The sequence below is a fragment of the Ylistrum balloti genome, unplaced genomic scaffold (genome assembly GCF_031769215.1).
Source record: "Ylistrum balloti isolate Yb309-2 unplaced genomic scaffold, AGI_CSIRO_Ybal_v1 Utg369730, whole genome shotgun sequence".
Lineage (NCBI taxonomy): Eukaryota > Metazoa > Mollusca > Bivalvia > Pectinida > Pectinidae > Ylistrum > Ylistrum balloti.
The window spans coordinates 2,953,747-3,025,835 of NW_026781945.1; the positions used below are offsets into that span (position 1 = coordinate 2,953,747).

At 35.9% G+C, this 72,089-nt stretch overlaps 2 protein-coding genes across 2 annotated transcripts; one reads left to right on the forward strand and one right to left on the reverse strand.

The window, feature by feature from the left end:
• Nucleotides 1-41,039: 41,039 nt before the first annotated feature.
• On the reverse strand, nt 41,040-53,484 carry LOC132565691 (uncharacterized). The gene is made up of 7 exons (XM_060230387.1): nt 53,256-53,484; nt 50,619-50,711; nt 49,320-49,498; nt 47,380-48,219; nt 45,354-45,827; nt 43,805-44,722; nt 41,040-41,183 (listed from the first exon to the last, which is right to left on the reverse strand). Exons 1-7 carry the CDS (start codon nt 53,482-53,484, stop codon nt 41,040-41,042), a joined length of 2,877 nt encoding a protein of 958 aa, XP_060086370.1.
• A 13,117-nt stretch (nt 53,485-66,601) lies between these two features.
• LOC132565692 (sulfotransferase 1A1-like) lies at nt 66,602-71,197 on the forward strand. The gene is made up of 6 exons (XM_060230388.1): nt 66,602-66,617; nt 66,969-67,163; nt 68,494-68,817; nt 69,128-69,231; nt 70,056-70,215; nt 71,085-71,197. The coding sequence occupies exons 1-6, from the start codon at nt 66,602-66,604 to the stop codon at nt 71,195-71,197; spliced, it is 912 nt and encodes a 303-aa protein (XP_060086371.1).
• The last annotated feature ends 892 nt before the right edge of the window (nt 71,198-72,089 follow it).

Genomic DNA, 72,089 nt, shown 5'->3' on the forward strand with positions numbered 1-72,089 from the left:
ACAACTAAAGGATCTATTTCTGTGTTGCAATACCAAAAACGACAAAACTGTAAGTAGAGAGTTGACGATACTAACAGCAATTAAAGACGTTCAGCTCGAGCATTCAAACAATGAAACCGAAACACTCGTATAACTTGTGTCATCTACTGTATAATCAATGAATGTCGAAACAGTATAATATTTTGAAAACCGAGGTGTATAGACTATCAACATTACATATATGTCTATAGCTTAATTTATCACGTCACTGTCATATTTGATTAATCACCTTCACCTTTCATAAAATGATTTTGATCTTGACTGTACTACTGTTACGGTTGCGTGCAGTTTTCCATGCTTAAATTTCTTGAAACTTTTTACTTCAGTTTAAGGCTAAAAAGGATGTCACCAAAACTACAGTAAAACGGACTGAAGATTTTCTGTTATTGATCATTCAAGATAATTATCTATTTATTATTTTTTTGGTTATTTCACTTTATCTTTAAGATTTGATCATGCCTATCATATGTACTAATCAGAATTGGAAACCAACAGCACGACACAATCTTCTTAACCAGTCGTTTATCTTATCTTTTTTCTACAACGAAATCAAGAATGACAGCTTTAAACCAAACTGTATGAGAAGCCTGTTGATTGCTAATCTATTTTGAACCTGCTTCTAAAACTATGCTGTTTACATGTCGTAGTTCATATTCAAGTGTTTATTCCCACTGTTATGATTTTTGCGCAAAATGTCAACAGGTCACAACTGACTTCTGAAGAAGCAGGTTGGTTAAGATTATGGTAACTCCTTACTTATAGAAAGAGGCTGTATCCTTGCGCGATATGTAGGTGAATGTGTTGGATGCTTATAAGGCTAAACGTACTGGATGATTCTGCTGTTGTTGCATATAATATAATAATTTACTACAACAAACATAGAATAACTGAATGAAGGGCTTTGAATATTTTTAAATATATCTATATTATCATATTCGATAAAACTAGGACAGTCGAAAGCTATTTCTTCTGTGAGACCTCTTTACAATCTTTAAATCATGCAAAAAGATCTGATGATGATATATGTATTATTCCAAAAATGAAAGGGTAAAAAGTGTCACTGATGCTGGAAAGTCTGACAGGTGTTATCTCAGACTCTGATTATTATCATTTGGTAGAATCGTGCTCAAGAAATTAGAAAGTGTTCAGTTTTTCAGTTTTTATACTTTGTAGTCTGTTCCCTATCCGACATATAACTGTTCATAATCAGAAAAGATCACAAGAAATCCCTGAAAGGATTTCCTATGTATTTTACTAGAAGCAGATAAAAACCTGCCAAAAATTTTGTAGAATTCTATTTTGAAATACATGTTAAATGACAGAAACATACATTGTACCAAATATTATTATCACGTGATATCGTGCAATAGTGAATGTTTCTTATACTAGTATATAACCTCAGACTATGAAATCGCAATGTATGTAGTGTATTATAGTGAGAGCTAGAGTGACTTTAAGATGGTGGTACCTCTGCAGTATTTGCTATCAAATTATACTGAAATATTTATTATTTAATTGAACACTTTTATAAGACCCCGTGTTAAAGTAATGTTACAAACTATCACGTTTAATTTGTGTACAATCTTCTGATAATATCATGTTTCGTTCATTTTGTTCTGCTTATTCATATATTCATCTTTAATTATTGAAAACAAACCAATTGACGTGAGGAACTCATGAGTACAAGGACACAAATAAAGGTGTATTTTCAAATTATTGGTGAGTCTGTATTTTCAGAATTATCAACAATAAAAGACAAAGATCTAAATTTTGGTAAAACAAGAAGAAAAAAAAATGGGCGACAAAAAAGACCCCACAAAATAGGGGTTGCAGCCATGGCAACTTCACGAAGAATAATAAACATTATATGATGATGATTATGTAATACCAAGATGAAATCACAAAATATCTAAAACGTATATTGCAACAAATACATGTATTGTCAGCATGGTACACAAAATACAATAACCATTCTGCATACCCTCTTTTGTCACATTTCATAAAACTGCCTTACTATATATTACCAATAACTGCTTAAATAATACGCTAGGACCACGTCTACTTAGCCATTTTCTTCAATTATAGAAAATTGGATCTTGGATTGTACAAAACACGTTCAAGTGAATAGCTAGGTACAGCGGATACACTATATATAACTACGTGGTACATATTGCTCTAGAGGCCTCAAATATTAGGAGTCGACTGATGAATATTGGTTAAAATCTGTCAAAAATACAAATAGTAGTTGCACATAATTCAATACACTGCATAATTGTTAATATACATTGATTTCCAAATAACATCTTTAACAGTTGTATGAGTATGAACTGTGCCAATATTCAAGTAAACTTTAAGTTGCAGGTTACGACTACTAACACTTCAAAGTAAATCTCTAGCGATTGTAAAATTATATATATATATATATATAACACAAAACAAAAGACTGATAAGTGGGTTGTTGTTCCTAGTACAGCAAGAATAATGGGGGGGGGGGGGGTTTATATATTCTCTATATATATATATCGTGAAATAGTGTAGTTGTAGAGTTTACTGTAATATGATATACATTTAGCTATCAGAGGAGACGCAATGGAATCAGTCCGACAGCTAGGGATAATCTGGCAAACAAAGAGTAGCATAGATAAGGTTTGTTTAGTGACTGTGTCATCAACAAGACGTTAAATAGATCTATATCATTAACCTGATTTTGAATCTCTTTTGAATTCATCAGAGAGCTTATCAAAACAAGTCACAAAGAAAACGTCGTTTATTATCACTTTCAGATATATTGATGGTATCTTGTCTTCTAATTACAAGAAATTTATTGAACACGTTTATACCCACCAGAATTGTAAATCAAAGACAATTCGACCTCTTTTTCCTACAACGAAATCACCATGGACAACTTTCCACCAAGCTGTTTGATAAGTGTGATGATTTCAATTTCCCTATTGTAAATTTTGCTTTCCTGAATAGCAACAGATAGCAACCTCCCTTGGTGTATATATGTCGCAGACACAATTTTCTTGCAAGAAATCATCAACTGACGGACGAAACCGTAACACAAGGGTTTCAATAGATGCAGAATGATGAAAGCTACAGTATGTGAAAGCATCACGGTCGATAGGGTCATCTCATTCAGAAACATTGAATTGCTTTGTGCGACTTGAAAGTGGAAGTGTTTGATGATCGTTAGTTTGCCTGTTGGTTCCGTTGTTTTATATCTAGTGATATTACTTACTTGGATTAGACAAGGTAGCAGAAAAACGCTTACTCTTCCGAAACGTCAGGTCTTATTATCTTTGTATGTCTTAAGGAGTACCGTGTAAGTCTTTCTTTTGTTCACATTTTGCCTGAGTTTTATTGAATTTGAGTTTGGATTCTGATCATATTAGCACTTTGGTATTTTCTGTTCATTTTTAATGATCATCCAAAGCTGTATCAAATATCTACTTGATTTATAATTGAACTCATGACGTTGCTCTAGGGCCTGGAGACTTCTAAAAATCATTGCAGATTTCAGCACAGAGAAAACGGTTTATTTTATCATTTTATGAAACCCATTTAATAAGAAGAAGGCTAGAATCAGCCCACCGTTATAGATCATTATCTCTATTTATAGAAAGTGGATGAGAGCACGTCTTTCATTCTACATTGTACAAACTTGTATAATGAGTATAGGGATTCCTTCTATCTCTTCATTAGTAACGGAGTCATTTGCCATGCCGGACATAGATGTGAGCTTAATAGATTAGGTCTTTCTGTAGGAAGTTGATAGAGAGATATCTCGACCTAAGGTCAATCATACTTCGACATCTGTAATCTTATCACAACTACAAACAGGTGAATCATTCCACCTGTTAATCTGTTAGCAAGGATGCGCATGCCGCATCAAGAGATCAAAGTTATACCTTATTTAATCTAATATGTGTGATTTATTTATATTCATATCATATAATTCTACTCCTACAATTCTACTCCTAAATTCTACCTGTTATACAATTCTACTCCTATATTCTACATGTTATACAATTCTACTCCTATATTCTACATGTTATACAATTCTACTCCTATATTCTACATGTTATACAATTCTACTCCTATATTCTACATGTTATACAATTCTACTCCTATATTCTACCTGTTATACAATTCTACTCCTATATTCTACATGTTATACAATTCTACTCCTATATTCTACATGTTATACAATTCTACTCCTATATTCTACCTGTTATATAATTCTACTTCTATATTCTACATGTTATACAATTCTACTCCTATATTCTACATGTTATACAATTCTACTCCTGTATTCTATCTGTTATACAATTCTACTCCTATATTCTACCTGTTATACAATTCTACTCCTATATTCTTCATGTTATACAATTCTACTCCTGTATTCTACCTGTTATATAATTCATTTCTAAACCCAAAATATGATATAATTTACTCGTAATTCGTACTTTTAATTCATTTGACTAGAGTAACTTCAAACCATATTTTCTAAGTTTACTGAATTTTCCTGATTGCTTTTCCTCAATTCTTTATGCTTGGATTTCAGCATGCTTATTGCGTAACATTGTTTTAGATCATAACCTGATATATCAATGTGTAAATAATTGTACATCCGCCTGATCCCATTACATCCTCCTCTCATAATGACTCTTATTTCTTATAAGATACATGCTGTCCTAATTCTTAAGTCATCCGATATCATATACACTAACTATTTACTAGTATTATCAAACTTACCGCAATTTGTAAATAAAACTTTCCCATTCATCCTAACCACTTTTTAACGTTATCACTAAATAACACTTTCCCATCCATCCTAACCATATTTTACCGTTTTCTCTAGATAAAACTTTCCCATCCATCCTAACCATATTGAACCGTTATCTCTAAATAACACTTTCTTATTCATCTTAACTACATTTTATCTTTATTTTCATGCAATATGTTGTTAACGGAGAGATAAATTCACAACTCAGTATTTCGGGAGATAGAGCTCACATCTCATTGTTTCTGGAGATTGAGCTCACAACTCAGTGTTTCGGGAGATGGAGCTCACAACTCAGTGTTTCGGGAGATTGAGCTCACATCTCATTGTTTCTGGAGATTGAGCTCACAACTCAGTGTTTCGGGAGATGGAGCTCACAACTCAGTGTTTCGGGAGATTGAGCTCACAACTTAATATTTCGGGGGATTGAACTCACATCTCATTGTTTCTGAAGTTTGATCTCACAACTCAGTATTTTGGAAGATGGAACTCACAACTCAGTATTCCGGAAGATGGAGCTCACAACTCAGTGTTTCGGTAGATTGAGCTCACAATTCAGTGTTTCGGGCGATTGACCTTACAACTCAGTGTTTCGGGCGATTGACCTCACATTTCAGTGTTTCTGGAGACCTAGCTCATAACTCAGTTTTCCGGAAAATGGAGCTCACAATTCAGTGTTTCGGGAGATTGAGCTCACAACTCAGTTATAGATGAAGGTTAAGATTAAGATTATGGGAATATTTTGTTGTTTTCATAATGATATCACAAGGAAATATTATCTTAAATTGTGTAATATAAGTTAGATGTGTTTGATTTTCTTAAAACACCCAGCGGTATCGTTTTTCTTACTTACGAACATGACGTTACCGTAATTCGAAAAAACTCAATATATCCTGATACCTCAATGACTCGCTCCCTATCTCTACAACGCACATGACCTTGAAATTCAAATGACATAAATATATAACTCACGCCTTACAGTAATCTCTATATTACATCATATTTTAATCTCCAGATCACGTTTAACCCTCATATATAGATTACATTCTGTTTTAATCTATAATTCACACTGACATAATATCTAATTTTCAGTCTTAAATATTATCCATGTAAAGACATAGTGCATCAACGTTTTGATGTTTATCATGAGAAAGGTCATTTACCTGTACGGAGATGGTTCCAGACAAATCATACCTTTCCTTAGATATAATATCGAATTTTTAATTGATTTTGTCTCGGGGTTGTTTTAAGATCAAGTGGATCACATGCTATATTTGTTATTGTATTTCTAAGACAGCTTTTCATGTCGAACCTCGCGGCTTTCAAATACTGTAAACCGTACTTCTGTGTTATCCTCGTGATTTAGAACTAAATCACAAATATGGTCTAGCTGTCTGTATCAGCTTCAAAGACAGCGATGATTTGATATTAATAAATCGCATGGTCATTCACCTTAGGAATGGCTGGACAGGAGCTTACAATGCTGCACAGCTGGTTTAGAGGAAGATCGGGACAAAAGAGAAATCTTACAGCTGGATCATTACCACAGATAAGGTTCGACATCCACCTCGCTAAGTTTATCAGTAGAAATGTCACCATTTATCATAAGTTGTAAATCGTCGAGAAGCTTAGTAAACATTTAAGTAGTGTTAGTTGTAGTTATAAAGGGTTGATTAATTTGAGCAATATTGATGCACAAACTGCATTGAATATTACTAATGACATATTGATCGTGACAATATCATATCATGTTATTGTTTACTATTGTCATTAAAACTACCCAACTATACTCCTAAAGTACTCAATGGTGGCTATTGTCATTAAAACTACCCACCTAAACTCCTTAAGTACTCAATGGTGGCTATTGTCATTAAAACTACCCACCTATACTCCTTAAGTACTCAATGGTGGCTATTGTCATTAAAACTACCCACCTAAACTCCTTAAGTACTCAATGGTGGCTATTGTCATTAAAACTACCCACCTATACTCCTTAAGTACTCAATGGTGGCTATTGTCATTAAAGCTTGCCAACTATACTCCTTAAGTACTCAATGGTGGCTATTGTCATTAAAGCTTGCCAACTATACTCCTAAAGTACTCAATGGTGGCTATTGTCATTAATGCTTGCTACCTATACTCCTAAGTACTCAATGGTGGCTATTGTCATTAAAGCTTCCCACCTATACTCCTAAAGTACTCAATGGTGGCTATTGTCATTAAAGTACTCAATCAATGGTGGCTATTGTCTAAATCAATATCCTAAAGTACTCAATGGTGGCTATTGTCATTAATGCTTGCTACCTATACTCCTAAAGTACTCAATGGTGGCTATTGTCATTAAAGCTTGACAACTATACTCCTAAAGTACTCAATATGGTTACTATCAATATCACTTCTAACATGTACGACTACCCGACTGTACTCCAGAAGTACACGTGTGAGAAGTTTTAACATACGACTACCCGACTGTACTCCAGAAGTACACATGAGAGAAGTGTAACATACGACTACCCGACTGTACTCCAGAAGTACACATGTGAGAAGTTCTAACATACGACTACCCGACTGTACTCCAGAAGTACACATGTGAGAAGTTCTAACATACGGCTACCCGACTGTACTCCAGTAGTACACATGAGAGAAGTTTTAACATACGACTACCCGACTGTACTCCAGAAGTACACATATGAGAAGTTCTAAAAAACGACTACCCGACTGTACTCCAGAAGTACACATGTGAGAAGTGTAACATACTACTATCCGACTGTACTCCAGAAGTTCACATTGGAGAAGCTCTAACAAACGACTACCCGACTGTACTCCAGAAGTACACATGTGAGAAGTGTAACATACGGCTACCCGACTGTACTTCAGAAGTACACATGAGAAGTTCTAACAAACGACTACCCGACTGTACTCCAGAAGTACACATGTGAGAAGTGTAACAAACGACTACCCGACCGTACTCCAGTAATACACATGAGAGAAGTTTTAACATACGACTACCCGACCGTACTCCAGCAGTACACTAACATAACACCGTAAAGAAAGGCTGAAACCAAATGACATGAGAAGCTCAGATGGCCTGACAGCAAGGTGATCTTTAAAATTCCCAGAGCGACAGCGAATATTATATTTCATAGTATTGTCAGAAAGCAATTCAAGGAACAAAGTCCTGACATTCGTGTTAATGCTAACAATTAACAGCCGTGTCGAGATGTTTAGTGTGGAGTTTGGTTTACTGTCTAAATGTTGGTTGTACTAAATGGAAGCTTAATGAATTATGTTTCTGTTTCTCACCTTTCTGTAACATTAAGCAATGCTTGAAGATGGCGTGATATTTAACTGTTGATGGCTTCGATATAAACATTTAAATTGATTCTTCTGAACAAAAAGCCAAAAGAATGTCAACAAAGTCATATTTTGCACATTTTTGTGGACTTGATTTCGTGGATAAATATAGCAGAAACAACTGTTTTCAACGGTTCGTTGATTAACAGTACACAAGAAATGATAATTAAGTGAAACTTCCTCGAAATAGTACTGATTTCAGAGTAGAGGAAAACGACCGCGAATACTTATAACAAATCTGTACTGTCACTTACTGGCCGATAGAGACCCGTTCGTTTTCATTTACTTGTTGATAGAGACCCATGTCTTATCAATGCCCTGTATATAGAGACCACTCTGTTATCAATTACCTGTAAATACAGACCCCTGTGTTATCAATTACCTGTAAATAGAGATCCCTGTGTTATCAATTACTTGTATATAAAGACCCATGTGTTATCAATTACCTGTGTATAGAGACCCATGTGTTATCAATTACCAGTAAATAGATATCCCTGTGTTATCAATTACCTGTACATAAAGACCTAGGTGTTATCAATTAATTGTAAATAGAGACCCCTGTGTTATCAATTACCTGTACATAGAGACCCCTGTGTTATCAATTACCTGTACATAGAGACCGCTGTGTTATTAATTACCAGTAAAAAAAGGCCCCTGTGTTATCAATTACCTGTACATAGAGACCTTATTTGTTATCAATTACCTGTAAATAGACACCCCTGTGTTATCAATTACCTGTATATAGAGACCCCTGTGTTATCAATTACCAGTAAATAGAGACCCCTGTGTTATCAATTACCTGTAAATAGAGACCCCTGTGTTAACAATTACCAGTAAATAGAGACCGCTGTGTTATCAATTACCTGTACATAGAGACCCCTGTGTTATCAATTACCAGTTAATAGAGACCCCTGTGCTATCAATTTCCTGTACATAGAGACCCCTGTGTTGGCAATTACCTGTATATAAAGACCCATGTGTTATCAATTACCTGTAAATAGGGACCCCTGTGTTATCAATTACCAGTAAATAGAGACCCCTGTGTTATCAATTACCAATAAATAGACACCCCTGTGTTATCAATTACCTGTAAATAGAGACCCCTGTGTTATCAATTACCTGTAAATAGAGACCCCTTTGTTATCAATTACCAATAAATAGACACCCCTGTGTTATCAATTACCTGTAAATAGACACCCCTGTGTTATCAATTACCTGTAAATAGAGACCCCTGTGTTATCAATTACCAATAAATAGACACCCCTGTGCTATCAATTACCTGTAAATAGACACCCTTGTGTTATCAATTACCTGTAAATAGGGACCCTTGTGTTATCAATTACCAGTAAATAGAGACCCCTGTGTTATCAATTACCTGTAAATAGAGACCCCTGTGTTATCAATTACCAGTTAATAGAGACCCCTGTGCTATCAATTTCCTGTACATAGAGACCCCTGTGTTGTCAATTACCTGTATATAAAGACCCCTGTGTTATCAATTACCTGTAAATAGACACCCTTGTGTTATCAATTACCAGTAAATAGAGGCACACCACATTATTACTTACGTTAGAGAACATTAGTGATTCAGCACAGCGTTCTAATTTTGCCCTGATTGAACGATTTGAGATACTTTTGATGTGAGTGGTGAAAAGATAGCTATTTGAAATGGCAGGGAAGAAATCCAATCGGGAACCCTGGGCACTTTCCGCAAGCGAGAAGTGCCGAGGGTTCCCGATGGAAACCATGTAGTCGTAGACGGATATCAAAGGACAGCTGGATTTACTTCCATGCTATTTTATTGCTGGTAATAATGTAATTTGAAGAAAAGTACAATGAAAACTTGTGTCCAGTTATTTTATAAATATATTTATTTCCAATTAGATTTGTTAAGGTCAAACGAATGTTTTAAATTCGATATAACGTTTGTTGGAAACTTAATCTTAACAGATTTTCTTCCACTGTCCGAGAAATCTACGCGCATTAGTCGAAAACAAATACCTGTGACGATCGCCCACTTATCGAGGTTATATTAGATAAGTATATTTTAACCAATCTGAGTTTATTTTAAGGGGCCCTAAATCATACAAAATATCGACAGGATGCAATTTACACTCTCTCTCTCTCTCTCTCTCTCTCTCTCTCTCTCTCTCTCTCTCTCTCTCTCTCTCTCTCTCTCTCTCTCTCTCTCTCTCTCTCTCTCTCCTACTCTCTCTGGCATATACCCCGCGACAAACGTGTAAACTGTAAATTAAGCCACACTACCAGCTTTAAATTTAAACACTTCCTATTGTCAGAAGAGAGAAAAATATTGAATAACTAACACAACCGAACTGTTTATCAACGTCAACATCTTGTAAAACGTCTTTCTAACTTCCGTTACAGCTTCAGGGACAGAGAGTCGTCATTCCAATTGACGTTAATATAGAACATCAACAATAAGAGAACATAACACCTACTACCTCTCCGCTTTCTAGATCATCAGATATGCAGACGATGCCTCACTGCGATAAGCCCTAGGATAAACACGTATATATAGAGAGATCCACCAACAACAGAAAAAAGAAAGACCATCGTCCGTTTTAACAATGGCAATTCAAGGAACATCCGCATGATAATACTGGCGACTTCACACACGTACCGCTTCCCAATTCTCTTTTTTGGCCTTATAAAAAAGCTGTTTACACTTCGGTAGACGTCACGTCTAGCGCGTAGGAGGCTGGACCAATATACACTGTACACATTAGTGGGAATCTGTTATTGCGTTTGTTTTTATTTTTTGCATTTTGTGAATTAATTTTATATAATTGAACTTAAATAAACTTAGCACAATATTTGAACAGAACGTAAATATATGCAATATGTAACAGAAATGTCATTGTAGAGCTATTTTTGTAGTTTCACGTCAAATCGGAATATTCCTTGTATTGCTATTCCATCTGTTATCGGACTGTTCCGTCACTGTGTATAACGTCCAGGGAATAATGATTATTACATTCTATGTATTTCCAAGTAGCGTAAATCGTCGGTCAAGTCCAACTTCATTACATCATTAATATCCATCTGTTGTGTCAGGTTGTTCTTTTTGTAAGTCACATCCGTTGTGTATCAGGGTGCCTGTGATGTCAGGAAGTTGTTTACTGGTATCTAGTCCTCATCTGTTGTGTCAGGTTGTTGTTTATGTAAGTCACATCCGTTATGTATCACGGTGTTATTGTTGTCCTTGTCTGCTACCAGGTTTTCTACTGAGACCAAAGCTGTTGCTGATATTTGCCTTGTAGACTCTATCTATTGTATCAACATGTTCTTGAACAAAGTTCCATCCGTTGTATAAGATTGTTGTTGTTCTGGATCTGTTATGCCGTTTTGTTATTTAACTCGGCACAGTCTGTTGTCTTATGTTCTTGTTCTATCTCTCATTATAATTATGGTCCATCTGGGCACGTTTTAACTAGCGACTTAAGCATTATCCAAAATGCTAGGCTGCGAGAGCTTTTCATGAAGGCACGTGAAACTATTTCCATTATTTGGAATGGGAATTTTAAGATGCCTCAGGAATCCATGGAAAATAAGCTGTAGAGCTGATACCGCGTTAGATTCATTTAACATGGCGGATGTCGTCGATGAAACAAAAGACGCTTACTCTTGAGAAACACGTGGTCTTAATCTTCTTGTTCTTTTGCAGGAGTCTCCGTGTAAGTCTTTCATGTGTTCATATTTTGCCCTAGTTTATAGAATTTGAGTCTGGATTATGATTATGTTGCCATGTTGGTATTTTCTCGACGTTTATTTCAGAGTGGATTGGATTCATTCATTTTTTAAAATAATGATAAGAATATGGAGATTGTCCTCCCTTGTTTATGTTGTATATTAAAACCAATATAAATAATATTATTGGGGCTGTTTGTTTTCATATGAGGCTAAAAATATGGAAGACCTTTTCAAACCTGGTCACAAAGACCTTTCGAAGTCCTTCAATATCACTTTTGTTCATTTTTGTCCACTTTTGATTAAACTTGAGTTTAGATAAAGATTCTGTTGACAAGACCTTTATTGTTTTAACCTCTGTAAACACCATCTGTTGTGCCAAGGCTGTTTATCTAGGTACTATCTGTTGAATCCGAATGTCAAGGTCATACAATTATTCATTATATACTAAGGCAATTTTTTTCTTACCAATATAATCAAGACAGAGATATAATGCCAAATGTAATCTATCTGCGTCAAATATGTTGTGTTAATATGTATATGCCTGATTACAATCTATCTGTTTTGTCAAAATGCTGTTTATCTGCTTCTAATATGTATTGTCAAAAGTTACTCGCTTCCGATCTGTTGTTTCAAAACGCTTTTTGCGCCCAACCTGTCGTAATGATAATGATTATCTGCTTCAAATATGTTGTGTCATAATGCTATTTGTGTGATGTCAATCCGTTTTGTCATAATTTGTTGTGTTGAAACGTCATTTGTTTGCTTTAAATTCCAATTTGTTGTGTCAAATTATTGTTTATTTGTCTCCAATCTCTGTTGTGTCAAAATGTTGTTTATTTGTTTCCAATTTACCTGTTGTATCAAAACATTGTTTATCTGCTCGAAGTATGTGTATCGAAAGATATTTGATTCCAAGTTGTTGTGTCGCTACTTGTATTTTCCAATTCCTTTGTGTCAAAATGGTGTTTACTTCCCACCTTTTTGTGTCAAAATTGTTTATGTACTGACCATATGTTATGTGAAATGTTGTTAATCCATATCGTTAATGTTTTCTATTTAGATCCAGTCTTTTGCAGTTGAACGTTATTTATCGACAGGTCATCTGTTTAATGAGACTGTAGTTTACTCAAATCCCATATCATGTTTCAAATATATTTCTTTGCAATAAGCTGCAGTATATAGTCTCTACTATAATAGTGATTGAACAGAGGTATAACCGGCCGTATTGATCACCCGGTGATTTGCTGCTCAATTTCGATGAGAAAATGTTTTTATTATCGTTCTTTTTAGAGTAATTGCATAACAATTGTAGAACGACTTTTTTCCACATGAAACCCTGAAAACTATATTAAGACATTAAGAATCACGTGTCACACAGGAGAGACGAGATTTAAACTGGACACTTAAAGATTTCTTACAAAGCCATGCTGACAGTTCCTAGGCACCACCTGAGACAAGTTAATTTGGCTGTGCGGAAAGGTCAAATGAAGTCAGTAGCTTTTGTTTGCTCTCTGGTTTGTATTTCTGTATATTCTGGACTACATTGATGAAATACAACATAGTAATTAGTAAGACCAGTAACACAGAGTTAGGTTTTCGTCGCTTTCTACCAGATGAGTCCATTGTGTTCATTATAATCTATGTAAAAGTAACATATCAAAGAATGGTCCGAGTATAGCAAGTCTCGGACTTTCTCTGTTATAAGGGGAACAGAAGAACAATGTACAATATCTATGAGGAAGTTTAACGGTCGTCATTGTGATCTCATTGAGATATATTGTGTTTCTTTGTGCGATATGAAACAGGACACGTTAGTTTGCCTGTTGGTTTCATTACTAAATACATTGTTTTCATTTGAGAACGTGACATTTTTACTCGGATAGACCAAGATTTACATGGCGGGTGTCGTCGATGAAGTAGAAGACTCTTACTCCTCCGGAACACCTGGTTTTAATCACCATGTACTTTTTTCAAGAGTTCCCGTGTATATTTTGCTCTTGTTCACATTTTGCCCTGGTTTTATTGAATTTGAGTTTAGATTATAATTATGTTGAAATGCTGGTATTTTCTTGATTTTATATACAGGTGCTAAACAGCTGTAAGTGCTTGTAGTAGTAGGTGGTGTAACCTATAATGACTTGATAAGCTTAGATTTTTATGTGTAATGTTTGAGGAATGCGATTGTCCACTTGTGAAAAAAGCATAAAACCTGAAGTCAGACACAAAACGTGTCTTCTAATCGTTACATACAGTCTGCTACCATTGTCCTTGATAAGGCGACTAATGTGTCACTCTTCTTTCCCTTCTGTTCACCTTGAATAAAGAGAGTTACGTACACAAAATAGGACTCTGTGAATAATATGTCACCGCATACAATGTAGCAATGCCCGGCACGAGAAAGGTGTCACCTTTGTTGGTTTAGTCCTATTTTGTAATTACACGTTTTATATCATATTCTCAAACACGGGCGGTTTTCCATTAGCCTTTGTCAAGGATAAGAGCCGAAGTGATGAATCTCAATCATTATCAAAATTGAACACGTCGAAGCTGGTTCCGCCTCTCAATAATTGGTTCTATTGTAACAACGGACGGCTGGGACATCGTTGTCCGTAAGAACTGTATGTTGTATTTGTTTGAGATGGAACAAAATGTATTTTCAGTAGAGGAGGAAATATTGATAATGCATTTCCGGTTCCGGTGTAACTGTTGACACGGTTACATTGTGTTATCATAATACCAAGATAGGACAAGGAGGCTTCAATAACGAATCGGCCAAATAAAAAGATGATTTGTAAATGTGATGAAATTTATTTCGTTGCTATAAAGTAGTTTTTTCATAAGCCTGGTTTTTATAGATGTATTAGAGCGATATGTGTCGCAACAGCGGAGTTTCTAAACTGTGTCCTAGTCAATTGAGCCAGCTTCGACAGTGTAGTTGAGCGCTTGTAACAAGTAAAACCCGTAACAGATGAATTGAGATGTTACAAGGACTAATTCTTCGACATAAATTTAATTTAATTAAATTTAATGCCGTAAGTTTCAACCATTAAAATCCTAAACATCTGTGACGAATCCCATTATGGGTGCAACAGCTGTATAAGGTAGTTCAATTATTTTTTTTATACTGTGTCGAATTCTAAATTTGTATTAAAGGTGTTGTTCACTTGTCTGTCTTCTGAACAATCTTAATACTTAAAGATTTTAGCAAAACCTATGTTAGATGGTAGAGAGTGGGTTGAAGGAGTGTATTCTCCTTTAGTCTCACTTTCGGATTGAACTTATAGATCTACCATTCCTGAAATAAGCCAGAGTACTAGTCTGTATTCATTGATCCTGATATCACGATCTAACCTGGCGATTTGGATAAATATAGGTGTATGTCTGCAGATACGGAGTTTATATACTTGAAATTGGCTACATACTTTTGAATTTCGTCAAAAAAAAAAAAAAAAAAAAAAAAAAAAATTCCTAGCACCTAACATTTTTACTTCTATAAATGAGAGTTACATTGCGATACTGATTTTAAAGAACAGCAAAGAGCTCTTGACTATTCCCTCCAAAAACGTTTCTTCTCCACTTGGTACTTTACATTGTCAACAACACTCATGATATTTGGCAGTCATTCTGTGGTTATGAGAATGTTCTGCCAGAGGAATGTGAACAGCACCAATAACATACTAGCGTACAAAAGGAGAGCGAGCGTGAAAATTGTGAAAATGACCGAATTTCTAGTCGGAAAGTTTCATGGAATCCAAGAAACTATTCTCAGGCTAGGGGAATCAGTCGAGGGGTAGGGTTTCCGACATGATTCATGGCTTCTTGAAAAAAAATGCATATCAAAGGATATTTCACTTCAAGAAGGGAAATTAAACTATCTATTTAGGAAATTTTCATATTAAATTATGTTTTATGTATTTTTTAAGTGTCTAAGAAAGACATTTGATGACAGTTCTTGTACCGGCATTGTGTGTGCCTAATCAATTACGCTCAGCTGTAATCTCAATGCACTTTTAAAACACCGAAAATATAATTCCGACATAGTTCCCAACATCTCAGGAACCATTTCCTGTAAATGTCCTTATAATGCAACTGTTTGTTTTGAGTGTACATTAACCACTGGTCAATACGGATAACAGAATGGATATTGAACTATGAATAGGAATAGATCGAAGCCATAGACAGGTAAAAAAAAACGTCAATCACCAGACAGACAAAACATCAAAAGAAGGATATCGACCAAATACATGACGGAAGTACGACCCGGATATTTAAGTCCCTGCGATGGCAATAAATAATAGGTAAAGGTTGCACTGCCTGTGTAAGCACTACAATGTGTGGTAGCGGTACGTGTTTATTAGTGACAGTCCAAACAATTACCATTGACAAGTCAATTCATAGCAGCCTGATGACACGGAACTTACTTCGGTCACCCCGATAACTCAGCAAAACCAGGCCCTGCAGGAAAGTATGAAAAAAACTACAAATTGGACTTCTGCTATCAGTAACGACATTTCAACATTTTGCAGAAGATGACGATTTGCATGAGACAACATCCGGTGTTTTCAGAAGGTTCCAATTTGTATCATGTATATTTTCGGTCTGCTGTTTTCATATCACGGTCAATAACATCAAGCCTAATGCAGATGCATCAGTTCCGATGACGTTATGCTCCATGACTACGACTATTATGTATGTTATGAGTTTAATAAAGGCAGACAATCGCTCTTATCAAATCCAAATCAAGGAAAATGCGGAAACCAGACTTCAGTCGATAAATGTAGGCCGCTGTGTTTTTGTTTTTTCTTATTTCTATTTCAAGAGATTTGCATTTTTTCCCGAGTGGATTCGGCAATGAAAAATATCAACATGACATTCATTAAAATAAATAGAGTAACGATTCGATGACAATTTTTACGTTTTTAAGACGTGGTCTGTATCAAAACGTGGTAGATGGTAAAATAAGGCCTGGCTCGTCCACTCTCACAGGTGAGGGACTCTCTTGCACAAGCTTTGTGCAAAAGTCTCGACATCCTTCTATGCTTGGAATGACAATACCACTTACTGTTGAATGTGTTAATCGTATGAGAGAACCAATTAACAATGTTTCGATGAGCTGACTTATGGTGTAAATCGTCCGATACACAAATGTTCGTGGTCAAGGTAAGCTGTAAAAACAAACTTTTCCTGCAAATATTTCTTTTGGTCATATTTTGCCCTAGTGTTATTGAATTTGAGTTCGGCTTAAGATTAAGTTGACATGTTGTTATTTTACGTTTCAACCAATGTTGCCTCCACTAGGGTATTTTAGGCCGTTGTACATTGGCCTGGAGTCTTAACATATTCTGACAGGACCAGATGGTCATTTTGTAAATCGACCTAACAATTGTTGGACTTGGCTTTCGTGAAAAATATAATATAAACATATTTGGAGTGTAGAACGTATGGTAACTTGACACCCAGCCTATTAAAGCTTACGAGATATTATATAAAACACACGACCTACTAGTACTAACAAAGTGACATAATCATTAAAAACATATTCTTCTACAATATATTTTGTGAACTGTGCTTGCTGAAAAATATTGAAAATTGGAAACTAAAGATCAATGTCATTAGCCTTATCAAAACAATGGAAAGTTAATTGATACAGGTTGTAATTAGTCACTATTCATTACTGATGATTCCACAATTATTGCCAACATAATTCTCTTTTAAATGCATATAAATGAAGTCACAATTTGCATGTCACACATATATACAACAACATTTTCACCACACGTATTTTAAAGAAAATTAAAAAGAATGAAAATAAACTGTACTATGTGACGTTTTCTTTCAATTTGCATTGTGCTCTCTCTCTCTCTCTCTCTCTCTCTCTCTCTCTCTCTCTCTCTCTCTCTCTCTCTCTCTCTCTCTCTCTCTCTCTCTCTCTCTCTCTCTCTCTCTCTCTCTCTCACGCATCTCAGATAGGTTAACTTCATGCATAGCAAATAATGAAAATGTATTAATAAACGCCATTGAATAAAGATAGGTTAACATGAGCTCACAAGGAAGCACAAGAGTGTATCAGAATTCAGCAGACCATAAGGGACAAAGCACCGCCGCATTCATATATACGATAAGGAATTAGGACAGCGAGAACGCTGTTTTCGGGAGCTTTGTTCACGTAACAACTCAGGCTTCCCAGGAAAATCACAAGTGGCTTCTTTTTGAAGACATGTTATAATCATACTTTTGTATTTTATATGTACAATAGGAAAAATCCTAACGCGGTGTTCAAATCTATTTTTCAAAATACACCAATTTAAGAACACCAACAAAATCTGACAGAGAACTAATGTCGGGTATTACGTTTTGTAAATTGTGGAATTAAATTTCGGTCTTCACATCCGTTTCACTAATTGTATTTAACTATTTATACATGCTATCATTATGTATCACGGGATAGGTAACGTATATCGAACGTATGTAAAGTAGATCGGCTACACAAGAACCCATTAGCTTCAAAATCTTACCATATTTCAGATTTTCTTGAAATTATTGCTCCGTTGTCTGTTATTTTAAACATGAACATCTCTCGATAGGTTGATTTATTCGTAGCATTGAATGTTAAGTGAAGCAGCACGATGTATGCCAATGACATTATACCCTCAATGACGACTTCATGAAACTCATAGAAATCCGCCAAAGACAGGACCTCGAAAGGGATTTTGTTTGCCTCAAATACATGTCGAATTCCCATATTGGAATTTACACGATATTTCAGATCCTTAAAAACAAGGACTACAAAGTTTAATTTTCAAATTGTGGATAATTGGAATTGATCATTTACTTATTGTCTTGCACAACACCAATTCTCAATAATGTAAAAAACGAACCATCTTTGAGATATATGTTACATGCCATCTAGTTTTGTGATTGGTTTTGTGTTGTTTTTTCTTTTTTTTTTTTATATATATTTTACTTTCAACAATCGTGCAACTTCAACAGCCAATATCTCACTGTTTCATGAGAAGATGGGTAGTATCGAAATTCAGATTTCGTTGAGCACTGTACTCCCTGACAGTTCCAATTATGATATCTGTCTTTAGATATACTTATAAATGACGCCCCGAAAATAAACCAAAATAAACCCTTTGACACTCTCTCCCTATCTCTATTTGTCGGTCTGTCTCTGTCTGTGTGTCCGTATTTCTGTCTCTGTACAACACCCACCAACACATGAAACCGCCACTTTTGGTATATAGATCGGATTTGTGTTTTCAGAACACCTATGATGAAAACTTGTTAAACTCATGATATAGAAGTTATAGAGTTGATGATGAAGAAGTCCAGTACTTGCTGAAAGTGTTTTCTTCTCCTTCTTTATTCTTATATACAATATAAAGCCTCTCTCCTGTCTGGCCTCCGCTCTTCTCTCACAAACCAAGAGAGGATTATTTAAACTAAAACTGTTATGAAACTGTAGGTAAAGTAATTTTACACATTAGATAACAGGCTTACAAATATTGAGTGATACATGAGTAGGTGACATAGACTTATACAAGGGAATGGTCGTAGATTAGGTCGTTTTCCACAAGATAAGTGTACACTGACCTTCACTCGAACTGCCTAGATAGGGCTCAGTTAATTACTAATATAATTGGGGAATGAATTAAAACATGAACATTTGAAAAAATTGTAACCATATCTCTTGATAAATTCACTACATTTTACATTCAATTAAAACTGAGATTTCCTGTCTTTGGAACGTCCTTATGTCTGTGTCTTTAGAAACAATCGGAACACGTCCCGATGATTAGTGAGATAAACTGTTATTTGCAAAAGGATGTGAATCTAAATAAAAATCAAATTATAACAGAAATGATTGTTACTCGTTCTAATCTCCGCGAGTGCACGAACCGTCCTTTCGGTCAAAGTCCTACCCGTCAGCCAATCAAAACAAGTTAAATTTTCATGCCACATGTGGTTAACTTGTTTCTATATACAATAATTGGAGTCATTAATTGAAACCTTCAGAGTTGAATAACACCCATCTAGTACGGTAGAATACACAATAAGAAGAGAGGACATCTGATTTTAATTTAATTCTGTATTTGTTTAACAAGGTTGTGAACAGCCTAACGGGTACGAGTAATATTCCTCACATTTAACATATAAAACGTACAACGTAATACATTTGTAGGACATGCATCAAACAATAAACAATATTGATAACAAACACAAAACTGTTACACTCACGCATACACACATATTCTCAATCACATACACACTGTCAAACATTAGCACCCATGCTCACTTGCACCTGCTCACACATCTCAAGTATTCACATACATGTGTGACAATAGGAGAAATATTTAGATGAAGGGGAAAGAGAGAGGGATGGAGAGAGAGTGGAAGGGGTGGGGGAGGGATGTCTGAGATTTTAGTATTTGTTTTGCTATCTGAAGTGTCAGATCCATAAAGAAGAATAGAACAGAGTTGTTCTGTTATCAGGTGAAGAACGGTTTTTTCTTCACGACCGTTACAGTCCCTACCCTGATACACAGCATTACATAGAACTCACAGTTATTCAACATACAATGTGTTATATACATATTCGCGTGCTGATGAATAATTTTTTTTGACCAGCACCGAGACGAAAAACACTCCATCTAATAAGTATTCCGCAGCATCGTGGTGCGGATAGCATGAAGAAAATTAACCAGTAATTGTCAGTTATGTAGTATGAAGTGATCGTGTGACACCAGCACGCACGGAACACCACTCTATCGAACTCAACGTCTCTGGAATTTGACAGGAATCATCAGGTCAAAAAACAAAACAAAAAATCGAATGCAGAGCAAATAGACCTGAGAGGTCTCATTAATGTGTATATGAAGGTAAGCGTGTCTAAATTACGACACTCACAATAAAATGACATGAAAAGATTCGGTTAGTCACATTAGTGTCTGTATGACGAAACAATGGCCAGAACAGGTTCTGTAAGTCATACTAGTGTCTGTATGACGAAACAATGGCCAGAACAGGTTCTGTAATTCACATTAGTGTCTGTATGACGAAACAATGGCCTGAACAGGTTCTGTAAGTCACATTAGTGTCTGTATGACGAAACAATGGCCTGAACAGGTTCTGTAAGTCACATTAGTGTCTGTATGACGAAACAATGGCCTGAACAGGTTCTGTAAGTCACATTAGTGTCTGTATGACGAAACAATGGCCTGAACAGGTTCTGTAAGTCATACTAGTGTCTGTATGACGAAACAATGGCCAGAACAGGTTCTGTAAGTCACACTAGTGTCTGTATGACGAAACAATGGCCAGAACAGGTTCTGTAAGTCATACTAGTGTCTGTATGACGAAACAATGGCCAGAACAGGTTCTGTAAGTCACACTAGTGTCTGTATGACGAAACAATGGCCTGAACAGGTTCTGTAAGTCACACTAGTGTCTGTATGACGAAACAATGGCCTGAACAGGTTCTGTAAGTCACACTAGAGTCTGTATGACGAAACAATGGCCTGAACAGGTTCTGTAAGTCACACTAGTGTCTGTATGACGAAACAATGGCCTGAACAGGTTCTGTAAGTCACACTAGTGTCTGTATGACGAAACAATGGCCTGAACAGGTTCTGTAAGTCATACTAGTGTCTGTAGGACGAAACAATGGCCAGAACAGGTTCTGTAAGTCACATTAGTGTCTGTATGACGAAACAATGGCCTGAACAGGTTCTGTAAGTCACATTAGTGTCTGTATGACGAAACAATGGCCTGAACAGGTTCTGTAAGTCATACTAGTGTCTGTATGACGAAACAATGGCCTGAACAGGTTCTGTAAGTCACACTAGTGTCTGTATGACGATACAGTGACCAGAACAGGTTCTGTAAGTCACACTAGTGTCTGTATGACGATACAGTGACCAGAACAGACTCGGCAAGTCGTATTTTGGTCAGGTTCCGGAAATCACGCTAGTATCTGTATGACCACAGGGTGACCAGTGGCTCAAAGCATGATGTTTTTCTTTTCCAACCACTGCCGCTGATAAAACCCGGGCTCCCGAGAGAGTGGGTGGTCCGAGGCTTACCTTCACTGCACTCTGTACGAAGCATTGACACGTCAGCAAGTATGTTACAGAGACAGCCATTAAATCTCTTCTCTTTGACCATTATGTAATGACCTGCACGATATTGTTACGTTTGATGCTGTATGTATTATCGATTTTTTTGTTTAAGATGCGATATTCTAATGTCAAGAATCCATGCCGTACTTTACCGCCACCAGACAAATGTCGTTAGCCTCTCTTAGGATCTCTGTAAGTTGGCGTAGTGTTTCCGTTTAAATGGGTATTTAGTGTCTCTGAGAGATCACTTAACTCCTGTCTTTAAAGAAACGACAATCAACTTTAAGGCTAAGCTACACCAAGTGAAGGATGAAATGCTCTTTAGTATGAATCTATAAAGATTAAGATGTACAGGAATTGAGATTATCTATCTATCTTACCAGCGATATAGACGTGAACAAGGGTTCGAAGAGACGGCGCATGATACGCCAGGTTGAATAAACATTTCGCAATAAGAAATGGAAGGAAAATGATGTTTGATGTCTTATTAACACATTAAGGTCATTTACAGGCAGTGTCAGTCGTGTAATGGTGGAGGAATCCTGAGTAAACCTGAGTAATTCCGTGATGATCTCTGAAAAATACACAAGTATTGTTCTATCGACTTTACAAGTGCCATTACTGATTAAATAAAAGGTGATCAATTTTGATTATCAAACTTGTGGTGGTAATGAACCGCCCCTATGAAAATTGTAAGTATATCAGTCGGAAACTACCAGAGATATTGGGAGGATAATGTTTTAAAAACAAGGGGCTATAACTCTGTGAATTACGACCCGAAAGTTGCTGTAATCCAACTTGTTCTAATTATAATGGTCATGAACCTCCATATGTATTTTACAGTTGATCCGTTGGTAACTAATCAAGATATTGAGCAGACACTGTTTTGATAACTGAAAAAAAGTCATAAGTTATTACATATTACAGTATAAAATGTGGTCATCAAACTTGTCCGAGTGTTTGAAGTTGATCAGTTGAAAGCTAAATGAGATATTAAACAGACACTGTTTAGAGTCATAGCTCTTTAAATTTTGGTCCGAAAATTGCAATCATCGAACTTGTCCGAGCTATCATGGTATAGAACTTTCCTATTAAGTTAACCTGTTGATAATTACTGGCGATATAGAGACGACACTGTAACCGAATAAGACAACATAACCCTATGAATTACGGTCCGAAAATTACGATGGACGAACTTGTTCTAGCTATTATGGTGTTGAACCTATGAAGTTTAAAGTTGATCTGTTGAAAACTACTTGCGATGTCAAGAGGACATTGTTTCGGTAATGAATAAGAGGCCATAAAACAATGGATGATGGTTAAAAAAAGGTATTCAAACTTGTCCAAGCTGTCAAGGTAAACGAATCTCCCTATGAGGTTTGAAACTGATTCGTTGGAATCAAACGGACACCGCGCGTGTCCGTCTTCCCGCCCGCTTACATGGTAACAGATTACGACCTGTTTTTTTCAACGGACGTATAGATAGAAAGATCATAACAACTAGAACATTGCAATAGCTGAAGTGACCTAAACCCCATCCCCACAACCCGTCCCGAACACCGCCAGGAATTCCTTTAAATGTTCGTACATGTGTAGCTTCATAATACATTTACATACCAAATTTCCTTGAAATCATGCCATGTATAAAAATCAGAGGTCATGAAATAGTGGTCCTTTTGTTGAAATGTGAAGCCACGATAGTGACCGGTTGCCGATGACAGGCCTAACCAAATTTCATGCCAATCGAATGATATTTCAACTTTGACCAATCAGAGACCAGGAAATGGTGGTCCTTTTGTTGAAATATGAAAGTGAGCCACAATAGTGATCTTACCAAATTTCACGGAAATAAAAAATATTGAAATTCCGACTATTTAGAAGTCAGAAAATGACGGGGTCAAATATCGGTAGTGGTAATCTGTGGACCGTTTACAGAGTTAGAAATTGTGCTGTCTCATGATAGACCAAATGTCATAGAAATTAGACTAGACATTATCTGAAATCAATCAATCCGAGATGTGAAGGCGAGACTACGATAGTGATCGTGGTCTCGTGTTATCCATTCAGACCAAATCTGAAGAATAAACGCAACAAGAAAACACCGATATGTCAACACACTTCTAATCCACACTCAAATTAGATAAAACAAAATTTGAATAAAAGACAGATTTATACGGAGACTCCTGAAAAAGAACAAGTAGAATAAGACCAATTCAGAAGCCTGCAGTTTACGGCCATTTTTCTGAAAAGTCGACCCTCTTTGTTCGAAATCGAACGGTGTCAAGTTATCATCCCTAAATGAGAAAGTAAGCGCATACCCTGGTTTAACAAATGTGTCACCGATAAGAGAATTCAACGTAAGAATGTATTAGTAGAAAGAAAAAAAAAAGAAAAAAAAAAAAAAAATGAAAAAGAAATTAAGATAGAAAATTAATCTTAAAAAATTGTAGAATAACCAACAAAGAATTAGATACAACAAATACAGAATATCTGTTTTGTTTTTGGGTATTTAACGTCTTAACAACAGCCAGAGCCAAATAGGGACCGTGTCGAGAGGGACACAAAAATGGGAAATACAGAAAGAGGAATATTGTAAAAAACGGAAATACCAAGATTCCAAGTACTGCGATTGGGACAGCAGATAATTTTTTGTTTCTTTATTGTCTCGTACAGGACCCGGAAATTCACGATTTTGCGTGGCACCAGTCGTCTTTAACGGTCAAACAGTCATCCTGTTCTTACCTGATATCGATTTATCTTTTTTTTTTTTATTTTGACTTGATTGGGTATATAAAAAAAGTTAATTTCATTCTTTACTTTAAACATATTTCATTTGCAGCAATCATATACAGTGGGATTAGGTACATGTTATCAAACCTATTTTAAGCTCTTTCCCAAGAATATCTAACAACAATGAATTATTAAATTCTGTCATCTCGAATTTGGATCATTTTAACATAAAAGTTACCGTTTATAACTCCTATTTATATTTGTCCCTATAGTGAGTTCTACAGACATCGATTAATGATCTGAAAAAGAGTTTGAATGGATTACCTAAATGTAAGCATTGCTTTGGGTTCAGTAGCTATTCATGTGCGTATTAATATCAACAGGAAACAGATAAATTCAACGAAGCGTTAACATTAAATGAACTCTTATCCAGATCAACTAAAACCATTACAATGCTCAGTAATGTCTATCCTTTTCAATCTTGTTATATGCTACTCGCAATATTCCTCCGCTGTTGTCAATTCATGAGCAAGGATAAGTAGTCCGTACTTTCTCAGGAAGACCCATGGTAACCATACATAAATGTATATGAATATAAGTATTTCTATTTCATTTTCAGTTTTGTGTCATATTCTGATTGGTTTACACCAATCACGTGTTATTCCAATTTGCATCAAATTGCACTGATACCCTGATAAAACATCATATTGCACACTCAGTGCGAGTGTTCTGTGACGTCGCGTAATTTCAGCCAATCAGATTTGTCCGTCACATTTCAAAAGATGCGGTATTTTTTGTGTTGTGATGAGTGTTTTGGAGATGAAATTTAAATGGCATTTGACCATACCGTGATAAGTCTGTGCTCTGGTTTTAATACTGAAACGAAAGTAATAAAAACAGTTACGTTAGTTTGATCGATATGAGTATTTATGGAGCACAGATAACTGATATCAAATTGTATAGTGTAGATATAAAAATTGGAATAGATTTAATGCACTTTTATCGTCCTATAACTATTCATAATAAATGTCTCACACTTTTCCCTCTAATCGCATGCTACATAACATAATCAAACCATCTGCTTCGATAATTGACTCTGTTACCTCTCTTAACCTCTCTCAGCTCACCATATCTTAGGATACGTTAGTAGACTGTTTCACTTCCTTGGAGGCGAGATGGAGGGGGATGGGGGAGAGATTATTAAGGTAACAACCACGAGACTTCCCGGAAGTTTAAATACCCTACATCTCACCAGCAAGTGGATGAAGGATTATTTCCTCTCACCCTTTTGACCTTATTGGGTACGTGGCTGCCCAGTGCTTGACGTCAATGAAAGGGGTTTTGACTTACTGACGTATCATTCTCTTACCAAGTAATATCCACCTTATATCGATATGAGAAGAATGAAGAATTGAGACAACAAAACCATGTATCATGAAGCTAGGAAGGTCAACAAGTTAGGAGAAACACCAATTCCCCAGATCCCTATTTCACATACAATGGGAGGAAATATTCTATAAGTCCCGTACATGTGACAGGAAAACCTCACAATACCCAATGCTAGATATGTCTATTTCCTCCGTTTCGCGCCAAGTGGCGTAAACAATCAAGCAAGTTACGAGAAAGGATTTCCTAACGTCGTTTTTCTACTCCCTATAAGGATAAAACGACAAGTCAGACTGTTTATGCAGTCAAATGTATACCCTGGGAATACTCCTTTCTGTGATAGCGTCAGTCGATTTTCCCGGAAAAAAATCAAATGTCGTTATTCATATATCAACACAACATTACGTATTTGTGGAGTAGGCGCCTAATATATCATTTTACTTGCAAGTATACTGAGTATACAAATCGAATGTGATTGTTTCAAGTAAACGTTCGGCGTTCTCATTATATTTAACATAAACACGCTGACATGTTAACACGAGGGACTTCCGAACCGCTATCTGAACCAATAACTCCTTGATGGAATTGACGATCGGCGCTATTTGTCCAATTTGACAACCCTGAGGTGTCTAAATTTCAATGAGCAAAGTCTAGCGGGGATAAGTTGTACGAAGGGAGATTATCCATTCTAGCCAATCACTATCAGGATTGTCGTCCCTTACAGCCACAATGCACTCAGGGAGAGAGTGCTGTGAAGCATGGCGGAAACTGTAAAAATGATTGTTGCTTTCAATGAAGGGAAAGGGCTCCTTCTCAATCGCAATAACTCGTAGTCTCGCTCACCCTGCCATTTTATCACTTCTTAGTATGAGAGTCCAGATTAAATGTATTACAATAAAGGTGTCGCCGACAGAGGGTGATGTATGTTTACCTTAGGTTGGCGTTTCAGAGCCAACATTATTTAAAAGCATACTTTCGATAGTTTTATCAACTCATTTTTTTCCTGTTCAACGGGTTTAAAACAACATTACTATTTAACCAAATCAATTGAAGAAGAAGTCATGGACCCACATTAAGGCTAACAGGAATATGATAAGGATGTGATTTAGTCGAAGCGGTTGCACACGGCGCAGCCATCTTGAAATAGATGTTTGCACTGTTGACCAAAAAAACATAACAATAATCTATCGCACGAGACAATATATCTCTATACCTCGTATTGTTTGTCTGACGTAAATCCGAAGAAAGTAGGTATTCAAATTGAATTGAAGATTTTGGAACGAAACTAGCCGAACATGTTGGGCATATCTGAGAAATTTCTGTATGTGAAACACAACCTACTACATGTGAATGTTGAAGATCGATTTGTCTCAGTGTTGAGCTGACATCCTGTAACGTCTCAGCTTCGCTTGGACCGAGGTTTTGTTATCCTTAGATTGACATTAATCGATATGAAACAAATACAGGTAACAGATTCTGTTACACGCCAATTATCACAGATCCAGGATATGACGTCAATGGACCCAGCTGTACAAGGAGCCGTCCACCGACACCTCTCCTACGGAGTTATCAGTTATATCCACATCATTTACATGTTGCGAAGCAGACACTAACTTCTGTGGAATAAAATTGTACTTAAATGCATTGTTTATTTCCTTTTACATTGTTAAAATTTTCTCCATTTGATTAATTTATAACAGATCTTACGAAACTCTTCCTCTTTCTTAAATAAATTCAGAATAAAAATAATCGATTCTTAACGTGTCTTTGATAAGTGATGTTAACAAGTTTTCCTAGTTCTATGTTGTTACTTAAAATGGAAATTGGTCAATTAAAATGCATACATCTAATCCAAACCAGAAGAATTTTACTGGTATTTCAGAAACACCACAAATAGAACTATGAAGTAAATATATTTTATGATAAAAGATTTCCATAAAGAATTGCTAGTAATTTGTTATTTTTGAATGCCTTCAACTGTAACTGGATAAAGGTAGGTCTGTTTTATATCATTGCTTTAAGGTTTAGAGATTAATCACTGGAACAACCGCAGCCTCTCAACGCTGTAGACGTGTATAGAAAACAGCCCCATCATCAGGACTGGCGACTTATATAGAAAACAGACCCATCATCAGGACTGGAGACTTATATAGAAAACAGCCCAATCATCGGGACTGGAGACTTATATAGAAAACAGCCCCATCATCAGGACTGGAGACTTATAATAGAACACAGCCCTGTCATCAGGACAGGAGACTTATATAGAAAACAGCCCCATCATCAGGACAGGAGACTTATATAGAAAACAGACCCATCATCAGGACTGGAGACTTATATAGAAAACAACCCCATCATCAGGACAGGAGACTTATATAGAAAACAGCCCCATCATCAGGACAGGAGACTTATATAGAAAACAGCCCTATCGTCAGGACAGGAGACTTATATAGAAAACAGACCCATCATCAGGACTGGAGACTTATATAGAAAACAACCCCATCATCAGGACTGGAGACTTATATAGAAAACAGACCCATCATCAGGACTGGAGACTTATATAGAAAACAACCTCATCATCAGGACTGGAGACTTATATAGAAAACAGACCCATCATCAGGACTGGAGACTTATATAGAAAACAACCCCATCATCAGGACTGGAGACTTATATAGAAAACAGACCCATCATCAGGACTGGAGACTTATATAGAAAACAGACCATCATCAGGACTGGAGACTTATAAAGAAAACAGACCCATCATCAGGACAGGAGATTTATATAGAAAACAGACCCATCATCAGGACTGGAGACTTATATAGAAAACAGCCCCATCATCAGGACTGGAGACTTATATAGAAAACAGACCCATCATCAGGACTGGAGACTTATATAGAAAACAGACCCATCATCAGGACTGGAGACTTATATAGAAAACAGACCCATCATCAGGACTGGAGACTTATATAGAAAACAGACCCATCATCAGGACTGGAGACTTATATAGAAAACAGACCCATCATCAGGACTGGAGACTTATATAGAAAACAGACCCATCATCAGGACTGGAGACTTATATAGAAAACAACCTCATCATCAGGACTGGAGACTTATATAGAAAACAGACCCATCATCAGGACTGGAGACTTATATAGAAAACAACCCCATCATCAGGACTGGAGACTTATATAGAAAACAGCCCCATCATCAGGACTGGAGACTTATATAGAAAACAACCCCATCATCAGGACTGGAGACTTATATAGAAAACAGACCCATCATCAGGACAGGAGACTTATATAGAAAACAGCCCTATCGTCAGGACTGGAGACTTATATAGAAAACAGCCCCATCATCAGGACTGGAGACTTATATAGAAAACAGACCCATCATCAGGACTGGAGACTTATATAGAAAACAGCCCCATCATCAGGACTGGAGACTTATATAGAAAACAGACCCATCATCAGGACTGGAGACTTATATAGAAAACAGACCCATCATCAGGACTGGAGACTTATATTGAAAACAGACCATCATCAGGACTGGAGACTTATATAGAAAACAGCCCAATCATTAGGACTGGAGACTTATATAGAGATTTAGACAGACAAAAGCCAAACATCTGCACTGGAGACCTGGATGGAAAATAATCCTTTGGGCTAGAAATGTAGATACAAAACAACTTCATGTTCAAGGCTAGAGAGTGTTTAATAAAACAACGGCGTCCTTCACGCTGGAGACTTTGATAAAACAACCCAGTTCTATCGGCTTGATATTTAGATAGAAACTAATTCCATCTTCAAGGCTAGACCTTCGGATACAAAACAACATCTCGCTGTGGGCGAGTGATCTTCAAATTGAAAAGAACCTCATTCTAAATTACTAAACATGACTTTGATAAGAAATTTGGCGAGATTCACATTTGTATATTTGAATGTGGAGCAAAGCCAGAAAAGTTCATTGGACATTGTTTGTTATCACTGGAAGAGTACAAAGTTTATATCCAGATCACGTTGTCCTAGTAATTAAAGTACATGAATAGCGCAAATGTCTGTCAAGCGATTATGTTATCAGCACGGGGATTGGTACTGAACATATGTTTTCAAGTCGGTACACTGAATACAATTAGAAAGAAAAAACTCGTAACAAGTCACTTCTAAGAAAATTAGTAGATGATCATCCAGACCAGGTAATGTTATTAAGACACCCGAAATCAACGATGTGTGCAGAAGAATATCTTAATGATCGAAAACTTGATCTATCAATTTGTTTAAAATCAAGAATAAATTCAGTGCAAAAACAGGTTAAGTGGGTCAAAATGTTATCACGTGATACGGATATCGGTGAACAGTATCTCGCATGAAAGGTAAATACGTCGGATGTCGATAGATAAAAATCGATCTTCAGCGATAGGATTAATTAAGAACGCGTATCTTAACAAACATGATCAATGTTCCCTGAAGCTAGATGGACAAGCAATGGCTTCACTGTACTTATTAATGGGTCGCTCTGTTTTTTACTTGCAATCTTAATTGTAGTGACTTTGAACTCCTTAGTCATGGCACGCTAGAGCGGGAGTAGATTCTGCCTGGTAGAGATTATATAGAACTCCGCTGATTGACATATGGTATATAATAATAGGCAGACCAGCAGACTCTGACAGGAGGTATCTAGAGAACAACGACTCTGTCACAGTTACTTGATGGAATTTCCCAGCCACATCCGCCATGTAGCAGTACTTTTGTAATGATTGTAGGGACGGGTTTTATATACAATTACCATGTGACACGAGTACGAACGCACGAACACATTTAATCGTATGTCTTTCCGAGTTCCTCCATAACATTTTCCAAGACATATGTACTCTTGTTTGCAAGTACAAGCACGCGCACAGACACCCCATGTCAACCATGTCAACACAAAACACAAAAGAAAGACATTATCGGAATGCATTAAAGAAATATAGTTAGACAGGACAGAGCCTAACATAAAACATCCGTCTATGAGTTGCTCTGGTTTCAACAAACCAAAAACATGCATCTCATGTCATCCTTCTGTTAACGAAAATGAGACATTCAACTCTTGAGAATATCTTCTATATTCCATCCAATAAAGACTGTATCACAGCATATACGTAATGGAGATCGGGTAATTGTATTTTTACTTACGTGTATTTTATTTATGAAACCTCACAAACAATAACCAGTCGGAGACTGACTTGTTGTTATGTAAACCTATGTAAAAACTGCCATTTTGACCCCATAAATCCTTACTGTGCCGATTTTAAAACATGTCTGATTGAAATGCATACCTGTAGATCTTCAATGTGTGTTGAGTTGGAGACAACCAAATCCATGGAATGGACTGACTTGTTGAGCTAGCTTATCTAAAGACTTGACTGCCTTATTGAGCTTAACGACAAACTGAACTACCTTGAAGAGCTTATCTAGAGACATGACTATTTTACTGAGCCCCGTAATTAGTCGGGAGTCGGGTAGTCTGAGGCTCGACATGGATACGCTAAATTGGTGTGATCTACAGACTACAGGTTCACAATAATTATTAATAATGCAGATCTTGTTTACACACCTGTTTACACACATGGTCCAATCGATACTATATAATTATATATTGTTGAGATATATACTGATTTGTGAAAACAATTGTTTCTGATAATTACCGATAGATTACACGCCAGGATATATACTGATTTGTGGTTTGATATTAATGCGAGACTGTTGTAAACAGCGTTATAAAAACACAGGACGCCATCTGAAAAAAAAAGTTCTTTTATTCTTGTCATTAGTGTTAATTCCTGTGAACATAGCCTTAATACAAACAGAAAAAATTTCAACTGGAAGCAAAAAGAGAAAATTCTAACGTTTTTATTTTTTTCCCACAGAATCAAAAATCCACGAATTTATGGACTGTCTAATCTACCTTGATGTTGAGCTTATACAGACACAGCAATGCCTAGGTGAGGTTATCTGGAGATTGGACTTCACTAATGAGCTTTCCAAGAGATTTGACTGCCATTTAAGCTTCGACAGAGACTTGACTGACTTAATGAACTGATCTAGACAAGACTGTCTATTTAAGCCCATTCATTGAGTCAGAGACTGTGTTCTGGAGTCCAAAACCATATTATTGGAATGTAAATCATTCCTTGTGTAGTCAATTCTTTGTGGGACTACATAAATATTCTTTGTGGAGATCGGTGTAATTAAACCTGATGTAGACATTGTAGAGCTCGTTTATAGATAAATGATGGACCAAAAATTGTTTTGTTTAGGAGGTTGATAAGTCCTGAGGTTGACCTTTTCTTTAGAGGTCGATTAATCGATTCTGGACTACATTTCTCTTGTAAATAACGTTCATCAGTATTACTGTAGGCAAAATAAGCATAGGGAGATTTAAATAAAAGAGAATAACTTAATAATGTAACACATGCTACACAACTGACATCTACTAGATGTTGGCTCAAACGACTAAGGAAGTATTTTCTTGCTGGACCAATCACATTCCAGAGAGATGTCTGCTAAACCAATCGACTGACACACGAGAGAGAACCATTGCTCTGGATGAGACGTATATTCAACATGATATACTTATTTCTCACACGAGTTGTCTTGATCGGGAATTAAAAAGCGGCATTATCCTTATTGAAACAAAAATTAAATCTCAATTTGTGTGTACAAAAAACAAAAACTAGAAACACAAACAAACACCAAATAAAAGGAAACAAATATCAAACAGTAAATGCTAACAAAAGTTAAATATATATCAGCAATCACTATTTTATGTTTCATGTTACAAACATCCAAACAATGCTTTACCACAAACAAATACATTTATATATGTTTAAATATACACAAAGAAACCTGAACATAGCTACATCTTATAGCATTGTTCTAATGTATCCTATCAACATAAAGGTGTTTTTGCATCATGGTTTGACGTTCCCAACCCATGGCGGTTTGTGTTTCTCATGAAGTCACCAACTACAAAGCACTACAAGGTGAACTCGCCTCGAATGACCCTTGCTCTTCATTGGGCGATAAACCCAGCAATCAGTAAAAAAATGTCTCTCATGATCGTGTCCAAAGATAAATATCACTTTTCGGCGTTGAAGTTACTATATGAATTGATTTTTAATTTCAGAAATACATCGCGATTTATTCTTTCCTGAAAAAGGTATATGTTAGAAAGAACCCAAAACTCTCCAGTAGGCGTCGACGCGACAAGCGTGAATTGATGATTGTCCAGTGAAGTACATTAAGCCCTGCACGTGCGACGTTGACTGTGACAAATGTCGCCTACTGACACTAATTCCACGCGGAATGAATGTGTCCTAATCCGATAACTCGTACGAAAAAATAATAGTAATTCTCCTAGAAACACTCATTGTGTCACTTATCTACAATGTCAGAAATAACACTGTCTAGAGGGTAACAGGGTCCTGACATCACTCACAGTAACCTTAATACAGCCATTGACCTCTATCAACACGCCAGTTCTGTGCTGCCGAGGAGAACAGGGCTGCTTCAGTTGTCAACTTCGGATAAATACTGAGAAAATGTTTCTCTGTGGTGTATCATACATGACCGTAGAGACATTATGAGTGGTTTTATTTTAAAAACCGGAATAAACTTTCCGAACTTTGTATGTTACTGAAAAGATGTAACTAAAAATGAATTAGATATATGCTAACGACGTTTTCACTAAATAGATCTTAAAGTTGAGATTCTATTGAGAAGGTGAGGTACCGATTAATAGTGTAGTTTATTTAAAACATATTTTTCATCGTGCATTGTTTATTAAAAGTCAAATCAACTACACAATTTTTATGTCGTTAACATCTATACAATTTCCATCTAGAAAGACATATTATTACATACATTCAGCTATTGTATGTATTATGTAAATATTAGTCACATTTTTCGTCATCCCTCATCTCCCAGAAACACTGCTACAGGCCACGGTGATTTCGAGTCTTTTAAACCATTGCTCTTGCCGTTGTCTTTTTGCCGGTTCAAGAATATTTTCACAACCATAAATAATAAGAAAAAAATTAACCCGCTTTTCTTCAAGGTAGATGATTACTAGACAGCATAAAGCGTTAAAACTGGCACAAGAAGGACTTTTCCAATTTGATGATTCCCGCTTTTCTATCTCATGATGACGTGAATAGTCGACAAACAACCTGCTTTTCTACGCACAAATAGCACCCGCTGCTCCAATTCTGCTACGAATATACGACAAATAAAATATTGTCACGTCAACAGAATCTTAATTCAATTTATAATCGATGGAACAATAACAAAATAAAAACAAGAAGGAGAAAAATACCAACATGTCAACACGATCATTATCTTAACTCAAATTCAATAAAACTAGGGTAAGATATAAACAAAAGAATTACACGGATACTCTTGAAAAAGTACAGAAACATGATTAGCCAGTATTTCTTCCAGTTCTTTTTCTATACATGAAATATAATTATGTTTGCAGACAGGGTACACGTAATTGGACTAATTATCGTCGGGCACAATAACAAACATGTCATGTATACATTCAAGTGTGGTTTTAACACCAGGATCTAGGAACCTCTTACTTATAATTTGTTTTTATTTTATATTTCAAGCTGCTAATTCTTAAGAGAATGATGGACCAAATGAAATTAAACTACTCAGAAGTGAATCCAACACAGCATGTTCTCGGTTCACCCGTTCTCTGGCATAGCTCTCCATTAAGATGTATGATAAATGTGATGATTTCAATTTCCCTATTGTGAATTTTCCATTTCTGGATAACAATATCCCTTCATCTCCAACCTAAGGTGTTGACATGTCGCAGTTGATTCGATACTTAAGGACATGTTCCCTTTAGTCAAACTAACCGACAAACTTGTAACACAAGGGTTCAAAAGATGCAGGTTGATGAAAATTATGGGAAAGTTTTATGGTCGCCATAATTACCTCATTGACTATATTCTATTTCTTTGTGTGACATGAAACTGGACGTATTTTATGCTCATTAGTTTGCCTGCTGGTTCCGTTGTCTTATACCTTGTTCTCAATTGAGAACGTGACATTGCTTATTTGGATTGACAAATTGGCGAGTTGTATGAGGAACGCGCCGATTTTAACTTGTTTAAAAAGCCTATTTTGTGTCACATCATCAGTTTTGGAGTCCTAGCAATCGTAGAAAAAAGCGTGTCGGTATTTGTTGATCTTCTGGTTTGACCTTTATGACATGTACAACTCTTGAAAAATGAATAAGAGAAAATTTAAACTGGCATGGCTGAATGTTTAAATGGTCGTGGCATATGTCTTCCCACTAGATGATGTATACCAGGATTAACATAGAAAATCCTCATCAATAGTGATGCTGCCATCCTCTGTGGCAATGCGGGTAAATATCCTAAGTGATTGTTGACATGTCTTCAACTTTAGACTAAGATCCATGACACGATATACGGGGATGATCTGTCGAGGGACCTTTAGCCGCTACACAGACACACATCCTTAGTTAAGCTTGTAATGTAGTTATTACATTGACATTTGAATATTTACGGAACAAGTCTACTTAGTTTCGTTTAAGAAAGCTGTTAGTGTTTCCATTGCTTTTCCTTCTATTGGGTTTTATTCACCGTTATCCGATAAGACACATGTGTTCTGACCTCTGACCTCGACTTTTAAGTGACCTTTTCTTCATTCGATAGGGACCTCCTACTCAGCTTGGCACGGTTCCTTGAGGGTATTGTGCCAGCGTCAAATTTGATACACCACATGATGTTTACTGTTTAATGAATCAATTACCTTAATTTTTATCACCCAAAGGATGTATGAAGATTTGAAGGTTCAAAATTTCTAAAATGAGCTTCTGATTGATCTGATGATGATGGTTTAAAAGGTTAGATGAAAGAAAGCATTTTAATAGCAAATAAAATGATATATTACTCTACTTCTTTTACTGCTACAAGCGCCGGAATATGCGTAAAAGGAAATATTCATTTTCGCTTTCTTTTTCCTATTTTCTGAACATAATTGTGAAGCCCTACATCAATCAATGCTCTGAATAATAAACTTTTGTGATGCCCTCGATAGAAAAAAGAGTGATTATTTTCATAATTAAAAATGTTATGTAACCCAGTACTGCAATCAGTTTTTCTGGTAAAAATACTTCAAATAAAACGAAGATGATCCTTATTTTCTAATAAACTCATGCATTGTCAAGTATAAATTCAGAAAGGAGTAAAGATAAGCGCAATAGCAAGTGCCAGATACCGCTGAAATATCAAATCGAGCATTTTCCATCTGACCCAAAATACGAGATACGTACACCCTAATAAATCTTTATGAACACAGAGCCATACATTATCAACTATACTAACCTTATACATAAACAAGACATAGGTTAGGAATCGAGGACAGATATATGAACAAGACTCATGTTTTTTAATTGAGGACAACCAAATAAACAAGGGATAAGTTTTCTAGAATTGAGGACGTCCTCATTAACAAGACACAAGGTTTGGAGCCGAGGACATCCTCATTGATTAACAAGGCACAAGGTTTAGGACCGAGGACATCCTCATTAACAAGATACAACGTTTAGAACCGAGGACATCCTCTTTAACAAGTCACAGGATTTGATTTGAGGACATCTACATAATTCAAGACCATGTATGGGACGGAGAGAACACATATTAGTCCATTAATGAAAACCAACACAAACAAAGAAAGCATAACATTAAACCAGACAGAAGTTTCCATAAAAAACTGTCGGAAAAAGGAATAATTTTTATTTTGTTTACTCAACCGGAATTGATAGCATAATTGCTAGAACCTTCAATGATACTTGTGGAATAGGAACGCCTCAGACAATATTAAATAAAAATTTTGAGCAGACTTCGTTACTTGGTCACTACCTCGACACCCTCAGTCTGAGTAGACCCTTGGTTACTACCTCGATACCCTCAGTCTGAGTAGACCCTTGGTCACTACCTCGACACCCTCAGTCTGAGTAGACCCTTGGTTACTACCTCGATACCCTCAATCAGAGTAGACCCTTGGTTACTACCTCGATACCCTCAGTCAGAATAGATCATTGGATACTATCTCGATACCCTCAGTCTGAGTAGACCCTTGGTCACTACCTCGACACCCTAAGTCTGAGTAGACCCTTGGTTACTACCTCGATACCCTCAGTCAGAGTAGACCCCTGGTTACTACCTCGATACCCTCAGTCAGAGTAGGCTCTTGGTTACTATCTCGCTACCCTCAATCAGAGTAGACCCTTGGTTACTATCTCGATACCCTCAGTCAGAGTAGGCTCATGGTTACTATCTCGATACCCTCAATCAGAGTAGACCCTTGGTTACTACCTCGATACCCTCAGTCAGAGTAGACCCTTGGCCACTACCGCGATGCCCTCAGTCAGAGTAGACACTTGGTTACTATCTCGATGCCCTCAGGCAGGGTACACCCTTGGTTACTACTTCGATACCATCAGTCAGAGTATACCCATGGTTATTACCTCGATACCCTCAGTCAGAGTAGACACTAGGTTACTATCTAGATGCCCTCAGTCAGAGTACACCCTTGGTTACTACCTCGATACTCTCAGTCAGAGTAGACCCTTGGTTACTACCTCGATACCATACGTCAGAGTAGACCCTTGGTTACTACCTCGATACCATCAGTCAGAGTATACCCATGGTTACTACTTCGATACCATCAGTCAGAGTAGACCCTTGATAACTACCTCGATGCCCTCACCTACTACCTTAATATCCCTCCGTCAGAGCAGAATCGTGCTTACTACGTAGATACCATCGGTCACAACAACTCCTGTCGACTACCTAAATATCCACAACTTCCTTGAACCATTTGAACAGCTGATATGAAAGCACATTACCTTAACCAAGTAAGGGATTATTGTAATACAATGTACCAAATACTGCTGAAAGTCATTGATTTTTTCCATAGAGGTTTTAACTGATGTCTCTTATACGCTTACTGCCTCCTTACCTGTCATTTTGTTAATGAATAGCACTGATAAGATAGCTAAGACCACTAATGAATAAATGTGATTTAACAATCTGGTCACGTAGGCATCCACTTCCTTAATTAATAACGATTATGTATAACAGAGATGAGTAAGACATCTTCATATGCAGGGTTCTATATATATTCAAATAAATCCACAATAGCAAGCGAAGAAGACTTGATAGACCAATTCAGAATAAAGCATTAACATTATGAGGTCACCAAACACCATACAGTCTATATATGACATCACCTGATATACGCAAGATTGTATTTACCTAGTCGGACACTAGACAATAAATCAGGCTGTTATTTGACCAAGTCCTGCAGTCAGACGTTTTTAGGTTAAAAACTTCAGCTAAAGCAAAGATTATTCTGATTTTCTTATAAACTCCTGCATTGTCATGTAAAAGTTTAGGAAGGAGTAAAGTTAAGTACAATAGCAAATACCAGGTACCGCTGAAATATCAAATCGTGCATTGTCTAAAGTAAGTCGTTACGATTCCCATCGGAATCAAAATACAAGATAAGTATGACCTAATAAATCTTTATGAACACAGAGCCATACATTATCAACTATACACAACCTTAAACATAAACAAGACATATGTTTTGGAATCGAGGACAGAAATATGAACAAGACTCATGTTTTGGAATTAAGGAAATCCACATTATCAAGACACAATGTTTAAGAACTGAGGACATCCTCATTAACAAGACACGTGATTTACAGCAGAGGACATCCTCATTAACAAGACAAATGGTTAGGAATTGAGGATATCCTCACTAACAAGACACAAGTTTTAGAACAGAGGATATCCTCACTAACAAGACACAAGTTTTAGAACAGAGGATATCCTCACTAACAAGACACAAGTTTTAGAACAGAGGATATCCTCACTAACAAGACAAAAGGTTAGGAATTGAGGGTATTTATCCGTGTCTAAGACCACGTATGGGACGGAGAGAGAACAGACGCTAGTCTATTTGTGAACATCAACGTAAATGAATACAGCATAACATAAAGACAAAGGCTGATAACAAACGGTAGAACTCAAAAAAGGACACGTGTTACATTTTTATTCAGATGGAATTGACAGCAAAATTGGTAGTAATAAGTTTCAGGATACACTCTAACGTACTTTATCGTCGAAAATCTCTATAAATGATAACATACTACTTCTACTGACGATTCTATTTTCATGATTAAAGTGTACTAAGTTCAGTGCAAATTGAAACCCCCGTGTCGTATATGGAAACTTGTCATCGTTTAATCACGAAGTTACTTTGGTCATACAAATAACGGTATACAGCGCCTTTTGATACAAATTTAACAGTATGTACAGTGTAGGAAACAAAGAATGAAACATATTCCTACATTTGTTTTGTTCATTCAGTGATGCCTGTGATAAATTGAGAAATAATCAAATTAAAACACCACACTACCGTCAATACGGATATGTCTGTAGAATTTGTTCTTATGCTGGTATGACATTCAACTTTGCTATAGGTTATCTTAAAGACGATTGCCTTGTTTCCGTCTCTGTCGAATACACTTTAATAGATGTCCGCCAAACAACGTGGTAAGGATTCCTGACAGAAGCCCTATAACACAGTATAACATACTTCGCAGTAAACTGTCCTGTTCGAGCCTGAAAACAACAACGTATTTCGTAAGTAAAAATCGCATAACCAAGGTTTCATTATCTATAATATTAATACCAGGAAATAAATTAGTTTTAAGTGTATCAAACTATACAATTGAAACAAAGAAATATATATATTTATTATTACTGTACTCATGGTAGATTGTTATAGTGATTACTATGGATTGTCTGTACTTTATGACGCAGAGAGTTCAGTGTCTGTACTGTTATATAATGTTATTGTACATATAAATGACAATGCCTGTCTGGTTTAATAGATTCATGTATCAATGGCAGTGTGTGTGCTGTCACATATTGTTATTGTATCTATATCATTGACAATATGTATGTCTGTAATAGATTGTTACTGTATATATCAATGACAAGTGTCTGTACTGTGTAATAGATTGTTACTGTATATATCAATGACAAGTGTCTGTCTGTGTAATAGATTGTTACTATATATCAATGACAAGTGTCTGTACTGTGTAATAGATTGATACTGTATATATCAATGACAAGTGTCTGTCTGTGTAATAGATTGTTACTGTATATATCAATGACAAGTGTCTGTCTGTGTAATAGATTGTTACTATATATCAATGACAAGTGTCTGTACTGTGTAATAGATTGTTACTCTATCTATCAATGACAAGTGTCTGTCTGTGTAATAGATTGTTACTGTATATATCAATGACAAGTGTCTGTCTGTGTAATAGATTGTTACTGTATATATCAATGACAAGTGTCTGTACTGTGTAATAGATTGTTACTGTATATATCAATGACAAGTGTCTGTACTGTGTAATAGATTGTTACTGTATATATCAATGACAAGTGTCTGTCTGTGTAATAGATTGTTACTGTATATATCAATGACAAGTGTCTGTACTGTATGAAATATTGTTATAAGTATTATGGACACTGCCTGTTCTGTGTAATAGATTGTAATTGTATTTCTCAATGACAGTGTGTGTACCATTGACAGTGTCTGTCCAGTGTAATAGATTGTTACAATATGTATCAAAGACAGTGTTTTAACTGTGTGATATATTGTTATTATATTTATTATTCAATGTGTCTATAATGTGTGACACTTATATATCAATTATTGACAGTGTCTTAACTGTGTGATATTTTATTTGTTGTTCACGGTGTCTATAATGTGTGATAGATTACTATTATATCAATCATTGACAGTGTCTTAACTGTGCTATACGTACAGCTCGTCATCGTTTCCTTGGTAACACCTTGCGCAGTATCCGCTGGGGCTTTTACAAGTTGAATCCAAAGATTTGGTTTTATCGTCCAGCAGAGTCTGATTGAAGATTAACAAATCGTCCTGCCATTGTCCCACCTGTAAAATGACATGCTTCATGCAGTTGCTTCCACCTTCACGATATAAAGCAAATCTATCTTTATATGGTTATTCACCCTATCTATTCTTTTGATATTTATGGTATTTAAGGTAACGCGTAATGGACATTTAAGTACAGGGGTTGGATTTAGATACACACCTGTCCTCACTTTTAACTGCTATAACTTTAAACCATCTTCATCATTATCATTCAAGTAGCAATTCATAAATATCAAATCTTCATTTGGGTATATACTATAATCCAATACCAATCCTGATAATATTTCTATACACTTTCGACGGTAACTAAGAATGCCATGTCGCATATCCATTATTTGAGCAAGTATTTTGAAGAATTTTCGACCAGCTGAAAAACAGATCCATCTGCATGCGATAATTGAAAAATGTCGGAATCTGAGATTGAGCAGACATGGAGACAATGATGAAATAATGAATCCTTTAACAACATGTCTGCACTACAACATATCACAATTTATTCTGGACAGCAGAGCAATAAGGAAAACAATGTGTTGACGCCGTATAACGAAATCTGACGAAATTACACAATACATGCTCAAATCAGACATGTTTAGCGATTAGAATCTCGCGATAATGGTTTGGAACGTGGTGCATGGAATTAACATTGCTGAATTTAAGGGTATTAGTTAGGCCAGTATGTTTGAAGTAACTCGAGGTGCTGGTTTGCTGATTATTACCAGAAAATGAGTACAAAACGAAACCTGTTAGAATCAAGGACAGCCGCACATCGGCCATTTTGTTTCACTGATAAATCTCGAGAACGAGAAATTGCGACGGACAAAGGGCGATATGAACAGCCAACTATCGGGTGCTAGTGATCTAGTTTTTTTAATATTTCTTACGTGTAAAGGAATTTTTCTATATTTTCTATTGCACATTTTGGAGGCATTGCGAAAGCACGTAAGAACAATCATTTGTGCTTGTAGATTGTACAAAAGACACACAAGTGAATAGCACCTTTAAAAACAATTTAGAGAATTAAACTGAATCATGCAGTTGTTTTGTCCTTTTAGGACTTGTCACTGATAACGAGGGCCTAATTTTTGAATCCTATGAGGTACATCTCTTCTGCATATTTGTAAAACTTTCCGTAATATTACAACATGTTTTGCTTGATTGATGACAACTTATATTCTTGTAATATCAATATCACCCTTCTGCATTTTTTTTATATTTGAAGGGAGACAACTTCAACTTTGATGAAAACTTTAGATTAACTTGATTTTATAATTTACAAATTTACCTGAACAAATGATACATGTTGGTATCTTTATATTACTAAATCTGGCTACTTTTTAAAATGCTCACTAGTAATGTGGTCATATGTTTTGCGATAAAAGAAATAATAATTGTCTTCGTCAGCTTTAATTTCTTCCCTTTTTCATGGCTATAGTCCTGAACGGCATCATATCATCAACCGTAAGATCAACATTATTAATGTATGAGATAAAACGTTAGACATAGAAGGGAGGTTACTTCGGTGTCACCTAATTATAGAACCGGAAGTAGAGATTGTTTTGTAACGTAAAAAATCATGTCTTCATTTTCATGACTGTTATTATGTTTATAACTTTTGCTTGATTGATTTAAGTCTGAGGAGTGTCATTCACTTACATGCATGTATATTTATAGAACATTGCTAACGGTAGTGTGTGATTACATTGTTCATGTACTACAAGACTCGATGGTCTTTATCAAAATCTTGTACGTAAAATGTATTGTTCTGTTTATGAAATCGACACCGTAGACCTTGCCACGTCCTTTAAGTTCACTTGAGAAATGTTGGATAAACACTAATATAACAAAACAATTGACCATGTCTAGCATATACACCCGTCAAGAACCTTCGGAACACTTCGATCTTTTTCCTACAAAGGGGACAGAATTCCACCAAGCTGTATAAGTTACGTGATGAATTGAATTTTCTTATTGTGAAATGTCCATTCATTTCTGGAATAAAACCATCCCCAACCTACCGTGATTACATATCGTAGTTCATTCGACAACATCACGACTTTCGTGCAAGATGTCGGCAACCTACATACATACTGTATGATACAGTTTAATTCATTGTTCGGCAGCACTGTATCTAACTCTAAATTATTAATAGTCGCTAATCACTTGTGTGTCTTTGGTACCGTTTTCAGTTTGACCTAGATTTACATTATGCAGAGGACGCTCATGGGCTTATTTTCCATATACTTTTTTCAGAAGTCTCCAAATCAATCTTCCTTTTGTTTATAGGTTGCACTATTTTCAACAAATTTCAGTTTGAATGATTCTGTTGACGTATCGGTATTGTTGTTTTTCTTTTGTTTTGTTCGTTTGTTTGTTTGGTTTTTTGTTTTGTTTTTGTTTTTGTTTTGCCAAGGAGATGATATCTGTATTGTTTAGCCAATCATTAATTTAGGAGATGATATCTGATTGGCAAATAGATATTATTGCATATAATTTTATGGGATAACATCTTTTTGTTTAGCCAATCAATTTGTTATGAGGTGATAACCTATTCTTTTAGCCAATAGAAGATAAGCATCCGATTGCGTTTAACAAATAAAATGACAATGTAACCACGAACCTACCTTAACATACATCAGTTGACCAGATGTGGTGTTAATTTGCGCATTGTATATATGAAAGCCAACTGTTCCGTCTCCTGTTTCGTCGAACATATAGGTTCGTGAACCTACCGAATCGCCATATTTCTTTTGCACCTTTTTGATTTGATCAAGAAGGAAGGAATACTCCATGTCCTTGTCGAACATGCGACTTTCTTTGAAGGCAATGTCGGCTCCCTTCAGTAGAGCGTAGGCCGCGTTAAGGACAAATGCGTGCCAAGGATCTAAAGTTCCTTTTTTGATCATGTGATCATCAGTACATTTAGTTTTTTCAGATTTGTTAAAAGACGACTCGAAGTAACATCCTAACCTGGCTTCTGCGAATCGCTCTATAAAACTGTTCTGGTAGCGTTCCTGTGATACATTTAAGGACAGCAGATAATCTTGGTAACCGATGTCGTATCCCATTTCCTGTGAAATAGTTATCATTCCACGCAACTTCTGCCGTCCAAATATGTTGCCTTCTCTTTTACCCCAAGAGACTGAAGCCATGAAGATGAAGTCATCGTCTTTTTTCATATTTTCATGCAAGGCTTTAGCGACTACCGATGCCTTGTGTGAACGAAGAAAGAACATGACCAAGCGAGCATCTGTGTGCTTGCGTATGTGACTTAGTACCTCATACTCATTTGAATTTTCATTAACAGACAGAGTGTTGTTCACAACACAAATACCGTATTCCTGTGCCAATTGGAAAACAGCGTCTCGTCCGGATTCTCCAAATTCACCCTCACTGTGTACAATTTGGATGTAGTTTACGCCCATCTTTTTGGCCAGTTTCACCATTAGCTCCGCTTGTTTATAAATCGAAGTTGACACTCGCAAAAATGTCGGGTAAATATTGGTGTTACTAAGCATGCGTGCTGAAGAACAGCAGCCGACCTGTTAAATAATATATCATCAGTCTTAATGAAAAGCTACAAAGTTCTATCTTAAACTAATTGCGCACTTGTCTTTCTACTTTAGAGAAGTAAAATCGAACAAAGGTCATACAGAATAAACCGCCACATTAATCTCCAAATCCTTCTACAATTAATGTTTCTCTATAGTAACGTGACAACCTTTGGTATCGTTCTTAAATTGATACTCATTTATACACATGGTATTTCCGAAAAGCAAAAGGAAAGAAAAGAAGACTTTGGTCATGATATTTGTTAACCTACTTTTCGTTGTAAGATCCATATAGCCGGCTATTTCCACGGGACAATATTTTCGCTATATTCAGTTATGTTAGCTTGATCGTAATAATTGATTAGGTGGAACAACGAGACACATGTGTATCAGATATCATTTTAAATTTTAAGATTTAAAACATTAAATTAATGTTTTTATTTAAAATAATAAACTAAATTATAACTACGTCATTTTAAAGTTTTGACTAGTTATTTCTAGCTATACGGTATTTTACTATTGTAGTAACATGTTAATAGTTGTCATTGTTCAAATGTTCAAATAACTTCATTATTTCATATTTTAAGATAGCAGTTTACAAACATTACCATTATATACATACCTGGACGATTCCGAGGCTGCTAAATATACTGGCAGCTGCCATAGTTGCCGTGCTTCCTAAAGGTCCCACAACACCAAGAATCCTGTTGCTAAATTCTCTCTCTTTAGACAGCATGTCCAGAATTCTTTTCTGTGTGACTAGTGGGTCGTTACAAGTGTCCATGATCCTGTAACCGATAGTCTTACCCGGAAACATATCACTAGCATTGTTCACCTCTTCTACAACATATCCGATTGCCATGGCAATATCGAGTCCAATACTGGGACGGATATTTCCACACGCTAAGGGAGACACTGATCCTTGGTCATGAAGAGGCATTAACCCCACCACTATCAAGTCGCCCGGTTTGTCAATGACCTTTGACGAAAGATTTGACGTCATACATTCTGGACATGAGCCATTGCATTGCGCAAAACCAGTAAAACCTTGAAAACTATCGGTACACGTGAGGATGTCGTTTCTGTAGTGTGCTACCTTAAAAATATACGAAATATACAATATACAACGTAAGTGAAATAGTGAATATTCAAGAAAATGAAATGATTCTGAATAAAGAAGAAATATGAAACTATGCAATATCTTGATTCAGATACTGAACATAAAAAATTGCTAAAGCAGAAACACTAAAATAAAAGGAATTGAAATGCAGAATTGTAGAACTATAGCTAAGAATGCTGAAGATCTTATTATTTCCTTGCGGTTAAAATGATATTCAGTACGAGTTGGGATTTTATATCAAATTTTTTAAATAAAAAAAATTCACAAAAAGAATTTTATTTAAATTGTGTGCCTCAATTCACCATATAGGATTTAGGATATTGATTTATGGATATCCCATAAAGATTTAGCTAGATTTATTTGCAAGCAATATCTTGAACAAGACACAGCCACAACATGCTTGCTTTTTATTAGGCGAACAGTGTGAAACATTCATTTATATTCAAATATCAATAAGAATTAAGAGAAAGAAAGTCATAAATCTCCGATACCTTTAAATTATGAGTGAAAATTACGTCCAAATGAAATTAGAAATAAACAGAAGACGAAATGGAAAAGAGGAACGACTTTTGAGAAGACAACGTCTTAGCTGAGTTTGGAGGCAAGATCTCCATCAAACTAATTGCATACTAACTGTGTCCCTCTGTTGACTGACTTATTTTTGTTCCCATACGAGGTTGAATTTATAAAAACAAGTCACAGAGACTCTTATCGCGATCTCTTCCTACAATGAAACCAACATGGACAGCATTCAAGCAAGTTGATAAACTTGATGATTTCCATTTCCCCATTGTTAATTTTCCATTTCAGGATAGTAACATTCCTGCGCCTCCAACCTATGGAGTTTACCTGTCGCAGTTGTTCCGATATTCAAGGGCTTGCTCACATTATCACTTACCGTGCAAAAAGTCGTCAAATTAGGGGCAAACTCGTAACACAGGGTTTCAAAAGATGCAGATTGATGAAAATTATTAGGAGGTTTTACGAGCGTCGTAGTGATCTCTTTGTGAAATGTTTTATTTCTTTGTGCGATATGAAGCTGTAAGTGTTTCATGCTAGTTAGTTTGTCTGTTGGTTCCGTTGTTAATTACCTTATTCTCATTTGAGATCATGACATCACTTTGACGGATTGATCAAAACTTACAAAAAGCAAAGACGCTTACTCTTCCGGAACATACGGTGCTTTATACTTCTTCAGGATTTGCTTTTCTTTCTTCTTTTCAGACAGTCTAAGTTGTATTGGCTGTGGTATTTCTACCAATTCAAAATGACCTTAAGAAAGAAATTTTGATGCTAACAATAGTTTAAAAAAACATCAAAAGTTCCAAAACGGTACGCTAAAGATATGTAAATTAACAGGCAAAGTAATGAAAATCAAGCATGTCGAACTTGGTCTCACACAAAGAAACACAAACACAACGGGGTCATAACGGAAGCACTAAGCTTGCCCAATATCTTGGTATATCTGATTATTTTGTCGGATTGTAAATGCCGTCGGTTCATGTAACAGAATGAACTAATTACCAACCTTGACCTTGCAGAGCGCTTTCCCTGGCGATCCAGTGCAGTCTTTATATCGATACACTTCATACATCGGGACATGTGGAGAAACAAGTTGAATTTCCCCATACCTGTCAAACCTAATCTTCAAATCGTCCTGATCAAATGATGAAATTCTAAAAGGGAAATCGGTAAAATTAATTGACAAGTTTGATATTATATTGATTAAAGAATTCCGATCAGCTTTGATGAATTCTGGGCATGCTCCATTGAATGCTTCTCCGCATCGCTGGATGTGAAGTGACCGCAGTGCCATAGCCATCACAAAAGCAGCCTTAATGGAATATTGTACGTATAGAGACTGATTCGTTCCCAAAACAGTTTCATTCAACCAAGGATTCTTTATCGCACGCTCCATCAAGAACGTTTTGTTGGAGGCAATTTTCTCCCAATGAGCTACAAATTCAGTTATCACCCTTGTTGGTGGAGAGAGAAAGAATGTTTTTGGTAACACATTACTTCCGGTATGGAGAACGGTCGTGCTTGATGCTGAATCCGAAAATATCACAGAGGGTATGTTCCTGTCTGAAACCTCATTACATAAGTTGATAAAACTTTTAGCATGATCGTAACTCCCAAAAAACACGATTCCATTGATTTTTTTCGCTGATAGTTTTATCATGATACTTTGGTAACTGTCTTGGAGTTCTGTTGATATGGGTCCTACTGTTTCCATGGAAGAAATGCATATGTTTTCCGTGTTGGCTAGTGTTTGCAAGTAATCTGTAGCATTGATAGCGTAAACGTCATCTTCCCTAATTACGGAGATGTAATTCCAATGTAATTCTTTGAGAAGAGAGATAATGGTCTGCAATAAAATAAAATTGCATTTAGTGTTTAAACTAACCAGAAATATAAAGATATTGGAGCCATATTGATTATCATATATTTGGTTTGGGTAAGATTCATTCGAGAACTTTCGATTAGTTTTTCTCGAAATGTATCAATAACAAAATAACCAAGATTGTACAAAAGACAAACAGGTAAATAGAGTCATCCTTCCAAGACATGATGCTAGGGGCCAAAATTTTAAAACCTTGGAGGTAAATGAAGAAAACTAAACTGATCGAAACAAGTTCTCAGTGGGAAGATCCATAATTAAACAAATTTATATTAGTTTATATTCAGTACCGTGGTACAATTTGAATGAATTAAAACGTGGCATGTAAAAGCGAAAACATTCCATGCGTAGTATTTTATAACGTTATCAAAGGTCCTAGCATCAATTATCATGTACATGTATGTCGATTGTTTTATATTACGACACGAAATCTAGCGTCTGTAATATACCTTAATGTTTTACTTTGTCTGATTATCGGGTAAACCCTCGAAACTATCAAATTCAGTTTATAGTTTCAGATTGAATGATCAAATCAAGGATACAATTTGAGAATGTTAAATGTGGACATTGAAAACAGCAAATTGGAACGTTAACATGTCGATGTGTCAACAGTGTCTGATTCAAAATAAAATTGTAGGAAATTTGTGGAACTATGAACAAAGGAAAGCTTTTCAAAAAACTCATATTTACAGGATAGCATAATCTTTTTGTAAAAGTTTCAAGCGTTTAATTGTGAAAGGGTCGGGCCTCCTTCAACTACTTCTGTTTCCCTATAATGAATTACCCTTTCTGAATTTTGACATGGCTGCTACTCTAACTATTGGTGTCAAGATGAAGCAGTAAATTCTTTGTAGAATTCGGGGATATCGTGAAGTCTTTGATACATTTCAGACAAGTGCTCCGATAGGTTCGTAACTGTTAAGTTAATTTCAAAGATAAGGGGTTATATCTGTGGAGCAAGCACATGGTCGATAGGAGGATATATAAAACTTTAAAGTGATGTTTATTGAGGAAGTAGTGGTTTTTCAAAATAACCATATGTCAAGAGGAGATCAGAAAGTGTTTACCTTTACTTGAGTGTTGTCGGGAGGTATGACCCTAAACAAGTTGTTGTACACATCCTTGTTCGTGAAGAGTGACGAGGTCGGCTCGTACACAACCTGAGGTAGTCTGTAACGTCCGGGCAGCGAACTCAGGATCCGGGAACTTATATTCGTCTCTGCACTTGTACCGGGGCCAATCACACCTACGTTACAGTTAAATATTAAATGTACTGTCGAATTGACAAGTTACTAATGTGATACGTCAAGTGATCAAGCATATTCTTCTTATCGTCCTAAACAGTTGAAACGAATAAAGATGTAAACAAGTAGCGATTAATTATCTCATGGAAGACAGATAATTGCAAAAAACAGATCTCAAAAGTGGGTGTCTTAACACCTGTTATAAAAATAGTCATATTTGTACTATTGATATCGTTTAACTATTTCAATTTTTCGAAAACAAAACGGACAAGACGTCATATATATATATATGACATCTACACGTAATGACGTTAGGACATCTACTCATAATGACGTCAGGACATTTACACGTATTGACGTTAGAAAAAGTTGTGACAATTAAACTGAAATCCATAAAATTATCTCGTATATAATATTTTCAATACATATGTATCTTTACATCACATATGTCACACACGTCTTGAACTCTGTGTTTAAGTTGTAGCCAGTAAATTGGTATAAAAGCGTAAAGCGGAATTTACTATATTAGGTGGGGCATATCCCTAAAGTTAACATCAGAACTGCCAAGTTTTGCTCGGTTCATCTGAAGATGGAATACTTTTCAAAATCCATACTTTTATTTGTTACAACCATAGAAAATAATAATAAACTGATTATTTTAAGTGATCTGGTCTGTTTATCTAAAAAAAAAACGAGAATTATATTGTTTTGTTCAACATTAATAGTGTTGACATATTGTAATTACAAGCGGCTCTATGTTGCCTTATTTTCGTAGATAAATAAAATGACAAATGATATATATATCTTGAAAATATAAATATTGTAAATGGAGAAAGATATAGTCCATTACACAACTTTTCAATCGCTACCTAAATTGTCGTTCCTTACAATCGCGAATACGCTATGAACTCTGGCAAAGATTATGTAAAATACTCTTTTTGATTCAAGTTTTCAATAACACCGCGAAAATTTGGAAAATCGTAAAAAATTCTGCAGCACCATACATATTATTTACGCTGTTGATGTACTGATGTTACCATTTTCACGGTAATGCAGTAATATATCACCATATGTTCTTTCCAAGTTATGAATGTATTTAAGAAGGATGCAATTAGTACCTACCCATTAGTACTTCATCATCTGCTTCACTAACGATACGTGCTGTTTGAAGGCTCGTGAGTTGTGGAGAACGGCAGGTTTTGTACGGCTTTAAAACTGAAAGAAACAGAGAAATTACATATATGCTACAGCAAATTCCATCAGGATAGATATCACGACAATAGCCGGATAAGTAAGAACATTTTCGTTTTGCAGAGCAATGCAAGTAATAGGAATTATGCAGACAAGAGCAATGAACATGTTCATAAAAGGAGTTAAATCATGATTTTACACATGAGCAGGAAGGGTAAGCTAGACACTGATGAGAGGGACACTGTGAACTAATGCCAACACAAGACCAGGAAGTGTAAGCTAGACACTGATGAGAGGGACACTGTGAACTAATGCCAACACAAGACCAGGAAGTGTAAGCTAGACACTGATGAAACGGACACTGTGAACCAATGTCAACACAGGACCAGGAAGGGTAAGCTAGACACTGATGAACGGACACTGTGAACTAATGTCAACACAGGACCAGGAAGGGTAAGCCAGACACTGATGAGATGGACACTGTGAACCAATGTCAACACAGGACCAGGAAGGGTAAGCTAGACACTGATGAGATGGATACTGTGAAATGATGTCAACACAAGACCAGGAAGGGTAAGCTAGACACTAATGAGACGGACACTGTGAACCAATGTCAACACAAGACCAGGAAGGGTAAGCTAGACACTGATGAGATGGATACTGTGAACTAATGTCAACACAAGACCAGGAAGGGTAAGCTAGACACAAATGAGACGGACACTGTGAACCAATGTCAACACAAGACCAGGAAGGGTAAGCTAGACACTGATGAGATGGACACTGTGAACTGATGTCAACAGAAGACCAGGAAGGGTAAGCTAGACACTGATGAGATAGATACTGTGAACTGATGTCAACACAAGACCAGGAAGGGTAAGCTAGACACTGATGAGATAGATACTGTGAACTAATGTCAACACAAGACCAGGAAGGGTAAGCTAGACACTGATGAGATGGACACTGTGAACTGATGTCAACAGAAGACCAGGAAGGGTAAGCTAGACACTGATGAGATAGATACTGTGAACTGATGTCAACACAAGACCAGGAAGGGTAAGCTAGACACTGATGAGATAGATACTGTGAACTAATGTCAACACAAGACCAGGAAGGGTAAGCTAGACACTGATGAGATGGATACTGTGAACTGATATGATTATCAGCAATATTAGTCTACTACAACTGGTAAATTATATAAATCTACATAAGATAACCAAAGACCAAACCGTTGTAGTCACTTGACCTTGTACACAGGTATAACAGAATAGTCTCCTCCTTGCGGAAGGGGACGTGATAGCTCAGCCGGTTCAAACATTGGCCAACGTTACCTCGGATTACCTCTTGAGGTGCATGGTCCGACGCTCAATACCCTTGGTGGTTTGCGTTTCTAGGGAACTGAGAAATGCACCAGTCTGTACTAATTTTGTTGCGTCTTTTAGAAAGGCACTTTAACCTAATTACTTTGGTTGACATGGGACAAGTCTCACGTATGTTGTGAAGTCAAAAAACGGAAGTAGATAAATGGTCTAAGATAAAAATAAAGTTTAATTGTATTGTGTTTGATATATCAAAGCTTCAATTACACCCGAAATTAACATTGAAGGATACGGCAACAAACTAACGGGAAAATATCAGAAATGTCCATTAAATACATTAAGGACTAAGGCGACTTGGAACTGTAAGGTTTCCTGCACTTATTGTTGATCTAGCCACTGTCAGACGTGGATTACATCATGCACTCTTAATCTAGGTCAACAGTGGCAGAAATATTTCAAGAAATTACTTTCAGTATTCCATCAAAGCCATTACAATTCTATTATTCTGTCGTTCACTCACATGTATAAATCAATTTATTATTCTTACATACAAAATCTTGGGCCATGCAATGGAAAGTACATTGCTTCATTTAGTTCTGCAATGGGTGGATTAAGGGTTGTCTCTGTAATGTACAGGCTTGGTAAGGAAATGTAGAACGTTTGCACATTAAGGAATAATTTATATTATCTATTTTATGTTGGAACACATAGTCTTAATCCTGTATTTTTAAATGGTCTCTGTATAATTGTTTTCATTATCTGCCCTCGTATTATCGCTTTGATTGTGAATTAACATTCTGGTGAAATGCAACTATTTTCTTGTCTTCATAGTCGCGAAAGTTGCTATAACATCTATTAATTTTGTACAATCTTAAATATTGCAAATGGCCCGTTGACGTTTAGTTCCGAGGTTTGGCGTACATACCACGTTTTTCTTCATCCGAGAAGAAATAGAATTCATTCAATATCTAAAATTATTGAATTTACCTTCCAATCTGGTTTTGAAATCTATTTCTACCAATAAGGATCTTTCTTATTCGTTACCAAGGTTTTAAGATAATATTTTATGCTCGGAGTATCACTGATGAATCCTGGAAGGACGAAACAGCGATACGATGCAGTTTATATCACCTTATACTTAATTCTTCTCTTTCTAATTCTCAACTTGCATGGTGAAAACTTTTGTGTCTTTTGTACAATTCGCATACAAAGGACAAACCTTAGGACAATTACATCGTGACGGTAGGCGTACCTATTTTGACCCCTGGTATGTACTGATGTGAGTTGAGGTGCTCGAATATCCAGAAGGCCGATTCCAGTGCTTGAACCGACGCTATGTTGATTTCACTGCACTTTTCTTCGCTGTATATGTTATATATGTTAAACAGACCAGCAACTCGCACCTCTGTCCCGTATGCAAGCGTCCGCTTAGTGTCATTGGCCAGTCCTTCCGTCAAAATGGCACCGCCCCCAATAGTCATGACAGATACCAAAAAGATGTGGAGAGAAGGAAATAATGACATCATGACCAGATCGCCTAAAAACAAAGAACAATGTTATGACGGGGATTATTCATACGTACAATACCAAAGTGAAATCATATCGGAACCTGGTACAACAGGAGAGTTAGGTTGTGGTATGTAATTGTCTATAATATTTAAAAACCCTGAAAAGTAATAAGAACTATTTATCGTAACCGCAGATATCTATAGAAAACGGAAACATTATGTACTGTAGTCACCTGAAATTGAAGCATAGCCCTGCTGTCTCTGTAGACGTTATAAATACAACGGTACATTGTCGACTTCTTCCCAAAGTTTGAGATACGATAAACATTAGACTAAATATAAAAGAATCATACTGTCAATATTTTATCCATTGAGTAACAATGATTATGCTTTGTATTTTTATTGTCTCACAGAATAACAATAGTTTTAATCAGTCTGCTACGGAAGCGTATTCCGGCCACGTTTTGTTTTATTTTAACTCGAAAATTCGAGATAGTAACTCGAAATTTCGGGTTAGTGATCCGAAATTTTGAGTTATTAAGTCGAAATTTCGAGTTGCTATCTCAAAATTTTGCATTGCTATCTTGAAATTTCGGGTTAATATCTCAAAATTTCGGATTACTAACTCAAAATTTCGAGTTGCTATCTCGAAATTTCGAGATAAAATAAAACACAACTTGGCCGGAATACGCTGCCGTAGTCGTGTGAGATTATTTAATGTTTTCCACGCAAAACTATGACGTTTTCTCTTTGTAAAATGTGGAATAAAAAAACGATCTTTACACATCATTTCAGCACTATAAATATTCATTTTGACAGGTATCATAACCCGATTTTCTTCCTCACGTAATTACGGAAGACATGACATACACATGGATATGTCGCCTATTCTAAAATAATTGATTATTCCTTTTTAGTATTAATCAATGTTTGTTCATCTCTTGGCTAACCAATTAACTTTACTAACAATCAATACCTTTGCAATGTTAATACAAACCTTTTATGTGTATCCGGAAAAAAAACTGTTTTGCTAGGAAGTTTACAGAACCTATTTATAATGTTCCATCTTCCGGGTCAGCAACAGTACAGCCAATGATATTCTTGATAAACCGTCCACAGACAGTAAACGCACTGGAGTGTCCTCTTTTATAACATCCATAAACTTGTCGTCAGGGTCACACTTGACTCTCAATAATTGAAATGATATTAATCTTCAACATTTTAAGTGTGAATAAACTTAACAAAAATAACTGTTTTAAATAAATAATAAAAAGTAGACCAGGAAGTATTTTCTACAGAAAGTGGAATTTGGACATGTTTTGGGACTTAAATTATTTCTTGTTCAAGGTTTTGCTTCAAGTAAGAAAAGATTCTAGAATATTATTCAATGTTTGTATTAGGATGATGGCATTTGATCTGAAAGTGATTTTGGGTTGTGTGAGTCATTTAATAGTAAATGTAGAATTATTTTCTTAAATTAGAAAAAAAGGTGAAATTGTGAAATTTTGCCAAGAACGTGAGTTTTATTGTAATAAACTTATGCTCTGGCAATACAGTGTATACTGCCAACTGTTCAATTTCATGGAGCTAATATTTCGCGGGGCTGATATTTCGCGGGACTGATATTTCGCGACTGTACCGATTAATATTGATATCATTCAATATATTCAAGTATCTCAAGGACAATGTAGTAGATCGTGCTTTGTTACTAGAAAAGGAAGTTAAGGGAAAATCGTCCCTCATTGTGGAACAGCCAGTTTACCTGATATACACAACATAATGGTGTAGTGTTGAATTTCGGCGTAAATTTGTTTTATATTGCATTTTTTCCCTCTCTTTGAAATCAAGATTCCTTCTCGAATGGTAGGTAATCGGACGATGCTAAAGTTATTGAATACAGTCAAGTTCATTGTCAGATTCTTGTCACGATTTCTCGTACACAAGTTATAGAACTACACAAACCGAAAACATTTTGAAAGCCAATAGACTGTATTCCCATCCATTTTAGCAGCATTTTGACAAGGAAATCTGCTGTGCGAGTTGCAACCAGTTTCCATGCCGTTATCTATTTACGATATTTGTTATGAAGGCAGTTCTAATGGAATTTAGTTTAAGCGTAGTTTTAGGTCGTGAGCTTTATTTAATAGTAAAATTAGAAGAATAATTCTCCAAAAAGTGAAATTTGTACATGTTTTGGGACTTTAACTTCTTCGTAGTTAAGGTTTTGTTGTAAGTAAAACAAGATTTTAGTATATCAATCAATATTTATACTAGGATGATGGGATTTTATCTTTGATGTAATTCTGGGTTGTGTGAGTCATCTAATGATGAGGTGTAAAATCATGTTCTTAACCTGAGTGAAATATTAGGTGTAAATATTTTAAGAAACTTATATGTTTGACAAAATATAGAGTATATTGTAAACTGTTCAATTTTTCACCAGTTTCACACGGAAGCTTCACAGTCTGCCTAGAGGCAGTCTTGTACCTGGAACAACGCAACATCAAGAGTGAAATTGCCTATTCAAGCAGAAGATAATCCAGATCAGAGGCAAAGTATCCTGCCCATCGAACGGAGATCCTGGTAGAAAATTGTCAATGACTATATTGCGCTGTTCTGGCCGACAAGAAATAACATCAAGGAGAAGTTTGACGCGATATCACAAAGATGGGAAGTCACCACCACGCTACCAGTTGCCATATACGATGGCGAGATCATCGTCATCACCAGTTTTAACAACGGCATTTGGAACTCTCCGTTAATCCACAACATTTCCGTATCGACAATCACACAAGGTACCATCAGTGACCCGGTGAAACAGTGGTCATGATCTAAATCAAGGAAATAGGCCTTTTGGCCTCCTTTATAGAGACATGAGTACAGTTGAAGGTAGATTTCTATGACGAAGGACAATATAGAAAGGGAGATAAACATGTAGAGTTTCCCATGTTGTGATCGCATGTTTCAAGGTGTAAAACGTTTGTTGCTCGTTAGGTATATTGTGACGTTGGTATTCCATGGTGTGAATTTCTATTGATCACTCAAGTACCATTTTATTTGATGTTTTCATTGGTTCGTTCCGAGTGATCACGATCACGTTCTTTATCTTTGTTTGGTTTCGGCAGTACCTCCTGAAGTCGCATAGTTGACGAACTTGGTTGAGATTTGCAGGGTTAAAGCAGCAGAGTATTCGGTTCACTGAAATTAAAGTTTGTAACGTCCTCGTACGAAACACTAAAACACCTAATATTGCTTAGAGAGTTTTTTTCTTAAATCGAAACACTGGTACAAGTATTGGCGGGTCTATATGGTCTAGAGCCGTGGATTTTTTCGCCACGGAAAACCGGGTTCCGTGTTGGTGATCTCGACTGGGATTTTTCTTGCTTTTTTTATTCTGTGATAAGACGAAATATTGAAGAATAGCTTGTCCACGCTAATGGCTAGAATTAATTTTACGACGCCAGTCACACACTGACAAGACGACTTGTACTCTGTGGGGTTCTAACCTAAAGAGTAATTAAGCCAGAACGCACGGGGTAATATTGATAAAGATTAGAAAAGTAATCTTGTGTATTTGTACTATATAATTTACTATAATTAAGACAAGTGATCGTACATTTGTGAAGTTAACTACGTCGTATATATGAGAACGTCTTCGCTACAATGAAATTGTTAGGGTGTAAAATGAAACCGTCATATCATTTGTATTATATAATTACGCAGCCAAATTGAGTGTGTTTAACATGGTTGATACACAGAGAGAAATACATCACACCACGAGATGAAAATAAAAGATGCATTTTTATAAAAAGAAATTGTTGTAAAAATATTGTTATTGTCTGAAACTCACTTATACAGGGTACCTGGCAAAAAGCACATCTTCCGTTGTTTGTGAGCCATCACAGTGAGAGACATATAGAGTGCAACAGGTGAAAATAGATAACATCTGCCATTCTTGCCGAAGGACAAAATTGATTTCAAACAAAACAACTTTTTTATTCGTGTACACTGTATGAATGTTATTCTCAAGTGTGCCAGATACTGCATATTGAGGATAGACACCGCCAATGCCTAAATTGATTTATTTAACAGCGCGTCAACAAATGTCAGTCGTGCAGCGCGCAGGAAATGATTCTAAATCAAAGAACGTTAAAAAAGGAATAACAACAGTAAAGGGGAACCAAGTACAGAAACAGCAAAATCAACACACAAGGCAAGAATAACAGAAATGTACACGTGTAGCTAATACGAAGCGTAAGTGAGATTACGCTATTGTGAAAAAGGCATCGTCCTTCGTTCCTCTAAACTAAATAAGACTTGGTTGTGATATTTTGCCCATAGCGCTTGGGATAAATTACTATTAATCGTCCTCGTGTGAATTAATTTTACTTCTTTTTTTCAGGGTCACAAGTGATGATAAATATGTTAAACTTTTAAGAATCGCCTAAGCTTCGACACAAGGTAGGTGTATTTGGGTATCATGGATGGTTGCTGTAAAGCTTCCTCGTATGTTGACCAAGGTCAATGTCGTGGAGATCATATGTGTTAGAACTCTCTACTGATTTCCTTCTCAAGTTCCAGAATACCTAGAGTCCTGATGTTTTGTTAGCAGTTACACGAATTAAGATTGGATGTTTAAGAGTTTCCACAATGACACCTGACCTTTTTTCATGGTCAATGGGGTCACCTTCTGAAATTTTTTTTCTGGAAGCCGCGATTATCACAAACTATATATCTATTATTTTGTTTGTTCCTTTCTTTACATAAATAATGCTCGTCGTAGTCATCAAAGTTATATCTATCCCTCCAGACCAAGGAATACAGAACTTATCTATGCTGTTTATATTCTTTGTAAATATTTATGAAAAAAATTGTCCGTTTATGCAATAGGAACGAACTTCATATTCTCGTACATTAGACAAGAAATTAACACATAATTCACAAGGGTGTTCCCGTTGTTGTTAGGAATTGGATATCTATTTCACAGGTGGTAGGGTAGCATATATTTTTATGAAGTGTAACCATGTCGCAGATTGCTAACGTCATCGATTTCACCGCACATGGGATATTGACGGTGTTTATTAACAACATACATGTTGTCACTGCTTTTCAAAGTACGTGAGAAAAATAATCAAATATGTGTCTGTTATGTGGGCAGGGATAGATCAACCCTCGTGCTGACCAGCCATACTCTAACACGAGGGTTGAGTACTCCTGTCCACTGAACAGACGCATGTAATATTTAATTAATCTCACGCGCAACCAAATGCTAGATTCTTCTTTCTCGTCTGACCTATGTGGTAGTTTTACGTGATATTTAGTGTCAAGTGACGCCATGATAAAAATAACGTCACATTCTATTGTCTTCCTTACGCATAAATGCAAAAGGAGGTAATTTAATCTAATCGAAGAATTATGAGCTGAAAGTAGTTGAGAAGAATTTGTTCAAATTTTGACAAAATTATGTACGAGAAATAAAACCTATTACACGTATATCTTTGGATATAGATTCATCTCTTCTTTCGAAAAATAATGTGATAGAATTCCAACCCTCTACTGAGATAAAGCGACCTCTTACACGTACAGGTATCAAATTCTATTTATCCTGCTAATGAGCCATCTGAACTAAGAATTAAAATCCGCAGATCTTTCGGGATAATGACTTACTATTTCATATTGATGACATTTCCCCATGCATTACAACCAACCATTAAGTAACAAGCATATACAGTAAGTAACAAGCATATGCAGTAAGTAACAGATATAGACAGTAAGTAACAAACATAAACAGTAAGAAACACGCGTTAACAGTAAGTAACAAACATTAACAGTAAGTAACAAACAATAGCAATAAGTAACAGTTATAGACAGTAAGTAACACGCATTAACAGTAAGTTACAAACATAAACAGTAAGTAACAAACATTAACAGTAATTAACAAACAATAGCAGTAAGTAACAAACATTAACAGTACGCAACAAACATAGACATTAAGTAACAAACATAGAAAGTAAGTAACACGCATTAACAGTAAGTTACAAAAATAGACAGTAAGTAACAAACAATAGCAGTAAGTAACAAACATAGACGGTAAGTAACAAACATTAACAGTAATTAACAAACAATAGCAGTAAGTAACAAACATTAACAGTACGCAACAAACATAGACATTAAGTAACAAACATAGAAAGTAAGTAACACGCATTAACAGTAAGTTACAAAATAGACAGTAAGTAACAAACAATAGCAGTAAGTAACAAACATAGACAGAAAGGAACAAACATAGACAGTAAGTAACAAACATAGACAGAAAGTAACAAGCAAAGACAGTATGTAAGAAACATAGGCAGTAAGTTACAAACATAGACAGTAAGGAACAAACATAGACAGTAAGTAACAAATATAGACAGTAAGTGAGAAACATTGTCAATAAGTAACAAGCATTGTCAGTAATTAACAAACATTAACAGTAAGTAACAAACATTAACAGTAAGTAACAAATATAGACAGTAAGTAACAAATATAGACAGTAAGTAACAAACCTAGACAGTAAGGAACAAACATAGACAGTAAGTAACAAACATAGACAGAAAGTAACAAGCAAAGACAGTATGTAAGAAACATAGGCAGTAAGTTACAACCATAGACAGTAAGGAACAAACATAGACAGTAAGTAACAAACATAGTACGTAACAACCATAGACAGTAAGTAACAAGCATAGGCAGTAAGTAACAAACATAGACAGTTAGTAACAAACATAGACAGTAAGTAACAAACATAAACAGTAAGTTACAAACATAAACAATAAGTTACAGACATAGACAATAAGTAACAAACATAGACAGTAAGTAACAAACATAGACAGTTAGTAACAAACATAGACAGTAAGTTACAGACATAGACAATAAGTAACAAACATAGACAGTAAGTAACAAACATAGGCAGTAAGTAACAAACATAGGCAGTAAGTAACAAACATAGACATTTAGTAACAAACATAGACAGTAAGTAACAAACATAGACATTTAGTAACAAACATAGACAGTAAGTTACAAACATAGACAGTAAGTTACAAACATGGACATTTAGTAACAAACATAGACAGTAAGTTACAAACATAGACAGTAAGTTACAAACATAGACAGTAAGTTACAAACATAGGCAGTAAGTAACAAACATAGACAGTATGTAACAAACATAGACAGTAAGTAACAAACATAGACAGTAAGTAACAAACATAGGCAGTAAGTAACAAACATAGACATTTAGTAACAAACATAGACAGTAAGTAACAAACATAGACATTTAGTAACAAACATAGACAGTAAGTAACAAACATACGCAGTAAGTAACAAACATAGACAGTATGTAACAAACATAGACAGTAAGTAACAAACATAGACAGTAAGTAACAAACATAAACAGTAAGTAACAAACATAGACAGTAAGTAACAAACATAGACAGTAAGTAACAAACATAGACAGTAAGTAACAAACATAGTAAATAATAAGCAGAAAGAAGGAAACGGTCTTCATATAAATATCAAACATAAGACGGAAAACATTTGTAGGCAGTAGGCAATGAGTTAGAAAAAATTATTATAATGTAGGCAGTGAACAGCACGCTGTCTTATGGCCGGTTTATTACACAGGTTTTTCAATATAGCTTAACTACATCACAAAAAGCAGCGTAGATGGAATGAACAGTAAGGCCGTAAAAGTTCGATAATAGACAATAAATGCGGTGCAAATAACAGAGAGTGACAGCGAAAATATAGCAATGTATAAGAAACAGAAGACAGGATGCTGTCGTGTAGGAAATTTACGAGATAGATGTCTGAAAGTCTGGTTTTAACAAGTAGTGTAATAAAACAAGCTCAACCCAGGGTAATTTTCCGTCATCATTACTTCCTCTTCTGACAATAAAGTAAAACGTATGATCACAACTTATAACATATATTGTTGTTTTCCCAAGTAACGTATTCAAAATGTTTTCGACATGTCTTTAAATGTATTCGAGATGTATTTGAATGTATTCGAAATGTATTCGAGATATCTATAAATATATCCAAGTTATCTTTAAAAGTTTTAAAGGTAGAAGATGTCAATTCGATAGAAATTACTATTTCAATATTTGTCTAAGGTTCAAAGTTCAAATGTTAAAAGACGAATTCAATGGAATTATACAATGACATGTTTCTTTTACTTTGGCAATGTAAATGACAAGTCAATTTATAACTTATACGTACATTTACCTTTAAATTTGTCTACATATCATACTTTTTTTTATTATAGGGAAATTTTACAAGTTGTACAACTTAAACCCAATCAATTCCGTTGCTATCGAAGGCAATAGATATGTTTAAATCAATGTATGTTTCCTTCAGTTTACTGCTTCACTGCTTACTGGTCCTCTATAATTAGTAGATGGAACAACCCTCATCTAACTTCTACATATAGGATCTCTTGATGCCTGCCTGATGGGTGTTAACTTGATTCTTCTGAAATGCACCTCCTTGTAGTTAGATTTTAGCTCACCTGGCCGGAAGTGTCATGTGATCTTTTGTTCGTGCGGCGTCCAGAGTCCGTCCGTCGATCGTCGTCCGTCTGTCCAACATCATTATTCCCAGTTAACAAAATTCCAAGCGGCAGCATATTGGACCGATTAAGAAATTGCTTTGACCTCTATTCAAGGTCACATGAGACAAAGTTGTCACTTCCTGGTAAACGAAAGGCATTTATCGTGATTTTTGACTGGTAATTTCCTAGCATATGCAGCTATTGAGGACACTCGCTCCAGGTGCACGATATTTTTACTATGAATTATATAGCGGCATTTCAGATAAATATTAATATATCGTTTTGTAGATCAAAAATGCCAAAATGTATGCCTCTGATCGGCAAATTTTAACATTTCTTCATTACAACTATATCATTTTTAAATGTTTAGATGAAAATTAGTTGTGTCATTTTTAAGTTGAAACTCACATATGAATCTCCTTTGTAGTCTTACCAAATTGTTAACAAAACGATTATTTTGACAACTTCAATGTGAAATAAAAGCAATATTGTGTATAAATCTCCAAACGTATGCCTCTGATTATCAAGTATAGTAACTTCCCAACACATTGGTATAAGTTTGACAAACCTGAATTAAAAAGTAGTTGTGTCATTCTTTAGGTGAAAATTTCAGTTCACAGTCCCAACGCTGTACAGTTAAACACGGCATCAATGTACGTGTATCGATGAGTCATTAAGACGGACTGCTGTCTATATATAGTAAATAATCATATTGTTTTCTGATCAAGTACATTTGATATCTTCGAAATAAAGGATTTCACTTGTAATTAACGAAATGAAGAATGAAATATAAACGACATTTCCACATAGCCGCCAAGCTGTAACCACAATGATAACAGTGGCTTTCATTCTTGATTTTGTTTTGTCTGGGTTCAGAATGCTTTAAGATACTTTCGGGAATTGAAAAGAGGTAGGACGAGACAATAATAGATACAGGGCTATTCCATTAAGATTTTCAGAAAAAAACTTATACGGAAGTGATTACGTACCAGTCACGACTAATTGCCTTGTTGTCTGTTTGCTTTGTTTTTTCAATTGTTTCTGAATCAAAATACATATTTCTATAACTAATCTTTATAATCAGTTCCGTGTCAATAACTATCGGACGAAGTGATCCTTAGGTAATGGCCGTAATGATAATTGTACTGTGCAAGTTCAACGGTTTATTTTATTTCCACGGACCTTTAGGTTCATAGGTAACAACATAAACATACACAGATATACAAATACAGGGAGATGAGTATGCAATTAATACATAAACATACAATATCAAGGAATTATCCCTGACTTCATTTCTATGTCCTTTTTTTAATGTTAAATATATACATTTACCCGTCTTATTCAATTCTTCCACATTGTTAACACTTAATAGTTGTACTAATTAATAGACACTTAGCGTCCTATAATAAGCCTTGTCAAAAAAACATTGCTAAAGTAATGAAAAAATGTCTTTTTTAAAATACTGTGGTTAATCGATTTCTAATAATTGTCCTTCTTTCCTTAGTGTAATGGGTTATATTAAGATATAGTTGACGACAGATGTTGTTGATCCCGTCCAATCCGAATCATGGATCAAGAGTTTTCAGTTGTCAATCTTCAAATTTTAATTGCTATAGTAATAATCAATTGTTCTGTTCTATTGTATTTTCAAATTCTAGATCTTCTCGCAGTTTTATTTGTTTTAAACCAAATCCGGGAGTGTCTTTATCATACGCCCCTGACCAAATCAGATGATTTTTTCGTATATTGACTGTAATAATGTGTGAAATCATTTAGGACATAGAGTCCGACGATTAGAAATTACCCATGAAAGAGATGACTATAGTTCACACATGTCCAGGTAAATCACAGGGGTTCTCAGTTAGGGTTTTACTTGCGCAAATTCGATATGAATCCGACATGTTACGTACCGTATTATTACGTACCTACGACTCGGTAAGGGCTAAGGGGACGTAACCCATGGCATAGAAATAAATACAGTTGCAAATGAACCAAATAGCTTCAAATCTCATCATATTTTAGCTTTTTCGTGAAAATATTATTACGTTATTTGTTATTTTAAACATAAATACCTATCGACAGGTTGGTTTTATAAGTTGCATTTGATTTGAAGTGAAACTGTGTACCATGTATGCAAATGAGTAGTCACCCACACAGACGACATTATGCAACCATATAAAAAAATATACAAAAGGGTGGATGGTGGGAGTGTCCCAGGCTTCGTTATAACCGCACCAAGACCGTTCAGCTCAAAAGATGAAAGTGGATGTTGGGAATATCTACTCCTAAAGGAAGGTGTCAGTATGTCCTTCAATGAAAAGTTGGATACGGTAGTCCCAAAGTCATTGGACGATTGTCTCTTGTATTTCAGTTTAAGAGTCAAACGGGGTTCAATTTTCTATTTTTGAAAGAAACGTTGACATTTCAAACTCTACAGTTATGTTTAATCAATAAAGTATCGGTAGCACGGCGGTAAGACCCTTGCTCTCAGCTGCAAAGTTCTTGGATCGAATGCTCTTGCCGCTTTTTTTTTCTTTTACTGAAGGGATGTCACAGGTATTTTTCAAACATGTACAAAACACTGGTAGACCATTGTCTACCACTTTTGTCTACTTATTCCATATCATATAACATTTACAGGGATACTGATCTAGCTCCATTGTCTTACATATAACTGATGTAAGGCTAACAGGCCTATAGTATCCTGCCTCATATTTGTCTCCCTTCTTATATAAGAAATACACAATAAGTGTGGATGGTGGGAGTGTCCTAGGCTCGGTTATCACTGGAACACGGACGTTAAGCTCCAAAAACGAAAGAAAGAAGATATGGATGGTTGGACGCGGGGTACCGCAACAAGGACGTAAAGCATCTAAAAAGACAGACAAAAAAGAAAGATTGATGGTGGGGGTGTGTAAGTTCAAAAATAAGGCCTTCAAACCTCACTTTGTCCTCATATAAAAAGTTAAATACAGAAGACCAAACAGTTTCTCCCTTATTCCTCTCATCAGTGATGTTAAGAGGATACAACTTTAAAGACCACGGGCGACTATGGCAAAACCAAAGTGATTGAAAGACAATGGACGATTGTCACTTGTGCTAAACTTCCAATAGCATAACTTATAAGCTGTAGGATACATTGAGTTTCTTACAAGGAGTGTTCCTGACGAGGAGAAAAAGTTGTAGAATACATTGAGTGATGCTGTAACACTATGTGTATACGTACAGACCATTTCTTACCAGGCGTGTTCCTGACGAGGAGACAAAGCTGTAGGATACATTGAGTGCTACTGTAACTTTATGTGTATACGTACAGCTCGTTACTAACAAGGAGTGTTCCTGACGAGGAGACAAATTTGTAGGATACATTGAGTGCTACTGTAACTTTATGTGTACACGTACAGCTCGTTACTTACAAGGAGTGTTCCTGACGAGGAGACAAAGTTGTAGGATACATTGAGTGCTACTGTAACTTTATGTGTACACGTACAGCTCGTTATAACAAGGAGTGTTCCTGACGAGGAGACAAAGCTGTAGGATACATTGAGTGCTACTGTAACTTTATGTGTACACGTACAGCTCGTTACTTACAAGGAGTGTTCCTGACGAGGAGACAAAGTTGTAGGATACATTGAGTGCTGCTGTAACTTTATGTGTACACGTACAGCTCGTTACTTACACGGCTGAAGAATACATTGATGTGTTGTTGTTACCAGGTACATATCGGTATTTTTCATAAGAACTCCGGCTATTTTCCACCACCACTAGCACGTCATTAAATGATACTGGCTGTTCATAACACGTAAACAAAAATGGACAAATGGATTGTAAAACACTTTGTTTTCCAAATCTTGTGTATCATATGATAAATCTTGTTATGTTTGTTCAAAACATTAAGTTTTATGTTGTAAAATTTGTGATGCATATTGGAAAAATAATGTGATTTACAATGTAAAGCTTTCGTTTTCTTTGCATAATCTTCTGATTTCATTGTAAACCTTGTGTGATTAAAATTGTACAATATTGTGATGTATACTCGATACAGCTTGAATCATAGGTTATTTGATTTTATCGAACATAAAACAACGGATTTGGAAAATAAAGAAGTTTTTCGAATTAACATCACAATATTTAGACAATAGAGAACAGCTTCTCAAATATAAAGCACCAGATATTGTATATAAATGACAGGATTAGGAACACAAATCAAAAAGATGTTAGAATATCGCAACGTTTTACGCGCCATATTGCATAATAGCATTTGTCGATATTTAGAATGCTTAATATTTCTACGAAAAATGTAACGATGTGATTGTAAATAAAGTCAGGTAAGCGACCTGTTTACTTTTCTCTGTTGTATCGACGGAGGTAGCCAACAAATGTAAATACTGTACAGGTAGCCGATAACACTGTCGGTCATCGCGTCCTGTGACCATGTATATACTGTCATGTGTGACAGATTAGGTTGTGTAATATAAGTAGATTCACTGTTCAGTCTTATGAGTTATCATGGCCGAGGAAACAGGTACGTAAATAAATCTTAAGTTATTTTCATACTTCCATGAATTGTGATGGAAACTGAACTCATATATATAGCATACACAAATTGCACAGATGTATATGATTCTGAAATATAATTCTTAACGATTCGCACTAAACTCAAACATATAAGGCGAATTTTAATATAATACATAGAGACATTGTGAATAACCATTATGTTATATACACTGGTAGTGGGCCGTTGTCACGTCGTAGGGCTAATTCACATATGCATTTTGTGATGTGCGGGTGTGAGGGTGTGCGCGCGCGTGTGACACTAAATTCACAGATTGACACCTGTAGAAATAAAGGTCAGTTTTATTATCATTATATAAAGATAAACCTGTTGGAGAGTACCTTGAGGCCCGAGACAAAAACGGGAACAGCATATCTGTGCTTCGGTACGGTGAGGATGTCATGCCGGTGATGAAAGAAATGCTGGATTTCGGCGATCCACAGGAACACCTGTCACAGCTGAGAGAAATGGAGTTGAGAGATGACGACATCATGTTGTGTGCTCCCGTAAAGGCGGGTATGGTACTGCCTAACGTTGATTTTATCATCTTGAAATTGTGTATGGGATAATTCGTGTCGTTTTTTTAAATACAGGTATGCAAAACGATAGAAAAAGATATATTATTATGCAATACAAAATTAAAATAGTTTCCCGTGACGTCTACGTCTTAGAACACAAATTACTCAGTGTAACTGTTTGTAGTTGCTATGATGTTACAGGTTTACGGTAAATACGAAAGATGATTAATATCATCTTGAAATTGTGTATGGGATAATTCGTGTCGTTTTTTTAAATACAGGTATGCAAAACGATAGAAAAAGATATATTATTATGCAATACAAAATTAAAATAGTTTCCCGTGTTTACGGTTTACGGTAAATACGAAAGATGATTAATATCATCTGTGAATAGTTCATCTCATTTTTTTTCAGTGGGTTTTAATTTTAAACCACTTCCAAGCTTTTCACATCATTGGCCTGTAAAAGGAAGAAACAGTGAGATTTACAGTGCCTAACACTAATGTGGGTGGTTTCTACAATCCGTAAAGAAGCATGCATTTGATACTTAATTAACCTTATCAAAGTCATGCGTATATTGTACATTAGTATCTCATTTTTCTTCCGTTTTAAAATCTTGTGATAGGATCCTTTCGCAAGAGTGACGTCCATAGCCACAGCATATCTAACGTCGTGTCAACTACACCGACGCCATTAAAGCCCGACTGCATGAACGTGATAAAAATAGAAACCAATTTCAAGGGATCATCGTTAACAATTCGTTAACAACGAAATCCAAAATATCCACTTAATATTTCTGAATTACAATTCTAAATTTTACACTTCTGTTACATAGTGTGTATATGAAGTTCATAACTCATAATTGGTATATTAATCCATATTTACGTGTTAGGCTTGTTCAACAGTATAGGTTACTATACCATTAAATGTTTGCTTACATCTCTAAATTTTATACAATCGTTGTTTAACTGTAAAGAGACATGCAAAACATCTAGATGTAATGTTACATGTTACATTCATTTTAAAATAATTTGGTCTTAGATTTATTTTGTTGTCGTGGCGTTGTCACTGACGTCCAAGTGGTAACACCAACTGCTTCTACTATTCTAACGACAGGTATAAGGTACTTTTTAATTTTTTTTGATGAGCATATGTAGTAATTAAGTGTAAATATAAAAACTTTTAAATATTTTTTCTACCTGCATCGAAGTGTATCAATATTTACTTGTAATTACATAATTTACTTAGTGCACGTTGGGGTAACTACATGTACATTCAATGTTAATTTTGTCGTATGTTCTAAGTGACTACTTGATTATGTAACCTAGGAACCCACTGGGTATGGGAAATCATGACAATGTTGACAAGAGGAACGACAGAATACGCATCAGGACCAAAGGAGGATGCGATGCTGGAGTTTCGTTCACTGGAAAAATTAGACGCTTTGCCGTCACCAAGGATACTCAACACTCACCTAAGGTTTAGCAATCTTCCAAAGAAGCTTGTCGACAAGAGGTGCAAGATTGTATTTGTAGTGCGAAACCCTAAAGATATTGCAGTGTCTTTCTACAATCATATGTCAGCGAAGGGCTCGGCATTTGCTTACCGGGGCAGTTTTGACGATTTCTTATCTTTGTTTATGAGTGAAGTGGGTGAGTTTACATCAAAATCTGGCGTAAAAATTGAGATCGATTTGACTTGAAATACCAATGCTTTTGAAGTGTTCGCTTTCTCGTGTCGTTTTTGAAGAGAAAACAAACACGTACAACTTGAAAGGAGTAACAGGCAGCAGAAGCCATTTTTAAGAGATTCTTGACAATAAATCATATAAAAGCGACATAAATTCCGAAAGAATATCAAGTTCACGGGAAAACAAATAACACTTTATGGATTCTTGCTGACTTTAGGTATGTCTTAATTTGTCGATCGTTTGTCTTTTGACTATTTATTTATATATCGCAGTACCACATAACACCTGGTCTCAGTATATGAGGGGTTGGGAAACGGATCTGGATACGAATCCCGATATTCCACGTCACATTATCTACTACGAGGACCTAAAACAGGTGAGTCCATCATACGTCACATAATGTTCTACCAGCATCTCAAATAGGTGAGTCAATAACATCATCATACGTCACATAATGTTCTACCAGGATCTAAAACAGGTGAGTCAATAACATCATCATACGTCACATAATGTTCTACCAGCATCTCAAACAGGTGAGTCAATAACATCATCATACGTCACATAATGTTCTACCAGGATCTAAAACAGGTGAGCCCGTTACGTCTTCATAAAAAAAGCTGACAGGATTTGAAACGAGAAATTCTATAACGTCATTATACGTCACACAATGAGCTGACAGGATTTGAAATATGTGATTGTAACGAGTCACCATTCGTCACACAATGAGCTAACAGGATTTGAAACAAGTGATTGTAACGAGTCACCATTCGTCACACAATGAGCTAACAGGATTTGAAACAGGTGATTGTAACGAGTCACCATTCGTCACACAATGAGCTAACAGGATTTGGAACAAGTGATTGTAACGAGTCACCATTCGTCACACAATGAGCAAACAGAATTTGAAACAGGTGATTGTAACGAGTCACCATTCGTCACACAATGAGCTAACAGGATTTGAAACAGGTGATTGTAACGAGTCACCATTCGTCACACAATGAGCAAACAGGATTTGAAACAGGTGATTGTAACGAGTCACCATTCGTCACACAATGAGCTAACAGGATTTGAAACAAGTGATTCTATTACGTTGCATAACGGGCTTACAGGTTTTAAAAAGATTATTCTATACTACAAGTACGTATTATGCTTATATTTCACTCCCTGATTTGATTTGATTTTTATTAATATTGTCAACAGAACCCTGTTCAAGAAGTAAAGAAATTGGCATCATATCTGAATGTGACGTGTACCGATTCATTCGTCCAGGACGTTGTTGACAAATGTTCATTTGTAAATCTGAAGAAGGGTAAAACCGGTCGATCTGACACTATGATGTGGCACTTCCTCTATAGGAAAGGTAAAACATTATATAATTATCATAGAACAAGTGATGTGATTATCTACATAGGGTAGTTTTGGATTGATAACGCTGCATATTATCAACCTTCAAAACTTGAGAATATACCATTTCAGTAGTAAGATACAGTAATAAAATCTCTTTAGTTGTTCTCATAGGGACTTGGCACGAATCTCGGACCAGTGGTCCATATATATATACATGCATTATACTAACTATAATACATGCGTATGGACCATGGGTCGGAAACTCGTATCAAGTCCCTGTGGTTTTTTTCTGAAGATAGCTCGTTTGTGTGGCGTTCCCAGGAATCTTATAGTAAAATACCAGTTCAGGTTCGAACTTACCTTGTCCTAATCATTTTCATCGTTCTGTTAAAAAATACTTTAGTTACAGCTTCGGATTTTCTTTTTATACACATTGTGTGGAATTTCTCTTTGCTTTTCAAATTACGATTGCACGTGCTTTAGGTTATATAGTAAAATTAAATAAATGTAATCTAATAAAACTTAATCATCATTTTGTTAAGTTCGTTGCATCATTATAAAGATAGATGTTTAGATACTATGCTTATTTTCCTTAACCGTAAAGTATAGTAGTTAAAACAATACTTTGGAATTTACGAAATGTATATAAAGATATGAGTTCAGCATAACAGTGTAATAAATTTATCACCAAATTTGTACTTTACCACAATTCAAATGCATATTTTTGTATTCCAATGCGTTCATACAAACATAAAATACGACAAAGTTCAGTTCAATCTTTCTTGAGTTTCAGAGTTTCGTGATTTTTATAACATATTTAATTGATATATGATCCAATAACCTGTAGATGGATGCCTGATCTCTCTTTATCTAACGTTTCAGGAGAAGTCGGGGGATGGAAACAGTGGTTTACAGTTGCACAAAGTGAAATGTTTGACGAATACTTTAGAAAAGAAATGGAAGGCTCTAAATTCAAATTCAAATACACAATATAACGTGAAAAATATTTAATCGCAATAAAATCAATCAATAGAAAATGGATTTTAAAAAATACAGGAATTTATGTCTTTTAGTTATCCAAGTACTGGTTGAGCCTCAATCATGATATACACACCGACATGGTCACACAGAAGGATAAAAAAACAGACTGTGCAGCTATTATCATAAAATGACAACGGAATCTAATGTAACGCCTCTTTTTATAATATCCATGATCTAGTCCCCGATATACTCGGACGAATTTCATTCATAACATCACATCAATACGTACGCGAGAGAAATCATTATCGGTGTATAATGATACTGAAGATTAGAGAGGTTAATTATAAAGTCAATTACATCGATAACTCTAAATATGTAACGGTAATGTAGGTATTAGGTCACACTCGACGAAACTAGGGCAAAAAGGAACAAACAGTTTACTCGGACACTCAAGAAATAAGTAAAGGGAAAATAAAAGTAAGCGCCGTGTTATCGTGATCAATCAACCAAGTAATGTCACGTTCCCAAATGAGAACAATGTAAATAACAGCGTAACCAACAGACACACAAAATAAGGTAAATCGAACCTGCCCATCTTCCCTAATCATCATGTCAACCATAAAACTTACCCATAAACTTTATTATCGTGTATGTCTTCAAATCATGTCACATTAGTTACAACAGGAAAATTGTGACATTGGGAACAAGCCCTTGAATATCGGATCAAAAGCGACATGTAAACGTCATGTACTTGTGGAATCAGGGGTTCTGTAAAGATTTGGAAAATGCACAATTTATTGGTTATTGGTATTTTGGAAATATCAAATTCTTGTGTGTATATACGACGGACATGGTCAACACTACGTTTAATTTTTATGAGGTGTTCAATAGACAGCCATGCGAGAG

Coding starts and splice junctions, on each gene's coding strand:
- LOC132565691 (XM_060230387.1), bottom strand. CDS start 53,484: ATGACTATTGGGGGCGGTGCCATTTTGACGGAAGGACTGGCCAATGAC. Junction 50,712..53,255: donor CATACCAGGGGTCAAAATAG/GTACGCCTACCG, acceptor TGTTTCTTTCAG/TTTTAAAGCCGTACAAAACC. Junction 41,184..43,804: donor GTCAACTGATGTATGTTAAG/GTAGGTTCGTGG, acceptor GTCATTTTACAG/GTGGGACAATGGCAGGACGA.
- LOC132565692 (XM_060230388.1), top strand. Junction 67,164..68,493: donor GTGTGCTCCCGTAAAGGCGG/GTATGGTACTGC, acceptor TATGTAACCTAG/GAACCCACTGGGTATGGGAA. Junction 69,232..70,055: donor ACTACGAGGACCTAAAACAG/GTGAGTCCATCA, acceptor TATTGTCAACAG/AACCCTGTTCAAGAAGTAAA.